Below are 71,039 nucleotides of genomic sequence, written 5' to 3' on the forward strand. Positions count from 1 at the left end.
TCAAAGCTCACAAAATTCCCGATAACTTCCTCGGGAGTCATTAGTGTGTATCTAGGATTACCATGAATTAATTGAACTTGAGTGGGGTTAAGGAAGATGAGTGATCTAAGAATAACCTTAACCACCTCGTGGTCATCCCATTTCTTGCTCCCAAGGTTGCGCACTTGGTTTACCAAGGTCTTGAGCCGGTTGTACATATCTTGTGGCTCCTCCCCTTGGCGAAGACGGAAGCGACCGAGCTCCCCCTCGATCGTTTCCCGCTTGGTGATCTTGGTGAGTTCATCACCCTCGTGCGCGGTCTTGAGTAGATCCCAAATCTCCTTTGCATTCTTCAACTCTTGCACCTTGTTATATTCCTCTCTACTTAGAGAGGCGAGGAGTATGGTTGTGGCTTGGGAGTTGAAGTGCTCGATTTGGGCTACTTCATCCTCATCATAGTTTTCATCCCCTACGGATGGTACCTGTGCACCAAACTCAACAACATCCCATATACTTCTGTGGAGCGAGGTTAGATGAAATCGCATTAAATCACTCCACCTAGCATAATCTTCACCATCAAAACTTGGTGGTTTGCCTAATGGGACGGAAAGTAAAGGTGTATGTTTAGAAATGCGAGGGTAGCGTAGGGGAATCTTACTATACTTCTTACGCTCTTGGCGCTTAGAAGTGACGGATGCCGCGTCGGAGCCAGAGGTGGATGCCGATGAAGAATTGGTCTCGTAGTAGACCACCTTCCTCATCCTCTTTTTCTTGTCCCCACTCCGATGCGGCTTGTGGGAAGAGGATTTCTCCTTCTTCTCTTTGTGGTGTGAAGAAGATCCCTTCTCCTTCCCTTTGGAGGAGTCCTTCTTCTTCTCCTTCCTCTTGGTGCGGGACTCTTCCGATGAAGTGCTCCCGTGGCTTGTAGTGGGCTTTTCACCGGTCTCCATCTCCTTCTTGGCGTGATCTCCCGACATCACTTCGAGCGGTTAGGCTCTAATGATGCACCGGGCTCTGATACCAATTGATAGTCGCCTAGAGGGGGGGGTGGATAGGGCGAAACTGAAATTTACAAATATAAACACAACTACAAGTCGGGTTAGCGTTAGAAATAAAAACGAGTCCGCGAAAGAGGGTGCAAAAACAAATCTCAAGCAAATAAGGAGTGTGACACAAGGATTTATTTTACCGAGGTTCGGTTCTCGCAAACCTACTCCCCGTTGAGGTGGTCACAAAGACCGGGTCTCTTTCAACCGTTTCCCTCTCTCAAACGGTCCCTCCGACCGAGTGAGCTTCTCTTCTCAAATCAAAACCGGGAATAAAACTTCCCCGCAAGGGCCACCACACAATTGATGCCTCTTGCCTTGATTACAATGGAGTTTTGATCACAAGAACAAGTGAGAAAGAAAAGAAGCAATCCAAGCGCAAGAGCTCAAAAAAACACGACAAATCTCTCTCGCTAATCACTAAAGCCTTGTGTGGAATTGGAGAGGATTTGATCTCTTTGGTGTGTCTAGAATTGAATGCCTAGCTCTTGTAAGTGGTTGAGAAGTGGAAAACTTGGATGCAATGAATGGTGGGTGGTTGGGGGTATTTATAGCCCCAACCACCAAACTAGCCGTTTGGTGGGGCTGTCTGTCGCATGGTGCACCGGACAGTCCGGTGCACACCGGACATGTCCGGTGCGCCAGCCACGTCACCAAAGCCGTTGGGTTCTGACCGTTGGAGCTCTGTCTTCTGGGCCCGCCTGGATGTCCGGTGGCGCACCGGACATGTACTGTAGAGTGTCCGGTGCGCCAGCATGGGCGTGCCTGACTTCTGCACGCGCTGGCCCGCATTTAATGCACTTGCAGGTAGCCGTTGGCGCCGAAGTAGCCGTTGCCCCGCAGTTATACCGGACAGTCCGGTGTACACCGGACATGTCCGGTGAATTATAGCGGAGCAGCCGTTGCGAATTCCCGAGGCTGCCAAGTTCCAGAGCCGCGTCCTCTTGGAGCACCGGACACTGTCCGGTGAATTATAGCGCGCCGGCTCTGAAAATTCCCGAGGCTGAGGAGTTCAGTGCGAAGTCCCCTGGTGCACCGGACACTGTCCGGTGGCACACCGGACAGTCCGGTGCGCCAGACCAGGGAGCCTTTCGGGATGCCTTTAGCTCTCTATTTTGAACCCAACATTGGTCTTTTTAATTGGCTTGTTGTCAACCTTTGGCACCTGTATAACTTATACACTAGAGCAAACTAGTTAGTCCAATTATTTGTGTTGGGCAATTCAACCACCAAAATTATTTAGGAACTAGGTGTAAGCCTAATTCCCTTTCACGTACGCCGCCGATTGAATTCCCGAGAGCAGCGAGTTCGCAAGAGCCTGCCTGGCGCACCGGACACTGTCCGGTGCACCACCGGACAGTCCGGTGCACCCAGAACGAGCTGACTTAGACAGAACAGAGCCATCTCAATTCCAATTCAATCTTTCCTGTTTCCAGCACTTAGACACAATACATTAGTCCAAAAAACAAAGTACTAAGTCTAGAAACGTACCTTTTGACATGATTTGCACTTTGTCCACCACATTGCATAGATCAACACAAAAGCACTTGCGTTGGCACTCAATCACCAAAATACTTAGAAATGGCCCAAGGGCACATTTCCCTTTCAATCTCCCCCTTTTTGGTGATTTATGCCAACATAACATAAAGCAACTAGAACAAGTGCATTATCAATGCTAATGAAAACTCAAATTTATTTTGAATCAAATTTGGCATATATGGATCATTCTTTGCCACCACTTGGTTTGTTTTTGCAAATTGACCTCAAATTCCTAACTCTAAGTCAAACATACTTGTTAAGACATAAAGAGAGTCATTCCAAGAGAAATTGATTCAAGATTTCAAAAACTCCCCTTTTTCCCATAATCAACACTTCTCCCCACAAGAAGCCAGCTTTTGACAATAAGAGCAATTAAGAGTATTTTGACAAACAAAAACAAAAACTCTAACTCTATTATTTTCAAAATTCACAAGTGGTAGCTGATCCATTTGTTGCTTTGGCCTTATTTTCTCCCCCTTTGGCATCAAGCACCAACACGGGATCAATTTTGGCCCTTTAACCCCATTGCCTCACCAAAATCTTCAACTAAGAGTAAAAGGCAATAAGATCATAAAGATGAACTTGGAATAAGTTACCCTCTCATCGGAGTGCAGTGGAAGTCTTGCATGTTCCAAGTCCACCTTTTCCCTTTCAATCCTCCTTCGAGACTAAATCAAGCAAACTCAAACACATGGTTAGTCTCAAAGGGTCAAGTTGTAACACATCTCCCCCTAAATATGTGCATCACTTTGCAATGGACTTGTGAGGTCCGGGGAGTGCTTGTACAACTTGAGCACCATAAATAAGTAACAAAATGCATAAGGAACATGATCAAAGGCATAAACACAAGTATGCTATAAATCAATCCAAGTTCCGCGAATCTAAGACATTTAGCTCACTACACAACTTGCAAAAGGTCTGCTCATCTAAAGGCTTGGTAAAGATATCGGCTAGCTGATTCTCGGAGCTAACATGAAACACTTCGATATCTCCCTTTTGCTGGTGGTCTCTCAAAAAGTGATGCCGGATGTCAATGTGCTTTGTGCGGCTGTGTTCAACAGGATTATCCGCCATGCGGATAGCACTCTCATTATCACATAGGAGTGGGACTTTGCTCAAATTGTAGCCAAAGTCCCTGAGGGTTTGCCTCATCCAAAGTAGTTGCGCGCAACACTGTCCTGCGGCAACGTACTCGGCCTCAGCGGTGGATAGGGCAACGGAGGTTTGTTTCTTAGAACTCCATGACACCAGGGACCTTCCTAAGAATTGGCACGTCCCCGATGTACTTTTCCTATCGACCTTACATCCAGCATAGTCGGAATCTGAATATCCAATCAAGTCAAAGGTAGACCCCTTTGGATACCAGATCCCGAAACAAGGCGTAGCGACTAAATATCTAAGAATTCGCTTCACGGCCACTAAGTGACACTCCCTTGGATCAGATTGAAATCTAGCACACATGCATACACTAAGCATGATATCCGGTCTACTAGCACATAAATAAAGTAAAGACCCTATCATATACCGGTATGCTTTTTGATCAATGGACTTACCTCCTTTGTTGAGGTCGGTGTGTCCATCGGTTCCCATCGAAGTCTTTGCGGGCTTGGCGTCCTTCATCCCAAACCGCTTGATCAAGTCTTGCGTGTACTTGGTTTGAGAGATGAAGGTTCCATCCTTGAGTTGCCTCACTTGGAACCCAAGGAAGTAGCTTAACTCGCCCATCATCGACATCTCGAATTTTCGAGTCATCACCCTGCTAAACTCTTCACAAGACTTTTGGTTAGTAGAACCAAATATTATGTCATCGACATAAATTTGGCACACAAAAAGATCACCATCACAAGTCTTAGTAAAAAGAGTTGGATCGGCTTTCCCAACCTTGAAAGCATTAGCAATTAAAAAGTCTCTAAGGCATTCATACCATGCTCTTGGGGCTTGCTTAAGTCCATAGAGCGCCTTAGAGAGCTTACACACGTGGTCGGGGTACCGTTCATCCTCGAAGCCAGGGGGTTGCTCCACGTACACCTCCTCCTTAATTGGCCCGTTGAGGAAAGCGCTCTTCACATCCATTTGGAACAACCTGAAAGAATGGTGAGCGGCATATGCTAACAATATACGAATGGACTCTAGCCTAGCCACAGGAGCAAAAGTCTCCACAAAGTCCAAACCTGCGACTTGGGCATAACCTTTTGCCACAAGTCGAGCCTTGTTCCTTGTCACCACTCCGTGCTCGTCTTGTTTGTTGTGGAACACCCACTTGGTTCCCACAACATTTTGCTTGGGACGAGGCACCAGTGTCCAAACTTCATTTCTTTTGAAGTTGTTGAGCTCCTCCTGCATGGCCAACACCCAGTCTGGATCTAGCAAGGCCTCTTCTACCCTGAAAGGCTCAATAGAGGAAACAAAGGAGTAATGCTCACAAAAATTAACTAATCGAGATCGAGTAGTTACTCCCTTGCTAATGTCACCCAAAATTTGGTCGACGGGATGATCCCTTTGAATCATTGCTCGAACTTGGGTTGGAGGTGCCGGTTGTGCTTCTTCCTCCATTACATGATCATCTTGTGCTCCCCCTTGATCACATGCCTCCTGTTCATCATCTTGAGTTGGGGGTTGCACCATTGTTGAGGAAGAAGGTTGATCTTGCTCATCTTGTTCCTGTGGCCACACATCTCCAATTGCCATGGTGCGTATTGCGGTCGTTGGAACTTCTTCTTCATCTACATCATCAAAATCAACAACTTGCTCTCTTGGAGAGTCATTAGTCTCATCAAATACAACATCGCTAGAGACTTCAACCAAACCCGATGATTTGTTGAAGACCCTATACGCCTTTGTATTTGAGTCATAACCTAATAAAAACCCTTCTACGGCTTTGGGAGCAAATTTGGAAGTCCTACCCTTCTTCACTAGAATGTAGCATTTACTCCCAAAAACTCGAAAATACGAAACATTGGGTTTGTTACCGGTTAGTAGCTCATACGACGTCTTCTTGAGGAGGCGATGAAGGTAGACCCTGTTGATGGCGTGGCAGGCCGTGTTCACGGCTTCCGACCAAAAGCGCTCGGGGGTCTTGAATTCTTCAAGCATCATCCTCGCCATGTTAATGAGCGTCCTGTTCTTCCTCTCTACCACACCATTTTGCTGTGGTGTGTAGGGAGCGGAGAACTCGTGCTTGATCCCTTCCTCCTCAAGGTACTCCTCCACTTGAAGGTTCTTGAACTCGGACCCGTTGTCGCTCCTTATCTTCTTCACCTTGAGCTCAAACTCATTTTGAGCTCTCCTGAGGAAGCGCTTGAGGGTCCCCTGGGTTTCAGATTTATCCTGCAAAAAGAATACCCAAGTGAAGCGGGAAAAGTCATCAACAATAACTAGTCCATACTTACTTCCTCCTATGCTTAGATAGGCGATGGGTCCGAAGAGGTCCATATGTAGTAGCTCCAGAGGTCTTGACGTGGTCATCACATTCTTGCTGTGATGCGCTCCTCCCACTTGTTTACCTGCTTGACAAGTTGCACAAGGTCTATCTTTTTCGAAAGTAACATTGGTTAGACCTATCACGTGTTCTCCCTTTAGAAGCTTGTGAAGGTTCTTCATCCCTACATGTGCTAAGCGGCGATGCCACAGCCAGCCCATGCTAGTCTTAGCAATTAAGCATGCATCTAGACCGGCCTCCTCTTTTGCAAAATCAACTAAATACAGTTTACCGTCTAATACACCCTTAAAAGCTAATGAACCATCACTTCTTTTAAAGACAGACACATCTACATTTGTGAATAAACAGTTATATCCCATTTTGCATAATTGACTAACGGATATCAGATTATATCCAATAGACTCAACTAAAAACACATTAGAAATAGAGTGTTCATTTGATATTGCAATCTTGCCTAAGCCTTTCACCTTGCCTTGGTTCCCATCACCGAATATGATTGAGTCTTGGGAATCCTTGTTCTTGACGTAGGAGGTGAACATCTTCTTCTCCCCCGTCATGTGGTTTGTGCATCCGCTATCGATAATCCAGCTTGAACCCCCGGATGCATAAACCTGCAAGGAAAATTTAGGCTTGGGTCTTAGGTACCCAACTCTTGTTGGGTCCTACAAGGTTAGTCACAATGGTTTTAGGGACCCAAATGCAAGTTTTATCTCCCTTGCATCTTGCCCCTAATTTCCTAGCGATTACCTTCCTATCCTTTCTACAAATGGCAAATGAAGCATTGCAAGCATGATAGATTGTAGAAGGTTCATTAATTTTCCTAGGAACATTAACACCATTTCTCCTAGGCATGTGATTAATAACATTTCTCCTAGCTATATTTCTACCATGCATATAGGAAGAACTAGAAGCAAACATAGCATATGAATCATAAACATGTGAATCAAAAGCATCATAACTTCTATTTGCATTTCTAGCATGTCTCCTATCATGATACATAAAAGCATGGTTCTTTTTAGCACTACCAGCCATAGGGGCCTTCCCTTTCTCCTTGGCGGAGATGGGATCCTTATGGCTTGTTAAGTTCTTGGCTTCCCTCTTGAAACCAAGTCCATCCTTAATTGAGGGGTGTCTACCAATCGTGTAGGCATCCCTTGCAAATTTTAACTTATCAAATTTGCTTTTGCTAGTCTTAAGTTGGGCACTAAGACTAGCCACTTCATCATTCAATTTAGAAATTGACACTAGGTGTTCACTACAAGCATCAATGTCAAAATCTTTACACCTCTTGCAAATCATAACATGTTCTACACAAGAGTTAGATTTACTAGCTATATCTAACTTAGCATTCAAATCATCATTCATGCTCCTTAAGCTAGAAATTGTTTCATGGCAAGAAGATAGTTCACAAGAAAGCATTTCATTTCTTTTAACTTCTAAAGCATAAGATTTTTGTGCCTCTACAAATTTGTCATGCTCTTCATATAAAATGTCCTCTTGTTTTTTCTAAGAGTCTATCCTTTTCATTCAAGGCATCAATCAATTCATTAATCTTATCTACTTTAGTTCTATCCAATCCCTTGAACAAACTAGAGTAATCTATTTCTTCATCACTAGATTCATCATCACTAGAAGAATCATAAGTAGTACTGTCTCGAGTACATACCTTCTTCTCCTTTGCCATGAGGCATGTGTGACGCTCGTTGGGGAAGATGGATGACTTGTTGAAGGCGGTGGCGGTGAGTCCTTCATTTTCGGAGTCGGACGACGAACAATCCGAGTCCCACTCCTTTCCAAGGTGTGCCTCGCCCTTGGCTTTCTTGTATGCCTTCTTCTTCTCCCTCTTGCTCCCTTGTTCCTGGTCACTTTCATTATCGGGACAGTTAGCAATAAAATGACCAATCTTACCGCATTTGAAGCATGAACGCTTCCCCTTTGTCTTGGTCTTGCTTGGTTGTCCCTTGCGACCCTTTAGCGCCGTCTTGAAGCGCTTGATGATGAGGGCCATCTCTTCATCATTGAGCCCGGCCGCCTCAACTTGCGCCACCTTGCTAGGTAGCGCCTCCTTGCTCCTCGTTGCCTTGAGAGCAATGGGTTGAGGCTCATGGGTTGGACCGTTCAACGCGTCGTCCACGTACCTTGCCTCCTTGATCATCATTCGCCCGCTTACGAACTTTCCAAGGACTTCTTCGGGCGACATCTTGGTGTACCTAGGATTTTCACGAATATTGTTCACCAAGTGTGGATCAAGTACAGTAAAAGACCTTAGCATTAGGCGGACGACGTCGTGATCCGTCCATTGCGTGCTTCCGTAGCTCCTTATTTTGTTGATAAGGGTCTTGAGCCGGTTGTAAGTTTGGGTTGGCTCCTCACCCCTTATCATTGCGAATCTTCCAAGCTCGCCCTCCACCAACTCCATTTTGGTGAGTAAGGTGACGGCGTTCCCCTCATGAGAGATCTTGAGGGTGTCCCAGATCTGCTTGGCATTGTCCAAGCCGCTCACCTTATGGTACTCGTCCCTGTACAAAGAGGCTAACAACACAGTAGTAGCTTGTGCATTTCTATGAATCTGTTCATTGATAAACATAGGACTATCCGAGCTATCAAATTTCATTCCACTTTCCACAATCTCCCATATGCTTGAATGGAGAGAGAACAGGTGACTATGCATTTTGTGGCTCCAAAATTCGTAGTCCTCTCCATCAAAGTGAGGAGGTTTGCCAAGTGGAATGGAGAGCAAATGAGCATTTGTACTTTGCGGAATACGAGAGTAATCAAAAGAAAAGTTCGAATTAACCGTCTTTCTTTTGTCGTAGTCGTTGTCGTCGTTGTCCTTTTGGGAAGAAGTGGACTCATCGCTGTCGTCGTAGTAGACGATCTCCTTGATGTGTCTCGTCTTCTTCTTCTTCCCATCTTTGCGTTTGTGGCCCGAGCCCGAGTCGGTAGGCTTGTCATCCTTGGGCTCGTTGACGAAGGACTCCTTCTCCTTATCATTGATCACAATCCCCTTGCCCTTAGGATCTATCTCTTCGGGCGGTTAGTCCCTTTCTTGAAGAGAACGACTCTGATACCAATTGAGAGCACCTAGAGGGGGGGTGAATAGGTGATCCTGTAAAACTTGAATCTTAAGCCACAAAAACTTGGTTAAGTGTTAGCACAATAATCGCTAAGTGGCTAGAGAGGAGTCTCAACAAAACACAATAACCACAAGAGATCAATCACAGAGATGGCACAGTGGTTTATCCCGTGGTTCGGCCAAGACCAACGCTTGCCTACTCCACGTTGTGGCGTCCCAACGGACGAGGGTTGCAATCAACCCCTCTCAAGCGGTCCAAAGACTCACTTGAATACCACGGTGTTTTGCTTTGCTTTTCTTAATCCCGTTCGCGAGGAATCTCCACAACTTGGAGTCTCTCGCCCTTACACTTGAAGTTCACAAAGAAGCACGGAGTAAGGGAGGGATTAGCAACTCACACAAGACACAAAGATCGCAGCAATTACGCACACACAAGACCCAGACTTAAGCTCAAAAGACTAGCACACTAGAACGGAGCTCAAATCACTAGAATGTCGAACAAGTGCGCAAGAATGGAGTGTGAGTGATCAAGAGTGCTCAAGGAATGCTTGATGTACTCCTTCATGCGCCTAGGGGTCCCTTTTATAGCCCCAAGGCAGCTAGGAGCTGTTGAGAGCAATCCGGGAAGGCAATTCTTGCCTTCTGTCGCTTGGCGCACCGGACAGTCCGGTGCACCACCAGACACTGTCCGGTGCGGATCTCCTTCCTTATTTGGCGAAGCCGACCGTTGGCGCCTGGGAGCCGTTGGCGCACCGGACAGTCCGGTGCACACCGGACAGTCCGGTGCCCCCTCCCGACCGTTGGCTCGGCCACGTGTCTCGCGCGGATCGCGCGGCCGACCGTTGGCTCACCGGACAGTCCGGTGCACACCGGACAGTCCGGTGAATTTTAGCTGTACGCCGCCGATTGAATTCCCAAGAGCAGCGAGTTCGCAAGAGCCTGCCTGGCGCACCGGACACTGTCCGGTGCACCACCGGACAGTCCGGTGCACCCAGAACGAGCTGACTTAGACAGAACAGAGCCATCTCAATTCCAATTCAATCTTTCTTGTTTCCAGCACTTAGACACAATACATTAGTCCAAAAAATAAAGTACTAAGTCTAGAAACATACCTTTTGACATGATTTGCACTTTGTCCACCACATTGCATAGATCAACACAAAAGCACTTGCGTTGGCACTCAATCACCAAAATACTTAGAAATGGCCCAAGGGCACATTTTCCTTTCAGTTATCGTCTAGGAACAGGTCTAGACCTCCTCCCCTATAAATATAAAGGGGTATGTCCGATTGAGAATTTTCCCGAACACATTACAATCGAACCAATCTATTTTATTTACCTTTCATGCTCTAGGATTAGATGTAACGTAGCTTTATTTGTTGCTTTTCACATATCCACCTCTACCCTTATTCAACTCTACGTCGTCTAGATCCGTCTTGGGTAGTCTGTCGACCCCAAGACGACCCTACGATCTTATGCCTCGTGAGGGACAAGATCTACTTTGTCTACTTCACTCAAGATTTCTTCCTTGAATTGATGTCTTAATTTTTAGGTGACTTTACGTCGTTTAGGGATGACCCAGGTGACCTACCAACTTGGAGCACCCTAAGATCTCCCTTCAGGGGGCAGGATCTAGGTTCCCGCAAGGAAGAATACGACTCTACGTCATCGTTGACCGTCCGGTCCAGAGCGCGAACCGTTCGGCTCGACACATGGAAGAAGTCGCTTTTGTCACCAGGTCGCGGACCGTCCTCGTCGCCGCAGGGAGCACCGCGAGACGGCCCAGTGACTCGCAAACCGTAGGCGCCGTCCACCTCGTAAAGCTGAAACCAAGGTATTGCTCATCACAAGAAGGATCTAGGGTTTATTGGTGTTTGACCCAAATAGGTGGTGGCTATCATAGATGTGACTCAGTAATCTAGAGATTTTCAATTTTATTAGACCCTACATCATATAAAGGCGTCAAGCACCGTCAGACGGACGGTTCATTCTAGTGTTTGGTAACTAAATCGGCGCCAATGGAGACACACTATTTTCGTTTCCATTTGCCGCAACTTGCAAGAGCTTCTTTTTAGGAATCAGAAACTTGTTCCAGTCACGGCCTGACAAGCTTGCAAGAGCGAACGCACTGTCAGGGGCCTAAAACATCCCCATCTCACAGCGACATTTTTGAGGGCATCTTCTCCCAGTGAGCAGTCTGCGCGTGAGTGACTATCGCTTGAAGTTGGTGGGGGAGCACGATGATCGCGATATGATCGAGCATTCGAGCTTATCGCTACGATAAACGGAGAGAAGGAAAATAAAGATAATGGCGCTCGTTGCTCGATCAGTCGGCAGATGCTATTTCTGCAATAAAAAAAAAACAGGGCACTGTCAATGGATGTTGAAACAGTCTGACAACGAAGCATAGCAAGCAAGAGGCTGTAAGCCGCATGATGCTCTAAGCTAAGGCAGCCTTCTTATATACCACATCCACACCACAAGGGGGTGGTGCAAGAACAAGATACACCTTCCTTCGGTTAACTAGCTACCTAATTACCAGCTGCCAGCCATCTTGTGTCAGCACACTGCAGTGTTCGTTTCTGTCGGGAAGAGAGAGAAGAGGCAGCGACGATGGATGAGCCTCCGCCACAGAGCGACGACGACCGGAAGCTGTCGGCCATGGAGCACGTCAAGAAACGCCACGAGGAGAAGGGATTCCTCTATGCCTGGTCAGTAAGATCACCACAATCCAGACGTACTTGTTCTTCTGCATCTGCAGAATCACCACAATCTCATGTTTGTCAGATGCGTCACGCTGAACAGTTTTTTTTTTTTTCCTTTCCCTTGCTTGCAGCGCCTTCATGTTCTGCTGCTGCTTCTGCTGCTACGAGGCCTGCGAGCACTGCCTGGAGTGCTTCTGCTGCTGCGGCAAGAAGGACGAGTGATTAAGGCCGGTCCAACCAGTTCCGCCCGCCCACCAATGATGAATGATCGGTTTGTAATTCGTCGTGGATTTGATTTGTTTCGGTTGTGATTTGTGAAGAACTGCGATCAATCTGGAACTGTTCGTCGTGATAGAACATGCATGTTGATGCTGTAAATAAATGCGATTGGTTTGGAGCGTTAACTCTACGTTAACCGTACGTACTCGTAGTGAGCTAGCTTAGGTACCCCAGTACGTATCTGTGACTCGTGAGCGAGTTCAGTGAGACGCTGTGCTTGTAACTGTAAATCTGTGAATTGTGATTGCATGCCAACGCACTGGTACTACATGTATTACAGCCCTTAATTGTGTATATATAAGTTTCTTGTGAATTGTGAGATTTGCTCTCCCTCGCACTCTCATCAACTTCCTTATGAGATAGATGGTTTTGCCTATTGAAAAGCCGTCCACTGTTCCTGGCAAGTATTCCCGATATCAATCAGAAGTCAGAGCTATCTGAATCATGCAAGGCAGCAAGCAACTGGAGTAAGGTTGCAATGGGGGAAAAGAGAATAAAGACGTGACGCCCAACCGGTTTCACATGAAGCGTTTCTCACAGGTCACGAGAAGAAGGGCTAGTAACTATTTATTCAGTTTGTTTGGTCTTTCGACACTTTCAGATGATCCGGTTCAGTACTTGCGGGAGCAGAGGATCTTTTTTTTTTTGACCGGAGAAACTTCATTTCTATTACTTGCATAACAGAAATACAAAGTACGGACCGGCTGCCACAGCAACCAATCAACCACACACATGAAGAAAAACATAACCGACCTGATTCAGGTCAAGGAAATCTACCAGACAACGTCTAAATTCACGACATCAAGCAGAAAAGATATTAACCAAAAGGAGCCATAGAACATCATCAGACTGCGACACAGCGCACACAAACCATAAGGCAGTCAAGACAGGACTGACAATAAAAAAAGGGACCCAAGCCACAAGACAGCCATCTCGCATCCAGAGACCGACGGTTACTCCAAATCCATCTTCTGGACATCATCAACAGCTTGCCCTTGAAGTTCTCTCCCAGGATTCCTCGCATTTGCAGCTTTCAGCAGAAACTTGGCCCCGTCCTGAAGTAAATCTTGCAGCTCTTTCTTGCTCAAACCTGCCCAGTTAAAGATCAATGCACAAGCATGACACACAATTTCAACAGGAGAGCTGACCACAATGTCTTGAAGGCACACATTATTCCTGGCTTTCCAAATTGCCCAACAAATGGCAGCAACACAAACAGTGCTAATCTCTTTAGCATCACCCAAATTACTATCAAGCCAAAACCAGCATTGATGCAAGTTTCCAGGAACAACATTAGAATTAAAGCATTTAGCAACCATTCCCCACACACATTTGGCTATATGACAATTAAAAAAAAGGTGAGAGGTCGATTCAAACTCATCACAGAAACCACATGAAGAATTTCCATTCCAATTTCTCCTAACCATATTCTCTTTGGTCAGCAGCACATTATTTTCAAGTAACCACATGAAAACCTTAATTTTTGGAGGAATTTTTCCTTTCCAGATATGTTTCAGATATGGACCATATGTACTACAAGTAATATTATCATATAAAGATTTCACAGAAAATTCTTTACTTTTACCCCATTTCCAGGATACATAATCTTCTGTCTCTTGAAACTCAAAATCCTGGAATTTTTCCATGATTTTGTCCAAATTACCTCTGATATCATTATTCAACCATCTACGAAAATCAAGCTGTGCATTTTTTTCCCTAACATGCTGGACCAGAATAAATTTATCATCGCACATCTCATATAAATCTGGTTCAGAAATAGCTAGAGGAATCTCATTGAGCCAAGTATCCTCCCAGAATCTGGTTTTATCACCAGATCGAGTGATAATTTTCCTTCCAATTGCATAGTGATCTCTTATATTCAACAGATCGTGCCAGACCTGAGAATCAAACAATTTGTGACTAACATTCATGATACTGTCACCATGAATATACTTCTTTTTCACAATTTCTTGCCAGATTCCATTTTCATATTCAAGTTTCCACCACCACTTGCACATAAGGCAAATATTCATGACTCTCAAATCCTTAATACCGAGTCCACCATTTTTCCTATTAGCACAAACTCTATCCCATTTAACCAGGTGGTATTTCTTTCTATCTCCTCCACCTTGCCACAGAAATTTTTTCCGTTTAATATCAAGCTTTTTGATAGTAGTGCTAGGAAGGAGATACATCGACATATGATAGATGGGTGAATTGGATAAACAAGCATTAATCAAAGTAATTCTCCCAGCAATGGAAAGAGAACTTCCTTTCCAGCTATCCAACCTTTTGTCAAATTTTTCTTCCAACTTTATCCAATCTGCAATTCTCAGACGGGAAGGACTAACAGGGACCCCAAGATACATCATGGGGAAAGAGCCCAATTGGCAATCAAAGAGATTCACATATTGCATCTTAGTATCATCATCCCCATTGATCACAAAAATTTCACTTTTCATAAAATTGATTTTTAATCCTGCCATCATTTCATAAATGTACAAGAGCATTTTCAAATTTCTAGCCTTGGACAAATCATTCTCCATACAAATGATAGTATCATCAGCATATTGTAACAAAATCACACCATTTGGGATCAAATGTCTACCCAAACCATTCAAGACCCCATTAGCACAGGCTTTGTCCATCATTCTAGCGAGGCTATCCGCCACAAAATTAAAGAGGATAGGCGAGAGAGGATCTCCTTGACGCACTCCTTTGTAACTCTTAATATATTTACCAATCTGATTATTTATTTTCACACTAACAGTGCCACCCTCGACAACCATATGCATCCACATCATCCATTTATTGCCAAAACCCCGATGTTGAAGGCTAAGGAATAAAAAATCCCAATTGACTTTATCATAGGCCTTCTCAAAATCCAATTTCAAAATAATACCAGTTTCTTTCCTTTTTTTAGTCTCATGCATGATCTCATGAAGAATCATAACACCAGTCATTATATTTCTCCCTTTGATAAAAGCAGTCTGATGCTCACTAATCAATTTCTGAGCATAAGGTTCGATTCTTATGGTCAAGACCTTGGTAATCAACTTATATAAGCAGTTAAGAAGACAAATAGGTCTGTACTGTTGAATTTTGGTAGCTTCTTTGATCTTAGGAAGCAAAGTAATGATGCCATAATTAAGTCTACTAACATCCAACTGCCCAGCATGAAAGTCCTGAAAAAGACTAACAGTATCATTTTTAACAATGTCCCAACAAATCTGATAAAATTTAGCAGGAATGCTGTCAGGACCAGCAACTTTATTTTCCTCCATCTGAAAGAGGGCCTCTTTAATCTCTTTCTCAGAGAAATGATCACAAAGCACATTATTGTCTAACTCATTCAGCTGTTCAAGTCCATCCCAAACCTCCCTATCAATTTGGAACATATTTCCAGGAGCAGGACCAAACAAGCCAGAATAGTATTCTGTAGCGTGAAGCAAAATGTTCTCATCCCCAAAAAATTTCCTATCTCCATCTTCAAGAAAAATTATGTTGTTTTTCCTTCTACGACCATTCGCAATAAGGTGGAAATACTCATTATTTCCATCACCATGAAGAAGCCAATTTTCATGAGCCCTCTGCTTCCAGAATAGCTCTTCCTCATCAAGCATCATTAAAATTTCAGTCATAAGAGAACATCTATAATCAATCTGATTACTGTTCAAAAGATCAGATTCTTCAATTTCTTCCAATTTTTTCAACTCAGAAGCAATCTGATCCCTTCTCTTCTTTTTTATACCTTTGAGATTCCAATCCCAACCTTTGAGGTACTGTTTACACAACTTCAATTTTTGTTGAATCTTATCTAAGGTACTTTTAGCTCTGCAAGGTTTACTCCAAATCCTCTCAATAATCTGTTTAAAATCTGGATGTTTTAACCATCCAATCTCAAAAACAAAAGAGGAATGCATTTTTGCGCTCAAATTTCCAGAATCAACAACAAGAGGATTATGATCAGAAATATTTCTGGGAAGCTTCTTAACCTTAACAAGAGGAAAGATATTTTCCCAACTCCCACTCATCAGAACCCTATCCAATTTAACCAAAGTGGGTGTTGCCTGATTATTAGACCAAGTAAATCCACCAGAAATCATATGAATTTCCACCAAATTGTGCTTATAAATCAAATCGTTAAAAGGAGCAGAATGCTTGTGTAAAATGTGATCTTTATTCTTCTCATAGGAGAAACGAATAATATTGAAATCTCCTCCCACGATGTAAGGCTCTCTACTATTGTCACAGAACTCATCAAGCTCTTTCAAAAAAATATTCTTATATTTCTCCTGAGCAGGACCATAAATCACCATAAGATTCCATTTACATAACAGAGTTTTATCCCAGTAATTCACCTGGAGAATGTGATTACCTTTCTTAAAAGATCCCACATCAAGATCATCAATTCTAGAACCCACAAGAATGCCACCAGATTTCCCTTTAGCAGAGGACCAAAGCCACAAATAATCACCAGAGGGATCCAACTTTCTTGTGATGAATTCATCACAGTCCCCAATCATAGTTTCTTGAAGGCCAATAAACTGAAATTTATATTGACTAATCATGTGTCTCATAAGAGGGGCAACACCTTTCTTCCTAATGCCTCTACAATTCCAAATGAGACCTTTCATTTTGAACCGTTTTTATTTGTATTAATATCATCAACACTTTTTGGGATTTTCCCAGTGTTTCTGATTTTTTTGTTGAGGCCAAGATTTTCTTGTGCCTTGCTTTTGTAACCTTTCTGAATTCCTTTTTTGTATTCTCTTTTTTTTCCTGGATTGGACCAAAATGAAGTCATCTGTTTCAGATTCTTCATTGACTTGACTCCCGAAATACTCATCATTTCGTTTAACCATATTATCCACCTCTTTTTTCTGTAAAATCTCAGTTTTTTTCTGACCCAAACATTGTCTAGCTAATTCCATTTCTTTGAGTAACTCAATAGATTCCATATTTTGCTCATTTATATTAACTCCCATTTTCTTGCTAATATCAATAATTTCTTTAGAAGCTAAACAGGAAAAATTAGGTTCGGGAATACAAGAATTACCTTCTAGATTCCTTTTCACAGCCATTCTTCTGTTCTTCTCTTCAATTCTGATACCCATATCTTTTTTAAGACGTTCACTGACCCTTCTCACCGGAATGGGTGAAGGCATAGATTTCTGATTATCTTCATGAAAAATAACGCCATCAATTTTCTTTCTTTGATCCGAAAGATCTTCACCTTCCTCTTGCGAAACATTCACAATCGAGCTACCTTGAGTGCCGGAAAACAATTCTTCAGAATTATCAACACCTTTCTCATTGGTATCAAGTTCTTCAATAATGACAGAGCATTTAGAGGTTTTAGTCTGGCTTACACTCCTAGAATTCAAGTTGTCAACAGAGTCAGCCGGTATATTCCACAGATTCTGGCTATTTGATCCAGATCCACAATTTTTCATTGCCATAAGCTCCTCTCCAAGAAGATCACTATCATCATCCTCATCGCTATCAGTTATATGCACCTTGTTCTTTTCTTCACCAGAACAGCTGGAATAAGATTTGCCAGTTTTACCTTCATCAGCTCCTACATTCTTTCCTTTGCTTATATTCTTGTCAAGCCCTTGCATTTGATAAATGTAACTCTGAGATTTTCTGTTACACTCATCATGTTGTTTAGTGTTTCCATCCTCCAGATTCCCATAATCCACTTTCTTATCTTTCTGCATTTTACCTTCATACTTGTATCTTTTAGCAGAGGATCTATTTATCACAAATTCACAGTAAGCATGGACGATCTAAAAGCGTTTAGGATAGCCTCTGAAGCATGTCATCACATGAGTTTTTTTTTTGGGATATTCATTTTAACGAGAGAAGTGATTTGATGATCTTTTGCTGATCGATCGGTGCACCGTTCTGGGTTCTGCATAGAAATTTCGACAAGTGATTTTATGATTTTGTTCGTCACTCAGCACTTCAGCAGTGAGAGGGATGCTGCTTCTGTATGGTCAGTTTATTTGCGTCTAATGTTTATGGACGTCCTCAATTATCTGTCTGAACCTGAATACCCTTCTTCGTTACATAGTTACTAGCTTCTTCTTTTTCTTAAGTTATCATGTTTGTTTACCCCTAGATTATATAATCCAGCTTAAATAAGTTGAGAGATAAATAAACAACACAGATTATTAGGTGGATTATATAATCTAGATATCTAGATTATGATAATTCATAAGCAGATCAATAGATGCTTATATAATCCATAAGTTGAATTATATAATCCAAGAAGCCTTAATTCAGGACGCAAGTCAGAGAAAAATCTTACATTCAAGTATTGAACTCAGCTGTGCACCGTCTACATACAATTTACACTGGGGGGCTCCTTTCAGTTCAAAACAGGCCAAACTGGCCAGAAAACAAAAAATGAAGTCAAACTTCCTACAAATAAACAAAGGCTAAATGTATACTCTCTCATCATGTTACATTGCTGAAACGCATATAAACTGAAGCGAGCTGAAGCAGCACCATAGCGCCCTCCCTTATCTTCTCTGGAAGTTGAAGACTTTGATGGAGAAGGCGAAGACGAAAGCGAAGAGAACAGTGAACCCAACAACAGCAGTAGCTACATAACCCAGGTTCTCATGCTCGAATCCGAAGAATCTGTTGACGAAGTCTTTCACCGCTTCCCCATCGTCTTCCAGCCTGACGTGTGTGATGTCTCCAAACTGTGAGGCGACGAGCCCATACAGCGTCCAAGCCACCGGGCAAGCCCACGAGTACCATCTCCACCATATCGGTATCCTCTACAAAGCCAGCCAGCCAGCCATGTACGCTTCAGCATCCAGCAGCACAGAGAAAACTGGGGTGTAGCGTACGTAGTGCAAGAGGAAGCCATCATCCCGGCAAAGATATGTTCCATATCGCGTAGGTAGAACGCGGTCGAGACTATAGCGGCGATGTCGCTGTTCGGCGTCATGGCGACCGCCATCATCCCGAATCCCGTAGAACGTGAAGTACATGAAGGTGAAGAACATGTACCAGAAGAACTTCTCGACTGTCCAGTCAAAGTCAATCAGGCTGTAGACAATGAGGCCGTAGTCGTACACGGCTGTCTGGAGGAAGATGTGTGGGATCTCGATGAGAACCTGTTCCAAGGTAGAACTGTTAGAACTCATCAGCTCTAGGATGAAGGAAGGGAAAGAGCCGTTCTTCTTTCCTGTAATCCAAATGTTCGGCTAGAACAACCAGTTACCTGCGCAAAAGCGTAGGGTAGAGGAGACAGCAGAGTACATTCCGGCCGCCTTTTCTCGGTAGAAAACCGTTCGCTCGACGTCCACAATCGGCTGCACAGTTTGGCCATTCTGGATTCCAATGAAAAGAACTGCGGCGTACATGAATCCCAAGGAATTGAAAAGGTCCTGTCTTGTGCCACACTACACGAGGAAAGACGAAGCACAAGTAAGTTTCTTTGTCAAAGTATGCCCAGCACAGCATATACCACCAGGTCTCAATAGGTGCGCTGTCAGCAAGGGTGCATGCTTACATCTTGTTCCCCAGGTTCAAGAAGATGGTTCCTGTCGTGAAGAAGATTAATTACCAAGCACTATAATTAATTACCAGTGATCCGATTAGCAGGATGGAGACAATCTTTGGCCTACCTTTCTTGCTTCTGAATCCACTTCATGGGGGCAACCAGAGCCACGCGGAGTACAGTACAAGAGGGATTCGTAAACAGTGACGTGCGGAGAATGGATATCGTTCTGCTCACAGTAGCCAGCGATCCGAGCGAACGTCTCCTGTTTCTTCGGGTATCCAGAGATTGAAATGTCTCCTTCGATGTGCCCGCCAGTTTTCCTTCCCGCCAGCACGTCCATCAGTGTGGTATTGCCCGCTCCACTGACTCCCTTCAGCAGCAGCAGACGATCTTCAGTGATATCTTTGTCTTTCATTTCCTGTCAAAGAGCCATACAATTTGTTGTTTAGTATTATCGGTTTGTATCTTGCTGATAAGGCAGGTCTTTTCTAATGTATGCTTACCTGAGGCATATGTCCACCGAGTATTTGATGTCGTCGAAAGTGATGGACAGTGGCGTAAACGGGAGCACCATCCCTCTCTTCCTGGTCTCAGCTCCAGCGACTCCTCCCCTTCCTGCATTTCTACGGACTTGTTACAATGACGCAACGATGGCATGCATGCATTATCTGATGCATGCATGTTGCATGGAGATCTGCTCATGCCATGTGAGTCATGACTGACTGACTGACCATCTGGAGGCGGATTCTGGGAAGCTGCTGTTCCAAGAACCGGCAGCAGCTCGACGTTTTCGCCAGTATGGTTCACATGCTTCTCCCTCAGTTCCACCTCGGAGACAACGGCCTGGCCCTTCTTCGTTACATTGGTTATCTGCACTATCTCGTCTTGAACCACCACGTGCATTGAATTTAGCTAAGCTTTTATTTGGTTGGCTGCACATGAGAGACGTAGACTGGATAAACGGATACAAAATATGTCATTTTAAATCATTTTGATTGTATCCACTCGTACCCTCGAAACAACCGTATCCGGACAGCCAGGATGGGACGAGCCGCGAGCCTGATTACAGACATGCAGTCATCCAATCAAGACCATAGTTACTAGCTTCTTTTTTTTTCTTATGTTATTCTGTCATGGACTTAATCTGCGTCAGGAGGTGCTGATGAGAAGCGGTCAAGATGAGCCTGCGCCGTTGACGTGGACGGTGCCCGTAGAAAACAATTGTGGCAGGCGGCAGATACAAATCAGAGATGGCCTGCTCTGCTCTGCCGTTTCAAGAGACTTTTGGAGTCTCGTCTGGTCTCCTCTCCTAATCTCCTCCCTGATCAGTTAGCAGAGCAGCACTACTTCACATCTAGAGGTGGGGGAAGGGCTGCTCGCGCTCGTGCTTGACATATCAAGTATCACGCTCAAAACATACGGTATCAGGAATAATCAGGCCGGTTAATGAATCCAACTTCGAAAGAGAAATCCGGGCTCAGGGACCACGACAGCAGATTCTCCGACCCTTACACAACATTTTTCCTGTTTCTAGTTACAATGCAGTTCTATTACATGGCAGACGCAAACTACAAATCTAACAAATCAGCAACCACACAAACCCATGGCAGTTGGGTGTTCAAAGCACGCCGTTCTCGTACATCGAGCCATCTCTGGTAGTAGCATCTTCGGCCATGTCGAGCTCGACCAAGGCAGCATCAACGAGAGACTAGAACCAAAACAGAGAGAGAGAGAGACAGGGTCAGCACACAAGCAATCCAAAACGACAGAATAATTGTTCGCGACAAAAAACTAACGGTTGTTACAAGACCACGGAACTCGAGAAACGAAAGAAACTTAAATGATGAGAAATCACCTGCAGCCTCTGTTCAGCTGTTTTGACCCTATCATTGTAGTCCTGAAGTTGGAGGAAATGTTTGTACAGCTGCACATATACAACGTTTTTCATCAGAAAAGGGCATTGCAGGACTCCGACTGCATCTTGCATAAATAAGCAGTCAACAAGTGAAGAGCACATACGTCTGTAACCGCCAACTGTCGTTCTGAAGATACTTTCCGTGCGGCAACCAGTTCATCCTCTAGTTTCTGCAGTTTGACACGAAAAATGTTTCATTTGACTTATCATCAGAACTCATCGTCCCAACTGAGACTAAGAGATGGCCAAACGGTGGCTATCTCATATACTAACGGTGCAAATGAAGACAGCAGAATCCTTTGAAAATCATGACATAGATCACCTGAGCTTTCTTCTGCAAATCTGCAATGTGCTGTTCTTTCCCAGATATTTTATCCTTAATCTGGTTAACCTGCAAAGCTCATAATATAAAAACACAAAGAACAGTTAATTCATGAACAAAAGTCACCCATGGCTATATAAAAAGTAGCTGAGTACACTATCAGTCTATCATGGTTCTTGGATCGTGGATCCCATGTACAGTATAACTTTAGCTGCAAAGATCAATACTATATATTGTAATGCAATAGGCAACTAATTGTGAAGCTTCTCTGAGAAAAAAAAGGACAGTTCATTCAGTAATCAATGCATGGCTGTCATCTGAGATATCCAAGCATGTCAGTGTATAGAATAAAACTGAGCTAAATAAGAAAATTTCTATAGAAATCAAGCAAAAGATAAATCCTAAACGGGACTATAAATTCAACTTTTTATACCATGCAAAGGCAATTGAGTTCATGCTGCAGGTCATCAATATCTATAAATCTAAATCCATTAAGCCTGGAGAACTTTGATTAATTTCATACCATGCTTTATAAAAAATAGGAAATTAGTAGTCTCTTGTGAGATAAGCCTTATCCAAAGGGAGGGGAATATCGATACACGCGAAAAGATAGAAACGCAGGCGATTTATAGCGGGATTAGTTTTGCCTCTGGTGAAATAAGCCTTATCCAAGGGAGGGGGAATAACCATACGAGGAGATAGGAACGATAGGAATGCGAGCAATTTATAGCTGGATTAGTTTTGACTCTGGTGAGATAAAGCCTTATCCAGGGAAAGAGGAATAACCATACGTGCTTCACGCGTGAAGCACGACAGTCGAAAATCATGCTTTAAAGGAGTAGAGATATTTGCATTTAAAATGATTTCATCTTTATGTTCCAAAGGCAATGTAGGCAAGTTAACTTAAATGGATTCTGGCAAAGAAATAAATCCATCATGATTTTATGGTTCCCAGATCAAACTAACACAGAACAAGGTCGTTAAGGAAATGTCATGCCTCATTTTCAAGGTCCTCGCGCATCTGAATAGTTTTATCCAACTGATGTTTTCCCTGATATACAAAAAAAGGAGAAATGAAAATTTTACCAAAATAAGAAAGGAGCTGATATAAAGAGTCAGGAACAGTCATTCACAATAGCACAGAAAGAAGATGCACTTACATCATTTTGAAGACCATCACTGGAACTTGATAAATCTCTGCTATCACGACCTTTTGGGCGGCTGCATACAGAACATAAGGAAAGTAAATGCATCAGTTTTTTTCTAAGGATTATAGTTCACCCATGAAATATTTCACATAGTGGTACAATCTTTCTTTATAAATAGACAGTAGTCAGTCCATTGAAATCTGGATCTTTCTTTATAAATAGACAGTAGTCAGTCCACTATAAAAAAACAAAATCAACATGGCACCTGAACCTTTTTCTTGATACATGTTCCTTATCTTTGTCATTATCTGAATCCACATTATGCATTTCTGCTGTACGATCATGTTCTCTAGGACGTCTCTCATCTCCTTCACGATCTCGGTCCATGGGATAGTCAATTTCTCTATTAAATCCACCATGTTCATAATCTCTTTCTCTATCATGCTCACGGGATCTATCACTATCCCTGTCATGGTAGGGATCTCTTTCACGATCATAGCTCCGTTCCCTGTCCCTTCTGTCCCAGTATGGATCTCTACCATACCTTCTTGGATCTCGTCTGAAACCATCTCGGCCAAAATCGCGGGGGCCTCTTGTACGCACTTCATTTACTCGAACAATACGGTTGCCTAATTTCTGTTCCAAACAAAAAGACATGTTTAACACAAGATAAGGGGGGAGGTGCCAAGTGAGTTTTAAATAAAAAGGAAGCATACAGAATACCTTGCCGTCCATGCCCGCAATTGCTTGCTCAGCAGCTCTGGGGTGAGTGAAAGTAACAAAACCATAACACTTGCCTTTGACAGCATGATCATTAATCACCTGGAATGCGCAAATTAATCAGAAAACAAAAGCTATATAATCTCACACAGCCTCAAAACAGTTGGTTATATCATTAGGAAGCATCAACTGCTAAATCATACTAGCAAACAAGTACAACAACCAACAGATTGTTTGTCTTTCTGTATGAAACTATGTAAGTTGTTTGACAATTCCATACACCACATTTGCAAATGATGATGCCATCATCTTCACACCCCCTCTCAGTCGAAGAAAAGCAAGATGTCTACGACATATAAAACTATAATGCCCTTGAATTCATGCCCCGCCACTGATATCCACTTTGGAACAGCTCTTCAAATAACCAATTCTTCAAGGTATCGAACCCAATGAGCTAATGCCATGAGGGGGAAAACCATCCAAAAGGAAAACCAAACATCTACCTTGCAAGTACAATAACCAGATCTCAGAATAATACTTCCCAATTCATCTTGGCATTAAATTAGTTTAGCCACCAAAAACTGGGAATAGGCGGACACCACCTCCTCTCTTTCGTTCGTGTTCTCGTGTTGTTTGTTACTTTTTTTTTTTGTATGTATGTAAGACAGCCACTCCCGAGACCCTCTCTAAGATCCTATAAAAAGGAGAAGAACCTTTTCCACCATATTTCGGAAAAAGAAAACATCAGCGGCCGCAGCACAGCCTCATTTCATTGAATCAAACCAGCAGCGCCCGGCAAACTCTCTCGAGAGCAAACGCGGGAGGTGACTAAACGGAGAAGAGTAGAGGGAGAGGAGCGGGTCGGACCTTGACGGAGACGATGGTGCCGTAGTACCCGAAGGCGTCGCGAAGCATCTCCTCGTTGGCCTCGTAGGGAAGGCCGCCGACGTAGACCGAGTTCACCTCGTCCACCGCCATCTCTCTACTCCGGCGGCCGTCGGCGACGGGGCGGGGGTGCTAGGGTTTTGGGTTTTCCCCTCTCGCTCGCTCACGCCGCGACAACGACGACCGGGTGTGGTGGGAGGAGAGAGAGGGAAAGACGGGAGGGCGAGTTGTCGGATCTGATCTGGAAAAATCACGGATCCGCGTGTCCACTTCCCCTCCTCGGCCCTCGCCATCTGCGGCCAGCCGATCTCCGCCGTCCATTTCGCTCATGGGGCGATGGGCGTAGTGTGGATGGGCCAAATCCCCGCCGTGGAGAACGTCACAGCAACCTGTTCTCAGTCCTGGCCATGGCCCAGTTAGAATATTTCCCTGTGGGCTTTCTGCAACTGGTGAATATTTTATAACAGGGAAAAAGAAGTCCATCTGACCTCCCTCCATTATCGCGTCGAGTCTGATTTGCCTCTTTCAAAAACCGAATTTGTGGACTCTTTTTAACTCTTGAAACCATCCGATTTACCTCTCCGAGAGCATTTATAGCTATGTATCGTCAGGTCTCCTAAATGGCGCCACATCTCGGTGTAGACTGCAGAGCATGAATTTGACCAAAATATGGGGGGGGGGGGGGGGGGGGGGGCTAACTTCGGGTCTACCCGGGGTCTCCTATATTTCGCTCTAGCAGCCAGCAGCTCAACAGTTGATTCCGGAGCTGGGCTGTGCACTGCACTGCAGTGCAGTGCAGGTACCCTTGCTCCCTAATTGTATCCAGCATCGGTGTCTACTGTGGGTTCAATGCTTTGTATAACACTTGTGCAAATTTACAGGGATACAAGGATACGTTTGGTTGCAATAACAGGACGGGACGGAATAGAACGATCCCTCAAATAAGGTTGTTTGGTTTAGGGTAAGGATTGAGACAAGACTATCTCAGTGTTGTACCCAGTTATCCCTCAAAATTGGAGGGATGAGAGATAACACCAGTAGACGTTCTGTCCTGTTTGTCCCGCAACCAAACGCACCATAAGTGACCAGCTCGGACCTTGTTGCAATCATGTCAGCACAGTGAGACAACTGAGATACCGGTGGTGGTAGCAGGGAGGCCGGCCAGTATCATGTACCATCCAGTAGTATGCTCCTTTCAGGAACGGAAGGGGATAGAACTTACTACGGCATAAGCAGACGATAGCAACGCACAAACCGTGTCGGAGTTCCTGAAGGCACGCCTCTCTTTCAAGAGGATTCACGGCATATCAAAACTGCCTTCGCTTTACATGAAATCGAATTGAACCACACATCTCTGCGGTCACGCAAAAAAACATTCCCAGTTCCACTCTCTAGTCATCACACAAAAACAGTTCCGGATCACTGATTGAACCATGACCATGCCCGCCTTTTATGTTGTGGACCTGCGGTGAAGGGTATTTGTCCTAGCTACATCACTGATTAGTAGTAGGAATATGAATAAATTGGATATATGGTACCCATGACTATCAAAACCATGCAAAATATTTTTTTTTCACAACAAGGACCAGCTGCTAATGAAGATTACGATGAAGCAGACCTCCCAAAATTTTAATAACGAACATAAACAGTTCATACCTATGGAATGAAACAAACAGCTACAGATACGGCGAAGTTTAAAAACAAAAACACTACAACAACAGAAGAAGAACAGGCCTTCTTATTTCTGGCATGATTCCTGCCTTCTTCAGTAGCTCCAGATAAGAAACTTCCGGTTCCTCCAAAGGCTCGTGCTAGCTAAATTTCTTGGGGGGGAGAACTTATTGAGACTGCTGGCCTGATTTCTCTGAGGCTGTGCTCTCAGGTTCTTGCGACTGTTTGGTGGCCGCGCCATTTGCAGACGGCTCGCTAGCTAGAGTTTCTTGGAGAGAACCGTTTCCAGTGCCGACTACTTCGGCGACCGTTTCGACGGCCTGCGTTTTCAGCAGCTTCTCTCTGCCGAGCTCTTGCTTCGCCAGGGAAGAGAACTGCAGGTCGAGGGACCTTACAGCACCCAGCCATGCAAGGACAATCACCAGGAGTATTCCGCCAAGGTAGGGTGTCGAGTTCGCGAGAGAACCAAATGACAGGATCATGAACTGCTGGATCAGAGCACCTCCAGATTTCCCCAAGGGGTTGCACACAACATCAATAGCCGCTTTACCTTTCACCTGTTATCATGACCAGAAAGAGTTGAGAACAAATGAATGTGAAGGTTTCATCAAACTGAACATTAGGTTTTTTTTTTTTGCCATGATCACTAAAAGCATATAATTTTATTCTGTAGGTTTACGTGACTTTTGGTAGATGATTATGAGCCTTTCACTTGACCTAAGTGGCTAAGTCGCTTATCAGAGTTTCAGAGATACATGTACAACGGGAGTAAAAGGCAAATTAGCACAATATCTTTCACATAGACCTAAATTTAATATAGGTCCCTGTTTCCAACATCAAGGAAATTAATGTGGCTCCATTAAAAATAGGAATCTCGTGTTCTATAAGTTATGATATATGCTGATCAGTGATCACACCTACTTTTCTGATGAGGTTAAGTAATCAGGTAATTATTTTTCTGCTCATTGGAGCAATCATACCAATACAAGTGTCATTTATGGCAATATATGCATTTGATATGAATCTACACGAGAATCGGTAATTTTTGGAGACTCACCTTCATATCCTCATCCAAAGGAATGTATGCCATCTCTTTGCAAGGATCAAACAGACTGTATTTTGCACTCTTACTGAAAATGTTCTGCATTGCTCCAACATAGACTGCCGCAAGCAAAGGTGTCATCCCAAACTTGGTCATAAGAGGAGTCAATGGCTCACCAAACAAAATCAGTGAGAAGAACCCAACTCCTGTGAGGAGTAACACTGCAGGCGTGATCGTAGCTGCAACTCCCCACCCAAACTTTCTGAGGATCACTCTTCCTAACAACATCATTGTAAATGTAGCTATGCCGGTGGCAGTTGAGAAATCGCCCATGAATGAAGAATATTCATTCGGGCTTGGGAACTGCAAAACACCAGCAGAGAATTAATTGACAACTGTACTGTGTGTGTATGCGCGCGCTACTAACAGTCAGAATACATGTTTTGAGATTAACATACCTGTGCTTTCAATTTTGATTTCCATGTCACCTCGACAAGGTTAATGCTTATTCCATAAGCAACAACCAATGTAGCAAGATCCCTCACATACCGAGATGACAACAGAACCTTCATGCTCTCACCCATGCTGAGCTTTGGCTTGTCCTGAAAGGTTATGTTCGCAGAACCGTTAAGGAGAGATCCATAAACACAAGAAGAAGAAAATCTGCCAGGCCCAACCTTCTTTTTCCGCTCAACCACGGGCACAGATGAGTTATCAATAACAAACTTGTTCACTCCCCAATAGATACCGGTGATGACAAGACCCAGTACAACCACTATGCTCATCATGGCCTTCAACGAAATTGCCCAACCATCCACTCCAGGACCCAAATTCTTCCTCATGTTTGAGAAATATTTCACCGTGCGCCCAGAGAAGATGAGGGCCACATTGGCCCCAAGCCCAAACAGCGGGTAGAACTCTTTGGCCTCTTCAACTGTAGTAATCTGCAGTGATTAAAAGCACCTGAAGATTAATAAACAAACAGCACCACATCGGACAACTATCAACTGCCCTTTCTTTGAAGTTGGAGAGAACTCCTTTAATTTCTGCGCATAAAGACAACCATACCCCACGTCCCCACCAGCCATTCCAAAGTTTTTTTGGGGGAAGGGGACATTCAGAGTCCACAACAGAGCAAGCATCAATTACTACTTGCAATTTTAAAATGTCTAGCCATGAATCACTAGCATTTCAGTAGAGAACTGGCAACAGGTGAACCAAATATTAAATTGTTAGCTGTGACAGAGGAGACACGGTAATAGAATTGGGTGAGCCGTACCTGATTTGCAAACCCCCAGAAAAGGACGGATATGACGACACTGCCCCAGAGCTCGGCCATGACGTAGAAGAGGCAGAAGCTCCAGACGCGGAGGATGGCAACGGGTCCGAGGAAGCTGGGCCCGAGCGAGGCGAGGAGGCGATCGGCGAGCGCAGTGGGGTGGATGGCGTCGCGCATGGGGTAGAGCACGTAGGCGAAGGCGCCGAAGAAGGCGATGAACGGGAAGATGACGGCGTAGAAGAGCGCCTCCTTGGAGAGGACATCGGCGAGCTTGGTGTAGAGGAGCATGAAGCCGACTGCCATGGGCAGGTTGACCCAGGTCTTGAGGAACGGGATGATCTCGGCGCTGCTGCCCTTGGCGGTGACGACGAGCACGTCCTTGGTATCCCGCAGGATGGTGTAGTTGAAGAGGATGCAGAAGAACATGAGCCCCAGGGGCACGATCTTCTTGATTGTCTTCGTCTCCACGCCCAGGAACTTGGGCGACGCGTCGTCCCCGGGCGCTGGGACTGCGGCGGCGGCGGCGGAGGCGGCGCGGAGGGGCGGGAGGCAGTGGCGGAGCGGGAGCGCGGCGGGCAGGCGGAGCGGGGTGGACCGGGGGAGGTGGCGCGGGAGACTGAGGCGGAGGGGCGCAGCGGCCACCGGGGCGTGGGCGTGGCGGTGGCGGATGAGGTGGTGGTGCCCGGCGGAGGCGGAGGGGGGCGGGACGCGGAGGCGGTGGCTTGCAACGAGGCCGGACTCCATGGTGGCGGAGGAGACGTGGAAATATCTCGGGGTGGAGGAGGAGATAAGGTCAGGCGCCCGGCAAGCAGCGGGCTTGGGAAGGGGAGGCCGCTGTCTTATACTCCAGGATGGTGGTGGATGGAGCGGTGGCGCAGAGATTAGAGGAGGGCGGTCGTTTGATTAGGGATTAACGGAGTGAACCTTCGCTAATCGTGGACAGGGGAGAGTGATTGTGAGTGGTGACGGTGAACGAACGAGCTGACGGGTGGGGTTGGCACAGTGTGGGTCTGCCTATTTTATTTACTCTCTTTGTTCTAAAATAAATTTTGTTTTGACTTTTTAATAGTTTCATATAATAGTCGGTGAATGTGTTATATATATATATATATATATATATATATATATATATATATATATATATATATATATATATATATATATATATGCATACTAGTCAATTGTACGTGCGTTGCGACGGCTCACAATAATATTCACGTAAACTATTTATCAAAATTATCTTAAGATTTTTTATTTATTGTTTTCGCTCTCCATAATTTTTTTATTTGACTAACTGAAGTTGTTGTTTACTCCATCCAATATGTCGACAACACGGTCAATGAAGGGAGCGATTAGAATAGAGTTCACAACGACGGACTGAACGAACAGAGATTATAAAATTACATAATTCCACCATACAGTGATCAAATAAGAGGAAGTTTGTGAGCTCAAGTTTCTAAAATAAGTCACATGAACTCAAACTTATAAAACAGATAGATCAAAATATGGAGTGATTACTAAAGTCAGACATCAATAAAAACTGGATGCGCTCCATACAAATTATAGTACTTCGTAGCAATTACGAACGTTTAAAACCAACAAATAATCTTTTCTTTTACTGTTAGCGTGACAAATCATTGCTACTCCATCCAATTCAGCAACCTCAAACACCATGGAGTCCTGCGCCAATGTGGTCTTAGAAACGACATAATGCATGCAAGATCCAAGAACACAAGGGACGAGCACCTTGTGGTAGTGCCCACACGGATCTCCAAATCTTAACACATATTTTTGCAGGATCCATGAGCCATCATCATACGAACACAAACCATGTGCAGGCAATAAATAAAGTATTACCACAGTCAAATTATGTCCAGTCCTTAGTGTCGGCGTTTCGAGACCGGGGGGGTCCCTGAGCCGACGAGTGAATGTCGCCGCGTGCCCCAGCCCAGATGGGTCGAGCGCGAGGGCGAGCGCGAAGGGGGAGAGTGAGGCGACCGGAGACCGGCGTGAGAGAGGTGGGAATCCCGCGGCCTTCGTGTTCGTCCCGCGCCCAGGTCGGGTGCGCTTGCAGTAGGGGGTTACAAGCGTCCACGCGGGAGAGGGAGCGAGCGGCTTCGAGCGAGCGCCTGTCTCGTCCTCGTCCCCGCGCGGCCAACCTCCGCTAAGAGGGCCCTGGTCCTTCCTTTTATAGACGTAAGGAGAGGATCCAGGTGTACAATGGGGGGTATAGCAGAGTGCTACGTGTCTAGCGGAGGAGAGCTAGCGCCCTAAGTACATGCCGTCGTGGCAGCCGGAGAGATTTTGGCACCCAGCTGGTGTGATGTCGTGGCCGTCGGAGGAGCGATGGAGCCTGGCGGAGGGACAGCTGTCGGAGCGGTTGAGTCCTTGCTGACGTCCTCTTGCTTCCGTAAGGGGGCTGAGAGCCGCCGTCGTCACAGAGTATGCGGGGCGCTATCATTGCCTATATGGCGGAGCGAGCCAGATGGGACGCCGGTCTTGTTCCCTGCGGCCCGAATCAGCTCGGGGTAGGGTGATGATGGCGCCTCCTGTTGATGTGGCTGGTCTGCGCCCTAGGTTGGGCGATGTGGAAGCACCCCCGAAGCCGAGGTCGAGTCTGTCTTCCGTGGCTGAGGTCGAGTCCGAGCCCCTGGGTCGGGCGAGGCGGAGATCGTCGGTTGAGGCCAGGGCGGAGTCCGAGCCCTGGGGTCGGGCGAAGCGGAGTTCGTCGTCTTCTGGGGCTGAGCCCGAGTCCGAGCCTTGGGTCGGGCGGAGCGGAGTTCGTCGTCTTCCGGGACTTAGCCCGAGTCCGAGCCCTGGGTCGGGCGGAGCGGAGTTCGTCGTCTTCTGGGGCTGAGCCCAAGTCCGAGCCCTGGGTCGGGCGAAGCGGAGTTCGTCGTCTTCTGGGGCTGAGCCCAAGTCCGAGCCCTGGGGTCGGGCGGAGCGGAGTTCGTCGTCTTCTGGGGCTGAGCCCAAGTCCGAGCCCTGGGTCGGGCGGAGCGGAGTTCGTCGTCTTCCGGGACTTAGCCCGAGTCCGAGCCCTGAGTCGGGCGAAGCGGAGCTTCCTATGGTGCCTTTGGTCGGGCCTGACTGCCTGTCAGTCTCACTCTGTCAAGTGGCACCGCAGTCGGAGTGGCGCAGGCGGCGCTGTCCTTCTGTCAGGCCGGTCAGTGGAGCGGCGAAGTGACGGCGGTCACTTCGGCTCTGCCGGCTGGGGGGCGCGCGTCAGGATAAAGGTGTCAGGCCACCTTTGCATTAAATGCTCCTGCGATTTGGTCGGTCGGTGCGGCGATTTGGTCAGGGTTGCTTCTTGGCGAAGACAGGGCCTCGGGCGAGCCGGAAATATATTCGCCGTTGGAGGGGGGCCTCGGGCGAGACGGAAATCCTCCAGGGTCGGCTGCCCTTGTCCGAGGCTAGGCTCGGGCGAGGCGTGATCGAGTCCCTCGAATGGGCTGATCCCTGACTTAATCGCGCCCATCAGGCCTTTGCAGCTTTATGCTAATGGGGTTACCAGCTGCGAATTAGGAGCCTTGAGGGTACCCCTAATTATGGTCCCCGACAGTAGCCCCCGAGCCTCGAAGGGAGTGTTAGCACTCACTTGGAGGCTTTCGTCGCACTTTTTTGCAAGGGGACCAGCCTTTCTCGGTTGCGTTTTGTTTCGGTGGGTGCACGCGAGCGCACCCGCCGGGTGTAGCCCCCGAGGCCTCAGAGGAGTGGTTTCACTCCTTCGAGGTCTTAATGCCTCGCGTAATGCTTCGGCTGGTCTGGTCGTTCCCTCATGCGAGCTGGCCGTAGCCCGGGTGTACGGTCGGGTCTCAAGTTCTCGGGCTGGTATGTTGACGCTGTCAACGGTTCGGCCGGAGCCGGGTTTGTGAGAGCAGCCCCCGAGCCTCTGCACAGGGCGAGAGGGCGATCAGGGACAGACTCGACCTTTTTATATACACCCCTGCGTCGCCTTTCCGCAAGGAGGAGGGGGGAAAGCGCCATGTCGCCCTCGATGGGCGCCGAACATGGTGTCTCCGGTGAGCTGCAGGCGGGTAATCCGAGTGGACGTCCGTGCCCCATTCGTTAGGGGTCGGCTAGGGGCCCAGAGGCACGCCCAAAAGTACCTGCGGGTGATCTGCCGGACCCGGTCCCCTGGCGACGGGGTCCGAGGGCTCGATGCCTCCCTCTGATGGGATTCCGTTACAAGATCGTTCCCGCTGGTCTCGGAAATGTCCTAGGGTACCTCGGGAGCGCAGCCCGAGCCTTGGTTATGTATTGAACGTACCCATGGTCATCCCTCGCTCTGTGTCTGAGGCGGCTGTGAACCCTTCGGGGGCCAGCCTTCGAACCCCTGATCAGTAGTGGGCGCGGAGCCCGAGTAGCCTGAGGCAGTCGTTGAACCCTTCCGAGGGGCCAGCCTTCGAACCTCTGACCAGTAGTGGGTGTAGGCCCCACATGATCTGAGGCGGCTGTCGAACCCTTCCGAGGGGCCAGCCTTCGAACCTCTGATCAGTAGGGAGGCTCGGAGCCTGGTTCCTTCACGGGGAAGGATCCTTTTCGGGGTTTCCCCTTTTCCCGATCCCTGTTGCAAGAGAGAGAAAGAGGAAAAAAGGAAAAGGATACGAAATCGAACGACGCGGCGTACCTTTACTGACGCGGTCATTATGGCGAAGGCGAAGCGTCGCCCGCTTCTCCTGCCAGAGGCGTCGTCTGTCCCGCCGCGGAGTTAATGCGACAGGGCGAGTGGTTGGCGGGGCGGCCGTTGCGCGAGCCGTTCGAGGAACGGAACACGGGCGCGTTGTCTTCACACCATGAGAGAGGGTTCTCTCGCTGCCCCCGGATGGGACATGAGCTTGGCTGACGACGTGACCGCTGCTCCTGCCCGCCTGCCACCGTCATTACTGCCGGCCCATTTTTGGCCGCACTGACCGCTGCGCTAGGCTGGCGCTGCTGGGTTGTGCGCTGGGTCGCCTCGAGTCGCGGTATTGGTTCCACAGTCGAGGAGGCGCGGTGGTGGCGCAAGTGGCGGTGCAGTTGCATGCACGAAGCATTCGGCGCGCCGGTTGCATGACGCGTGGGCCTGGGCCTCCATGCTGGGCGTGTTGGGAGTCGAAGAAGCGTGCCCACTTGGCGTGGTTGCATGCCGCCTGCATGGCTGCCCGCCCCTTTCGCCCGTTGGTCTGGGCAAAAGTGGAGAGTCACTTGTAACCGCTGGGCGGTTGTGCGCACCGCGCACGGCGGTTTGGCTTCTTCTGCTCTGAGCCGGCTTGCATGACGTGTGGGACCCAGCCCCCGCGCTGCAGGGGAGGACCTTGGAGCGTGTTGGAGAAGACTCAGCCCGCGACGGCTGGGGACGCAAGTAGGGAGAGTCGCCTTTAAAAGGAGGGTGACCCCCTTGGAAGGCGACCATGTCTTCGTGCTCCCTTATGCATCGTGTCTTTCCACCTTCCAAGCCCCCGGATGGGGGATACCCGCCGTCTTTCCGCCTCATCGTTGGAGGAACGCAACTCCGTGGGAGTTGGTACCTTTCAGCCATCGTTCGGCTTCAAGGATTTTCATCAGCCAGCCCGGCTGTACCCCCCACCGGCGGTCACCCAAGACGGTGACCACCAGCCCCTGGGTGGGGAGAAGCAAGCCGGGCTGCGATTTTGGTCCCACCCTCAGCTTCAAGGATGTTCATCATCCTCGCTAGGGTGGAGGCCGGGCTGAGCCGGAGCTCTACCTCCCGCGTGGGTTCGTGGGTCACCCTCTCCTGCGACGTTCGAGGGAGAGGGCGCTCGCTGGCCCTGCGGGCGGGTCGGACTTCGACAATGCGGGGCTGGTCGACGGCGGGCGTCGTCAGCCCCAGCGTGTCGAGCTCGTCGGCTTGGCTCCCGGTGCCCCCTCCTGCCAGAAGGCGGCTGCCGCGCCGTGTGCACGGGAGGACCGCCCAAGATGTCGCGCGCTGCTAGGGCGGCGTTCGTGTTCTGGGGCGGTCCTGCCTTTGCACCGGTATGGCGCCTCCGCGCGGAGGTCGGTGCCCCACTCGTCCGGGAGGATCTGAGTGGGGATCTGCCGGAGGGTTGACGGCCCCTGTCATCGGTGCCGAGGTGGAGGCGGCTCGAGAAGTCCCCGTCGCCGACGGGATCACCGCCACCACCCACGCTTCGGGCCTCCGGCTCTTTGTACTTGTCCTCGCCCCTCGAGCGTCGGCGTGGGCGAGGGCAAGATTGCAGCAACACCCGCCCTGAGGCCTGCGCTGCTGCAGTTCGGCCACCCGGAGCGGGGGTCGTTGTTGTTGCTGTTAGAGCGGGCGGCGGCGGGCCGCTCGTCAGTCTTCTGTTGCTCCGTAGGCCCCCCATCGAGTGGGGTTGTTTGTACCTGCGGAGGTGGAACCAAAGTTCCGTTTGTGATGGCACTTTGAATGCCAGTGTTTTTGTTCATTGTGGCTGTCGAGGCCTGAACATGTATGTAATTTTGGCACGGAGCCGTGTTTTTTCCTCATTTTCGAGCACTAAGACTCGCCTGTTGGTTGTCTGAACCGCTTCACCAAGCGTGAGTCGCCCCGTGCAAAGGTAACAAGTGAGGTATCCGCATCCCGGAGGCGTAGGAGTCCCTCGGCTCGGTCGACCTTGTTGTCCGAAGCTTCTCTAGCTTAGTTAAAGGAAACCCCTCGACCGCTCTTCGATGAGCCGAGACCAGGGGTAGCGGTGTCAGCATGAATAGAGGCAGAGTTGGCTCGAAAAGAAAACCTGGTTGGCCGGAGCCTGGCCGGGTCGTCCGTTAGCGGGATCGACGCCGGAATTGACCAGCCGAGGCCTCGGGTCGGGCTGACGTCCTTGGAGGACAGCTGGCCGAGGCCCCGGGGTGACCGGCCGAGCCGCCTGCTCGGGCCGGATTCCCGGAGAAGACCCTGGAAGCGATGGCCCGGGCGTGGCGATGACGTCGTCCTTCAGAGTGGAGATCTTCGGACCGCGTCGCCGTCCGAGGCTAGGTCGGACCTCGCCGAAAGTGTTGTCGATGCCGAGGGTGCTGCTGCTCCCTTCCAGCGTCAAGACCCGAGCCTGCAGGGTCAGATTATCTTGTAGCGCGTGTTTCCTGCGGCCGCCGAGGCCAAAACACACCCTCGCCATGTTGTAAAGCTGCGTCTCTTTTCCTCTTGTTTTGAGTATCTGGACTTTTTTGTCGGTAACAGAAATGTTTGTGCGAGCGAGAGTTGCTTCTCGCGGAAGGTGATGAGTGAGGTATCCGTATCCCGGAGGCGTAGGAGTCCCTCGGCTCGGTCGGCCTTGCCACTTACGCGCACTCTTACTCGTCCATAGGGTTCTGTCACCGACGCAGTCGAGAAGGCTCGAAGGATCGCTTCGGCAGAAGAGCTTCCGAACGTGAGGACTTGTTCGGTCCGCGGAATCACTTACCCGAACGTGAGTTACTTATCGCAGAAGGTGATGAGTGAGGTATCCGTATCCCGGAGGCGTAGGAGTCCCTCGGCTCGGTCAGCCTTGGCTGCTTACGTGTACTCCGTCGTTTTCAGGATCCACTTTCGAAGTAGTCAAAAAGCACGAAAGACATTCTGGCAGAAAAGGTCTTTTTTTTCGAGGAAAATTTCGACGCAGAGGGGGTTCCCCCCCTTTTAGCCCCCGAGGGAGGGTCGGGCTTTGCCGAGGCGAGGCCGACCCTTCCTTGATGACTAAACTTTGCGTGGGTGCGAGGTATATGAACAACTTGAAAACATCTTAAGGGTAGAAGCAGCGTAGCTGTTGGATGTTCCAAGCGTTGCCGTAGACCTCGCCTTGGCTGTTGGCCAGCTTGTACGTTCCGGGCTTCAAAACTTTGGCGATGACAAACGGCCCCTCCCAGGGGGGCGTGAGCTTGTGCCGCCCTCGGGCGTCTTGTCGCAGCCGAAGCACCAGGTCGCCCACCTGGAGGTCTCGGGACCGAACCCCTCGGGCGTGGTAGCGTCGCAGGGACTGCTGGTACCGCGCCGAGTGTAGTAAGGCCCTATCCCGAGCCTCCTCCAGCTGGTCCAGCGAGTCTTCTCGGCTAGCTTGGTTGCTTTAGTCGGTGTAGGCCCTCATCCTCGGGGAGTCGTATTCCAGGTCTGTGGGCAAGACGGCCTCGGCCCCGTAGACTAGGAAGAACGGCGTGAAGCCCGTGGCTCGGCTCGGTGTTGTCCTCAGGCTCCAGACCACCGAGGGGAGTTCCTTCATCCATCGCTTGCTGAACTTGTTGAGGTCGTTGTAGATCTGAGGCTTGAGCCCTTGTAGAATCATGTCGTTGGCACGCTCTACTTGCCCATTTGTCATGGGGTGAGCTATGGCGGCCCAGTCCACCCGGATGTGGTGATCCTCGCAGAAGTCCAGGAACTTTCTGCCGGTGAATTGGGTGCCGTTGTCGGTGATGATGGAGTTCGGGACCTCGAAACGATGGATGATGTTGGTGAAGAACGCCACCGCCTGCTCGGACCTGATGCTGTTCAGGGGTCGGACCTCGATCCACTTGGAGAATTTGTCGATGGCGACTAGCAGGTGCGTGTAGCCCCCGGGTGCCTTCTGCAAGGGGCCGACGAGGTCCAGACCCCACATAGCAAAAGGCCAGGTGATGGGTATCGTCTGCAGAGCCTGAGCGGGCAGGTGGGTCTGCCTTGCATAGAATTGGCACCCTTCGCAGGTGCGGACAATTCTGGTAGCGTCGGCCACCGCCGTGGGCCAGTAGAAGCCTTGTCGGAAAGCATTCCCAACAAGGGCTCGAGGCGCTGCGTGATGGCCGCAAGCCCCCGAGTGTATCTCTCGCAGGAGTTCCTGACCTTCGGCGATGGAGATGCATCGCTGGAGGATGCTAGAGGGGCTGCGGTGGTAGAGCTCCTTCTCATCACCCAGCAAGACGAACGACTTGGCGCGCCGCGCCATCCGCTGAGCCTCGGCTCGGTAGAGGGGTAGCTCTCCTCGGTGGAGATATTGCAGGTACGGGGTCTGCCAGTTTTGGTTAGGCGTGACCCCGCTTTGCTCCCCCTCGACGTGCAGCGTCTCACCCTCGGGGGCCGAGGGTACCTCGGGCTGAACCAAGGGCGCCTCGGGCTGTGCCGAGGGTGCCTTGGGATGTGCCGAGGGTACCTCGGGTTGGGCCGAGGGTGCCTCAGGCTCGGGCGTGTCGTCGATCTTGACGGAGGGTTGATGCAGATCCCGGGAGAAGACGTCTGGGGGAACCGTTGTTCGCCCCGAGGCTATTTTAGCTAGCTCGTCTGCAGTCTCGTTGTAGCGCCGAGCGATGTGGTTGAGCTCGAGCCCGTAGAACTTGTCTTCCAGGCGCCGAACCTCATCGCAGTAGGCCTCCATCTTCGGATCGCGGCAGTGGGAGTTCTTCATGACTTGGTCGATGACGAGCTGCGAGTCACCGCGAGCGTCGAGGCGTCGGACCCCTAGCTCAATGGCGATCCGCAATCCATTGACCAGAGCTTCGCACTCAGCCACATTGTTGGATGCCGGGAAATGGAGGCGTAGCACATAGCGTATGTGCTTCCCGAGGGGCGAGATGAAGAGTAGGCCTGCGCCGGCTCCTGTCTTCATCAACGACCCGTCGAAAAACATGGTCCAGAGCTCCGGTTGGATCGGAGCCGTTGGTAGCTGGGTGTTGACCCATTCGGCCACGAAGTCTGCCAAGACCTGGGACTTGATGGCCTTCCGAGGGGCGAACGAGATTGTCTCGCCCATGATTTCCACCGCCCACTTTGCAATCCTACCCGAGGCCTCTCGGCACTGGATGATCTCCCCCAGGGGGAAGGATGACACCACAGTTACCGGATGAGACTCGAAGTAGTGTCGCAACTTCCGCCGTGTCAGGATCACCGCATACAACAGCTTCTGAACTTGTGGGTAGCGGATCTTGGTTTCGGACAGTACCTCGCTGATGAAGTAAACTGGCCTCTGAACGGGCAATGCATGCCCCTCTTCTTGCCTCTCGACCACAATCGTGGCGCTAACCACCTGAGTGGTCGCGGCGACGTAGACCAAGAGGGCTTCTCCGGCAGCTGGGGCACCAAGATAGGCGCCTTCGTGAGGAGCGCCTTCAGGTTCTCGAGGGCTTCCTCGGCCTCAGGGGTCCAAGTGAAGCACTCGGCCTTCCTCAAGAGGCGGTACAGAGGTAGACCTCTTTCGCCGAGGCGTGAGATGAAGCGGCTCAGAGACACGAGACATCCCATGACCCTCTGTACGCCTTTCAAGTCCTTGATGGGCCCCATGCTGGTGATGACTGCGATCTTCTCCGGGTTGGCTTCGATGCCCCGCTCGGAGACGATGAACCCCAAGAGCATGCCTCGGGGCACCCCGAAGACACACTTCTCGGGATTGAGTTTGACGCCTTTCGCCTTGAGACGTCGGAATGTCACTTCAAGGTCAGAAAGGAGGTCGGAGGCTTTCCTTGTCTTGACTACGATGTCATCGACATAGGCCTCGACCGTGCGGCCGATGTGTTCGCCGAACACATGGTTCATGCACCGCTGGTACGTCGCACCCACATTCCTCAAACCAAACGGCATGGTGACATAGCAGTACATGCCGAAGGGTGTGATGAAAGAAGTCGCGAGCTGGTCAGACTCTTTCATCCTGATTTGGTGATACCCTGAGTAGGCATCAAGGAAAGACAGGGTTTCGCACCCAGCAATGGAATCCACGATTTGATCGATGCGAGGCAGAGGGTAGGGAACCTTCGGACATGCTTTGTTTAGACCAGTGTAGTCTACACACATCCGCCATTTCCCCCTTTCTTTCTCACAAGCACAGGGTTGGCAAGCCATTCGGGATGGAATACCTCTTTGATGAACCCTGCCGCCATTAGCTTGTGGATCTCCTCGCCTATGGCTCTACGCTTCTCCTCGTCGAATCGGCGCAGAGGCTGCTTGACGGGTCGGGCTCCGGCTCGGATGTCCAGCGAGTGCTCGGCGACATCCCTCGGTATGCCGGGCATGTCCGAGGGACTCCATGCGAAGTCGTTGGCGTTCGCGCGGAGAAAGTCGACGAGCACTGCTTCCTATTTGGGTTCGAGCCCGGAGCCGATCTGGATCTGCTTGGAGGCGTCGCCGCTGAGGTCGAGGGGGACGGACTTAACCGTCTCCGCTGGCTCAAAGTTGCCGGCATGTCGCTTCACATTTGGCACCTCCTTAGAGAGGCTCTCCAGGTCGGCGATGAGGGCCTCGGACTCGGCGAGGGCCTCGGCGTACTCCACGCACTCCACGTCGCATTCGAACGCGTGTTTGTACGTGGGGCCGACGGTGATGACCCCGTTGGGGCATGACATCTTGAGCTTCAGGTAGGTGTAGTTGGGGACGGCCATGAACTTCGCGTAGCATGGTCTTCCCAGTACCACGTGGTAGGTTCCTCGGAACCCGACCACCTCGAACGTCAGGGTCTCCCTTTGGAAGTTGGAGGGTGTTCCGAAGCAGACGGGAAGGTCGAGTTGTCCGAGGGGCTGGACGCGCTTCCCGGGAATGATCCCATGGAAGGGCGCAGCGCCCGCCCGGACGGAGGACAGATCGACACGCAGGAGCCCGAGGGTCTCGGCGTAGATGATGTTGAGGCTGTTGCCTCCGTCCATGAGGACTTTGGTGAGCCTGACGTCGCTGATGACGGGGTCGACGACGAGCGGGTATTTTCCCGGGCTCGGCACATGGTCGGGGTGGTCGGCTCGGTCGAAAGTGATGGGCTTGTCGGACCAGTCTAGATAGACTGGCGCCGCCACCTTCACCGAGCAGACCTCCCGGCGCTCTTGCTTGCGGTGCCGAGCCGAGGCATTCGCCGCTTGCCCACCGTAGATCATGAAGCAGTCGCGGACCTCGGGGAACTCTCCTACTTGGTGATCTTCCTTCTTATCGGCGTCGTGGGCCCTGCCACCCTCCGCGGGTGGCCCGGCCCTGTGGAAGTGGCGCCGAAGCATGACGCACTCCTCAAGGGTGTGCTTGACGGGCCCCTGGTGATAGGGGCACGGCTCCTTGAGCATTTTGTCGAAGAGGTTGGCACCTCCGGGGGGTTTCCGAGGGTTTTTGTACTCGGCGGCGGCGATAAGGTCTGCGTCGGCGGCGTCGCGTTTTGCTTGCGACTTCTTCTTGCCCTTCTTCTTGGCGTCGCGCTGAGTTGACGCCTCAGGGGCATCTTTCGATGGGCGGCCCTGGGGATGCTTGTCCTTTCGGAAGATAGCCTCGACCGCTTCCTGGCCGGAGGCGAACTTGGTGGCGATGTCCATCAGCTCGCTCGCCCTGGTGGGGGTCTTGCGACCCAGCTTGCTCACCAGGTCGCGGCAGGTGGTGCTAGCGAGGAACGCGCCGATGACATCCGAGTCGGTGATGTTGGGCAGCTCGGTGCGCTGCTTCGAGAATCGCCGGATGTAGTCCCGGAGAGACTCTCCCAGCTGCTGTCGGCAGCTTCGGAGGTCCCAGGAATTCCCAGGGCGCACGTACGTGCCTATAGGTGTACATTTGGGCCGGGCCTAGTGGGCCGGCCCGAAGCACGGAAAAAAGCACGGCCCAGGCACGGCACGGCCCGAAATAATTTAGTGCCGGGCCGGCACGGCCCATTATATCGGGCCGGGTTTGGGCCGAGGTCACGGCCCATGGGCGGGCACGAGCACGGCCCGTTTAAGGCAGGCACGAAATGGCCTATATAGAGGCACGAAAAGGCCCATATATTTATTAAAACCACACTTCATTCCACACTTTCATATACTTGATAAATAACACAAAGCTAGAGATAATGCTAGTTAGATGTTTTTTGTAGCTTTGAATTAGAGTGTGTGATGTAATTTTGCTTTTGTTATGAACATTAGACAATAAACTGAACTTACGAACTTTGTATAGAGCTGATTATACTCTTTTTCCTTCTAACAAAATGATTTATAAACGAGGTAGTCATTGCATAGCTGTGGTAACTTTAATACAAATACTAAGTTTGATTTTGTTCAAATTTATTTGTCTTATCTTTTATTTGTTTTTTTTGAATTTAGGGCTCTAATGTGAATTTTGGGCCAAAAACTGAATTTCGGGCCTAAAATTGAATTTCGGGCCGTAATGTGAATTTCGGGCTTTTATAATTTCGGGCCGCCCGAAATGAGCCCGGCACGTTTAAGCAATTACGGGCCGGGCCGTGGGCCGAGGGCTAGGCCCATGGGCCGGCCCGGCACGGCCCGAAATTCAAACGGGCCGGGCCGGCCCGAAATTCAAACATTACGGGCCTTTTCGGGCTTGGGCCGGGCCGGGCCGGGCGGCCCGAATGTACACCTATATACGTGCCCTGGAAATTGCCGGCGAAAGCTTGGACCAGGTCGTCCCAGTTGGAGACCTGCCCCGGAGGCAGGTGCTCCAACCAGGTGCGAGCAGTGTCGGAGAGGAACAGGGGGAGGTTGCGGATGATGAGGTTGTCATCATCCGTTCCACCCAGTTGGCAGGCCAGACGGTAGTCCGCGAGCCATAGTTCCGGTCTCGTCTCCCCCGAGTTCTTTGTGATAGTAGTCGGGGGTCGGAACCGGGTCGGGAACGGCGCCCGTCGGATGGCCCGGCTGAAGGCCTACGGACCGGGTGGTTCGGGCGAGGGACTCTGATCCTCCCCGCTGTCGTAGCGTCCCTCACGCCTGGGGTGGTAGCCTCGGCGCACCCTCTCGTCGAGGTGGGCCCGACGGTCGCGGTGACGGTGCTCGTTGCCGAGGCGACCCGGGGCCGCAGGCGCGGTGTTGCGCGTGCGCCCGGTGTAGACCGAGGCTTCCCGCATGAATCGGGAAGTCGCGACATGAGGTTCCAAGGGGTACCCCTGCCTTCGGGAGGCAGAGCTCTCGGCCCATCGGACCACGGCGCCTTCTAGGAGATTCTTGAGCTCTCCCTGGATTCGCCGCCCCTCGGTGGTTGATGGCTCCAGCATCGCGCGGAGGAGCATTGCTGCTGCAGCCAGGTTCTGGCCGACCCCACTAGATGCGGGTGGTGGCCTGAACCTGACATCGTCGGCGATGCGGTGCTGGAAGCTCTGGGGTAGATGACGTATTTCTCCGGCCGGAGGCTGGCCCGCCCATGCCTGCCCGATATCCTGGCGGATCAGCTCAAGCGCTCCTGCTCCCTCGTCGAGCCTGACCTGCACCCCGCGGATTTGCTCGAGCTGTGGGTCATGGCCCCCCGCCTGAACGGGGACCACAGCTAGCTCCCGTGGGATGTCAACGCGAGGCACCAGCCTAGGGAGATCACCGTCCTCCGGCATGCCGAGATGGTTGCCTTCGGAGGGACCCCCCAGATCGACGTGGAAGCATTCGCGACTTGGGCCGCAGTCCTCGTCACCGAGGCTACGGCTACCGTCGGAACAGTCGAAGAGGCAGTAGTCACATGCGGTCATGAAATCCCGCACGGCAATGGGGTTGCCAAGTCCAGAGAAATCCCAACAGAAGCCGGGCTCGTCGTCTTCCTCAGACCCGGAGGGCCCGTAGGTCAAGACGTCCGTCAGCCGGTCCCAAGGTGACCGCATACGAAACCCCAGAGGGTTTGGACTCGCTTCTACGAGAACGCCCGCCAAAGCGAAGTCGCTAGGCGGGTTGAGTCTGAATCCAAATGACGTGGGATGAGAATCGGTCGGTACCTCTTGGTCGGCGGGCGGTGATGAAGTCACGTCGAGGACTGAATGCACCGCCGTCTCAGGTACGAGGGTGACGTGCAGCAAGCTTTTCGCGAGCGTGCTGGCGTCGTCCGCTTGCTCGGGATTGGCGTGTCGCGGGGAGACGACACTCGTCTTCGTCTCAAGCGCGAAGTCGATACCCGGTGCGCCCCCCGTTGGGGTGCCGGCGCTGTCGACTCGCTCGACAGCCGACGAGGCGCTGCCTCCTGCTTGGCCTTGGTTGCCCCGCCTTCCCCTCCGTCGGCGGGGAAGAGGGCGGGATGAGCTCGAAGGTTGTTCTTCCACCATGCGGGGAAGACGTCGTCGATTCCGCCGCCGGCGGGCGGACTGTCGGCCGCCATTGCCGCTGTCGCCCGACGGTGGAATGAGTATCATGTCGTAGCTGCCGTCGAGGGACATGAACTCAAGACTCCCGAAACGGAGCACCGTCCCGGGTTGGAGAGGTTGCTGGAGGCTGCCCATCTGGAGCTTGACGGGAAGCTGTTCGTCAACACGCAGCAGGCCCCTACCTGGCGCGCCAACTGTCGACGTTTCGAGACCGGGGGGTCCTTGAGCCGACGAGTGAATGTCGCCGCGTGCCCCAGCCCAGATGGGTCGAGCGCGAGGGCAAGCGCGAAGGGGGGAGAGTGAGGCGGCCAGAGACCGACGTGAGAGAGGTGGGAATCCCGCGGCCTTCGTGTTCGTCCCGCGCCTAGGTCGGGTGCGCTTGCAGTAGGGGGTTACAAGCGTCCACGCGGGAGAGGGAGCGAGCGGCTTCGAGCGAGCGCCTGTCTCATCCTCGTCCCCGCGCGGCCAACCTCCTCTAAGAGGGCCCTGGTCCTTCCTTTTATAGGCGTAAGGAGAGGATCCAGGTGTACAATGGGGGGTATAGCAGAGTGCTACGTGTCTAGCGGAGGAGAGCTAGCGCCCTAAGTACATGCCGTCGTGGCAGCCGGAGAGATTTTGGCACCCAGCTGGTGTGATGTCGTGGCCGTCGGAGGAGCGATGGAGCCTGGCGGAGGGACAGCTGTCGGAGCGGTTGAGTCCTTGCTGACGTCCTCTTGCTTCCGTAAGGGGGCTGAGAGCCGCCGTCGTCACAGAGTATGTGGGGCGCCATCATTGCCTATCTGGCGGAGCGAGCCAGATGGGACGCCGGTCTTGTTCCCTGCGGCCCGAGTCAGCTCGGGGTAGGGTGATGATGGCGTCCTGTTGACGTGGCTGGTCTGCGCCCTAGGTTGGGCGATGTGGAAGCTCCCCCGAAGCCGAGGTCGAGTCTGTCTTCCGTGGCCGAGGTCGAGTCCGAGCCCCTGGGTCGGGCGAGGCGGAGATCGTCGGTTGAGGCCAGGGCGGAGTCCGAGCCCTGGGGTCGGGCGAAGCGGAGTTCGTCGTCTTTTGGGGCTAAGCCCGAGTCCGAGCCCTGGGTCGGGCGGAGCGGAGTTCGTCGTCTTCCGGGACTTAGCCCGAGTCCGAGCCCTAGGTCGGGCGGAGCGGAGTTCGTCGTCTTCTGGGACTGAGCCCAAGTCCGAGCCCTGGGTCGGGCGAAGCGGAGTTCGTCGTCTTCTGGGGCTGAGCCCAAGTCCGAGCCCTGGGGTCGGGCGGAGCGGAGTTCGTCGTCTTCTGGGGCTGAGCCCAAGTCCGAGCCCTGGGTCGGGCGGAGCGGAGTTCGTCGTCTTCCGGGACTTAGCCCGAGTCCGAGCCCTGGGTCGGGCAAAGCGGAGCTTCCTATGGTGCCTTTGGCTGGGCCTGACTGCCTGTCAGTCTCACTCTGTCAAGTGGCACCGCAGTCGGAGTGGCGCAGGCGGCGCTGTCCTTCTGTCAGGCCAATCAGTGGAGCGGCGAAGTGACGGCGGTCACTTCGGCTCTGCCGGCTGGGGGGCGCGCGTCAGGATAAAGGTGTCAGGCCACCTTTGCATTAAATGCTCCTGCGATTTGGTCGGTCGGTGCGGCGATTTGGTCAGGGTTGCTTCTTGGCGAAGACAGGGCCTCGGGCGAGCCGGAAATATATTCGCCGTTGGAGGGGGGCCTCGGGCGAGACGGAAATCCTCCGGGGTCGGCTGCCCTTGTCCGAGGCTAGGCTCGGGCGAGGCGTGATCGAGTCCCTCGAATGGGCTGATCCCTGACTTAATCGCGCCCATCAGGCCTTTGCAGCTTTATGCTGATGGGGGTTACCAGCTGAGAATTAGAAGCCTTGAGGGTACCCCTAATTATGGTCCCCGACACTTAGCACAACAAAAAACTAACACCCAAAACAACACAATAATTTTTGCAATGACAGAAGGATGGGTGATAGGTACATAGAAGTGGTAGAAGCATATTGAGTCGACACCATGGTAAGGGAAAGGTCATGTAGACAGGTGATGCCAAGCCATCGAACGGGTACCATAGACAGGTGATGCCAAGCCATCGAACGGGAAAGGTCATAAAAGCCATGCCAAAAAGGACATACCGACCAACATGCGTGATGGAGAATGACTTCCACACTCGCCTCCAAGGATCTCCGTGAGCAACTCGCGGCCCTCCTCCCGGATAATGCACCGCATGAAAATGTCATTGGCGCCACGACGGTAAAGGTCCCCTCTACCACTATGTATCACTTAGCCAATGACACTATGCGCTCAGCGGATACATGTTCTTCAGGAAGGATGTTGTCTTTCAGGTGGTCCCGGATCCTCGATAGCACACATAATCCTTAGCGGGTTCCACGGATGGAACGCCTCTGGGACCGCTAGCTTCGAGGTGCTAGTCTCGCTCCCTTCGTCCTGTTCGGCAGGCTGGGCGGATGGTCTCAGCAGTTGTCTTTCGAAGACATCCTCAGGCACGGATACCCAAGTTGATGCCCTCGCAGGGAGTTCATCTACCGCCGAGTTGCCACGAAGAACATGTTGCAATTCCAAGGCGTCGAAGTCCTTCTCGAGCTCCCTCGCATGAATGACGTATGCCGCGAGGAACATCATCAGTTCCAAGGTGTCGAAGTCCTTCTCTAGCTCCCTCACATGAATGAGGTATGCTGCGAGCTGGTGGGGTGGACATAACATGAGCCACTGTCGCCACCCTGTTGGCGTGGGCGCTTGCCACACACGTTCTGGCCCCCACTTGCAGTGACTGGAGCGGTTTGGGCCATGTCGAGAAGGCGGTCGACGTCTTCACGCCATTGCCTCATGGACTCGATGGCGCTGTGGACATTATGGGGTTGCGAAGCAACTCCCTGGCTGCTGACATCGCCCCACCAAGAGCATCCCCGCAAGGGGGTCCTAGACACCTATGAAAGTCGCCTAGAGGGGGGTGAATAGGCGGAAACTGAAATCCATAAACTTTAAGCACAACTACAAGCCTGGGTTAGCGTTAGAAATAAATTCGAGTCCGAAAGAGAGGGCGAGAACAAATCACAAGCGAATGAAGAGAGTGACACGGTGATTTGTTTTACCGAGGTTCGGTTCTTGCAAACCCAGTCCCCGTTGAGGTGGTCACAAAGACCGTGTCTCTTTCAACCCTTTCCCTCTCTCAAACGGTCACTTAAACCGAGTGAGCTTTCTCCTTAATTCTCACGGGTCACTTAGACCCCGCAAGGACCACCACACAATTGGTGTCACTTGCCTTGCTTACAAAACACTTGGGAACAAGAATGAGGAAGGAATAAAGTGATCCAAGAACAAGAGCTCAATGAACACGAGCAAAACTCTCTCTAGTCACTATTTGTTTGGAGTGGATTTGGGACTTGGAGAGGCTTTGATTCTATTGAATTGTGTCTTGTATTGATTGCACTAGCTCTTGTATTGAATGAGATGTCTAAAAAACTTGGATGCCTTGAATAGTGGTGGTTGGGGGTATTTATATCCCCAACCACCAAAACAGTCGTTGGGGAGGGCTGTTGTCGATGGGCGCACCAGACAGTCCGGTGTGCCACCGGACACTGTCCAGTGCGCCAGCCATGTCACCCAACTGTTAGGGTTCTGACGGTTTTGACCATTGGAGCTCTGACATTTTGGGGCACCGGACAGTCCGGTGCCGCACCGGACAGGCACTGTTCACTGTCAGGTGCGCCTTCTAGCGCTGCTCTAACTCTACGCAAATTGTCTGCTCACTGTTCACGTTTACAGGCGACCGTTGGAGTCGACCATTGCACTTCTTAGTCGTTGCTCCTGCTGGCACACCGGACAGTCCGGTGACCCACCAGACAGTCCGGTAAATTATAGCGGAGTGGCTCTCCAGAAACCCGAAGGTGAAGAGTTCAGCCTGTACAGTCCCTGGTGCACCGGACACTGTCCGGTGGCACACCGGACAGTCCGGTGCGCAAGACCAGGGTTCTCTTCGGTTTCTTTTGCTCCTTTGTTTTGAACCCTAACTTTGATCTTTTTATTGGTTTGTGTTGAACCTTTAGCACCTGTAGAACATATAATCTAGAGCAAACTAGTTAGTCCAATTATTTATGTTGGGCATTTCAACCACCAAAATCATTTAGGAAAAGGTTTGACCCTATTTCCCTTTCAATCTCCCCTTTTTTGGTGATTGATGCCAACACAAACCAAAGCAAATATATAAGTGCAGAACTGAACTAGTTTGCATAAGGCAAGTGCAAAGGTTGCTTGGAATTAAACCAATTTATACTTTCATTAGATATGCATGGATTGCTTTCTTTCTTTTAACATTTTGGACCACTTGTTTTGTTTTTGCAATTTCTTTTGAAAAATCTTTTCAAAGTCTTTTTGCAAATAGTCAAAGGTAAATGAATAAGATTTCGAGAAGCATTTTCAAGATTTGAGATTTTTCTCTCCCTATTTCAAATGCTTTTCCTTTGACTTAAACAATACTCCCGCTGGATGGAATTCTCCTCTTAGTGTTCAAGAGGGTTTTACCAATATGAACAAGATTTAGATATCAATTGAAAAATCCTCCTTTAAATATGGATAGTGATTGAGATATAATTTCCAGAGGAATACTAATTTGAAATATACCAATTGAAAACTTTATTTCGAAAATTTTTGAAGTTGGTGGTGGTGCGGTCCTTTTGCTTTGGGCTATATTCTCTCCCCCTTTGGCATTAATCGCAAAAAATGGAGACTTTGTGAGCCCTTTTTTACTTTCTCCTCATTGGTATGAGTAATAAGAGTGAAGATTATACCAATTGAGAGTGGAGTGATGGTGAGGGTAGATGATACTGATAGACTAGAGTGGAAGCCTTGTCTTCGCCGAAGACTCCATTTCCCTTTCAATCTACGACTTAGCAAGAAATACACTTGAAAACACATGAATCGTAGACAAAAAGAGAAGTGATAAAAAGTATATAAATGAGCTATGTGTGCAAAGTTTCATTCAAAGTTCCTAGAATCAAGAATGTTTAGTTCATTCCTAAGATTGGTAAAGGTTTTCTCATCTAGTGGTTTGGTAAAGATATCGGCTAATTGTTCTTTGGTGCTAACATAAGCTATCTCGATATCCTCCCTTTGTTGGTGATCCCTCAAAAAGTGATACCGAATGGCTATGTGCTTAGTGCGACTGTGTTCAACGGGATTATCCGCCATGTGGATTGCACTCTCATTATCACATAGGAGAGGGACTTTGCTCAATTTGTAGCCATAGTCCCTAAGGGTTTGCCTCATCCAAAGTAATTGCGCACAGCAATGGCCTGCGGCAATATACTCGGCTTCGGCGGTAGAAAGAGCTACGGAGTTTTGTTTCTTTGAAGCCCAAGACACCAGGAATCTCCCCAGAAACTGACAAGTCCCTGATGTGCTCTTTCTATCAATTTTGCATCCTGCCCAATCAACATCTAAATATCCTATTAAATCAAAAGTGGATCCCTTGGGGTACCAAAGACCAAACTTAGGTGTATAAACTAAATATCTCATGATTCTTTTCACGGCCTTAAGGTGAACTTCCTTAGGATCGGTTTGGAACCTTGCACACATGCATACAGAAAGCATAATATCCGATCGAGATGCACATAAATAGAGTAAAGATCCTATCATCGACCGGTATACCTTTTGATCTACGAATTTACCTCTCGTGTCGAGGTCGAGATGCCCATTGGTTCCCATGGGTGTCTTGATGGGCTTGGCATCCTTCATTCCAAACTTGATAAGTATGTCTTGTATGTACTTTGTTTGGTTGATGAAGGTGCCTTCTTGGAGTTGCTTAACTTGAAATCCTAGAAAATACTTTAACTCCCCCATCATAGACATCTCGAATTTTTGAATCATTATCCTACTAAACTCTTCACAAGTAGATTTGTTAGTAGACCCAAATATGATATCATCAATATAAATTTGGCATACAAACAAATCATTTGAAATAGTTTTAGTAAAGAGGGTAACATCGACTTTACCGACTTTGAAGCCATTAGTGATAAGGAAATCTCTTAGGCATTCATACCATGCTCTTGGGGCTTGCTTGAGCCCATAAAGTGCCTTAGAGAGTTTATACACATGGTTAGGGTACTCACTATCTTCAAAGCCGGGAGGTTGCTCAACATATACCTCTTCCTTGATTGGTCCATTGAGGAAGGCACTTTTCACGTCCATTTGGTAGAGCTTAAAGCCATGGTAAGTAGCATAGGCAAGTAATATACGAATTGACTCAAGCCTAGCTACAAGTGCATAGGTTTCACCGAAATCTAAACCTTCTACTTGTGAATATCCCTTGGCCACAAGTCGGGCTTTGTTCCTTGTCACCACACCATGCTCATCTTGCTTGTTGCGGAACACCCACTTGGTTTCTACAACATTTTGGTTAGGACGTGGAACTAAATGCCATACATCATTCCTCGTGAAGTTGTTGAGTTTCTCTTGTATTGCCAACACCCAATCTGAATCTCTTAGTGCATCCTCTACCCTGTATGGCTCAATAGAGGAAACAAAAGAGTAATGTTCACAAAAATGAGCGACTCGAGATCGAGTGGTTACCCCCTTATGAATATCGCCGAGGATGGAGTTCACGGGGTGATCTCTTTGAATCGCTTGGTGGACTCTTGGGTGTGGCGGTCTTGGACCCTGTATTTCTTGATCATCTTCCTTGTCTTGATCATAGCCATCTCCGCCTTGATTAATGTCCTCCTCTTAAGGTGGCTCATCCCCTTGATCTTTATTTCCATCACTTTGAGCTTGATCCTCATCTTTGGTTGGTGGAGATGCTTGCATGGAAGATGATGGTTGATCTTGTGCTTGTGAAGGCTCTTCGGATTCCTTAGGACACACATCCCCAATGGACATGTTCCTTAGCATGACGCACAGAGCCTCTTCATCATCTAGCTCATCAAGATCAACTTGCTCTACTTGAGAGCCATTAGTCTCATCAAACACAATGTCACAAGAAACCTCAACTAATCCAGTGGATTTGTTGAAGACTCTATATGCCCTTGTGTTTGAATCATAACCAAGTAAAAAGCCTTCTATAGCCTTAGGAGCAAATTTAGATTTTGTAACTCTTTTAATAAGAATAAAACATTTGCTACCAAAGACTCTAAAATAAGAAACATTGGGTTTTTTTATCAGTGAGGAGTTCATATGATGTCTTCTTGAGGATTCGGTGAAGATATAACCGGTTGATGGAGTAGCAGGCGGTGTTAATCGTCTCAGCCAAAAACCGGTCCAGAGTCTTGTACTCATCAAGCATGGTCCTCACCATGTCAAGTAGAGTTCTATTCTTCCTCTCCACTACACCATTTTGTTGTGGCGTGTAGGGAGAAGAGAACTCATGCTTGATGCCCTCATCCTCAAGAAAGCCTTCTATTTGAGAGTTCTTGAACTCCGTCCCGTTGTCGCTTCTTATCTTTTTTATTCTCAATCCGAACTCATTTTGAGCCCATCTCAAGAATCCCTTTAAAGTCTCTTGGGTTTGAGATTTTTCCTGCAAAAAGAATACCCAAGTGAAGCGAGAATAATCATCCACAATTACAAGACAATACTTACTCCCGCCGATGCTTATGTAAGCGATCAGGCCGAATAAATCCATGTGGAGTAGCTCAAGCGGCATGTCGGTCGTCATGATGTTCTTGTGTGGATGATGTGTACCAACTTGCTTCCCTGCTTGACATGCGCTACAAACCCTGTCTTTCTCAAAATGAACATTGGTTAGTCCCAAAATGTGTTCTCCCTTTAGAAGCTTGTGAAGATTTTTCATCCCAACATGGGCTAGTCGGCGATGCCAGAGCCAACCATATTAGTCTTAGCAATTAAGCAAGTATAGAGTTCAGCTCTATTAAAATCAACTAAGTATAGCTGACCCTCTAATACTCCCTTAAATGCTACTGTATCATCACTTCTTCTAAAGAAAGTAACACCTAAATCCATAAAAAGACATTTGTAACCCATTTTGCATAATTGAGATACAGAAAGCAAATTGTAATCTAAAGAGTCTATAAGAAAAACATTGAAAATAGAATGGTCAGGTGATATAGCAATTTTACCAAGTCCTTTGACCAAACCTTGATTTCCATCCCCAAATGTGATAGCTCTTTGAGGATCATCGTTTTTCTCGTAGGAGGAGAACATCTTTTTCTCCCCTGTCATGTGGTTTGTGCACCCGCTATCAATTATCCAACTTGAGCCCCCGGATGCATAAACCTACAAAACAAGTTTAGGCCTTGTTCTTAGGTACCCAAACGGTCTTGGGTCCTTTCATATTAGAAATAAGCACCTTGGGTACCCAAACACAAGTTTTGGAGCCCTTGTGTTTGCCCCCAACATATTTGGCAACTACTTTGCCTGATTTGTTAGTTAAAACATAAGAAGCATCAAAAGTCTTAAATGAAACATTAGGCTCATTTGATGCAACAGGAGATTTCTTTTTAGGCATTTTAACATGGGTAGAATGCCTAGAACTAGATGTCTCATTCTTATACATAAAAGCATGATGAGAACCAGAATGAGACTTCCTAGAATGAATTCTCCTAATTTTATGCTCGGGATAACCAGCAGGATATAAAATATAGCCCTCGTTATCCTGAGCCATGGGAGCCTTACCCTTAACAAAATTAGACAATTTCTTGGGGGCATTAAGCTTGACATTGTCTCCCTGTTGGAAGCCAATGTCATCCTTAATGCCAGGGCGTCTCCCATTATAAAGCATGCTACGAGCAAATTTAAACTTTTCATTCTCTATCTCATGCTCATTAATTTTAGCAGTTAGTTGAGCTATGTGATCATTTTGTTCTTTAATTAAAGCTAGGTGATCATGAATAGCATCAACATTAATATATCTACATCTAGCATAAATAGAAACATGATCAACACTAGATGTAGAAGGTTTGCAAGATTTTAATTCATCAATCTTAGCATGCAAAATGGTGTTCTCATTTCTAAGATTGGAAATAGAGATATTGCAAACATTTAAATCTTTAGCCTTAGAAATTAATTTGTCATTTTCAATTTTAAGGCTAGAAAGTGATTCATTCAATTTATCAATCATAGCAATTAAACTAGCATTATCATTTTTAAGATTGACAAGAGAATCATCACAACCATTTAACTTCTCAACCTTAGCAAGTAATTTGGCATTCTCAGTTCTAAGGTTAGAGACAGTGTCATGGCAAATGCTAAGCTCATTAGATAAGTTTTCATTTTTCTCTACTTCCTGAGCATAAGCATTTTTAACTTTAACATGCCTTTTGTTTTCCTTAATAAGGAATTCCTCTTGGCTATCCAAGAGTTCATCCTTCTCATGAATGCACCTATCAATTTATTCAATTTTCTTTTTGTTGCATGTTTAAGTTAGCAAAAAGGGCAAGCAGATCATCTTCATCATCACTAGAGCTACCCTCAACACTAGATGTCGTATATTTAGTGGAGGCTCTAGATTTTACCTTCTTCTTTTTGTCGTCCTTTGCCATGAGACACTTGTGGCCGACGTTGGGGAAGAGGAGACCTTTGGTGATGGTGATGTTGGCGGCGTCCTCGTCGGAGGAGGAGTCGGTGGAGCTCTCATCAGAGTCCCATTCCCGGCACACATGGGCATCGCCGCCCTTCTTCTTGTAGTATCTTTTCTTTTCCTTCCTCTTTCTCTTCTTGTCGTCGCCCCTGTCACTATCACTAGATAATGGACATTTAACAATAAAATGACCAGGCTTACCACATTTGTAGCACACTTTCTTGGAGCGGGGTTTGTAATCCTTCCCCCTCCTTTGCTTGAGGATTTGGCGGAAGCTCTTGATAATGAGCGCCATTTCCTTGTTTTCGAGCTTGGAGGCGTCGATGGGGAGCCTACTTGATGTAGACTCTTCTTTCTTCTCCTCCGTCGCTTTAAATGCGACGGATTGCACCTCAGGTGTGGAGGTGCCGCCTTGCTCGACAATTTGTTTGGAGCCTTTGATCATCAACTCAAAGCTCATAAACTTTCCTATCACTTCCTCGGGAGACATTAGCTTATATCTAGGATCACCACATATTAATTGAACTTGAGTAGGATTACGAAATACGAGTGATCTAAGAATAACCTTGACCATTTCATGGTCATCCCATTTGGTGCTCCCGAGGTTGCGCACTTGGTTGACCAAGGTTTTGAGCCGGTTGTACATTGCCTATGGCTCCTCTCCTTGGTTGAGGATGAATCGACCGAGCTCCTCCTCGATCGTCTCCTGCTTGGTGATCTTGGTCACCTCATCCCCTTCATGCGTGGTCTTTAGTACGTCCCAAATCTCTTTGGCACTTTTTAGCCCTTGCACCTTATTATACTCCTCTCGACATAGGGAGACGAGGAGTATAGTAGTGGCTTGGGAATCAAAGTGTCGGATTTGGGCGACCTCGTTCGAATCATATCCTTCATCCCCCACGGATGGTACCTGTGCTCCAAACTCAACAATGTCCCAAATGCTAGCATGAAGTGAGGTTAGATGATGCCTCATTTTATCACTCCACATACAGTAATCTTCACCGTCAAAAAATGGTGGTTTGCATAATGGGACGGAAAGTAAAGGAGTGCGTTTAGAAATGCGGGGATAGAGTAGGGGGATCTTACTAAACTTCTTGCGCTCATGGCGCTTAGAAGTGACAGACGAAGCGTCGAAGCCAGAGGTGGAGGGTGACAAAGAATCGGTTTCGTAGTAGACCACTTTCTTCATCTTCTTCTTCTTGTTGCCACTCCGGTACGACTTGAAGCGGGGAGGTGAGTCCTCCCTTCCTTTTGCGTCGGACTCCTTCGATGGAGCCTTCCCGTGGCTTGTGGCCGTTTCCATCTCCCTCTTGGCGGATCCTCCCGACATCACTTCGAGCGGTTAGACTCTTAATGAAGTACCGGGCTCCGATACCAATTGAAAGTTGCCTAGAGGGGGGTGAATAGGCGGAAACTGAAATTCACAAACTTTAAGCACAACTACAAGCCGGGGTTAGCGTTAGAAATAAATTCGAGTCCGAAAGAGAGGGCGAGAACAAATCACAAGCGAATGAAGAGAGTGACATGGTGATTTGTTTTACCGAGGTTCGGTTCTTGCAAACCTAGTCCCCGTTGAGGTGGTCACAAAGACCGGATCTCTTTCAACCCTTTCCCTCTCTCAAACGGTCACTTAGACCGAGTGAGCTTTCTCCTTAATTCTCACGGGTCATTTAGACCCCGCAAGGACCACCACATAATTGGTGTCTCTTGCCTTGCTTACAAAACACTTTGGAACAAGAATGAGGAAGGAAGAAAGCGATCCAAGAACAAGAGCTCAAAGAACACGAGCAAAACTCTCTCTCTAGTCACTATTTGTTTGGAGTGGATTTGAGACTTGGAGAGGCTTTGATTCTATTGAATTGTGTCTTGTATTGATTGCACTAGCTCTTGTATTGAATGAGATGTCTGAAAAACTTGGATGCCTTGAATAATGGTGATTGGGGGGTATTTAAAGCCCCAACCACCAAAACAGCCGTTGGGGAGGGTTGCTGTCGATGGGCGCACCGGACAGTCTGGTACGCCACCGGACACTGTCAGGTGCGCCAGCCACGTTACCCAACCGTTAGGGTTCTGACGATTTTGATCGTTGGAGCTCTGACATCTTGGGGAACCGGACAGTCCGGTGCCACACCGAACAGGCACTGTTCACTGTCCGGTGCGCCTTCTGTCGCTGCTCTGACTCTGCGCGAACTGTTCACGCACTGTTCACGTTTATAGGCGACTGTTGGAGTTGACCGTTGCGCTTCTTAGCCGTTGCTCCTGCTGGCACACCGGACAGTCCGGTGACCCACCGGACAGTCCGATGACCCACCGGACAGTCCGGTGAATTATAGCGGAGTGGCTCTCCAGAAACCCGAAGGTGAAGAGTTCAGCCTGTACAGTCCCTGGTGCACCAGACACTGTCAGGTGGCACACCGGACAGTCCGGTGCGCCAGACCAGGGTTCTCTTCGGTTTCTTTTGCTCCTTTGTTTTGAACCCTAACTTTGATCTTTTTATTGGTTTGTGTTGAACCTTTAGCACCTGTAGAACATATAATCTAGAGCAAACTAGTTAGTCCAATTATTTGTGTTGGGCATTTCAACCACCAAAATCATTTAGGAAAAGGTTTGACCCTATTTCCCTTTTAGCCTGCATCAGCATGTAGTGCTGCGCAGCATGCGTAGCAGCAGTACGAGGAGCAGGGCGGTAAGAGCCTCGTGACGTGGAAGATGCCGCCTCTTCCCCCATCGGGAAGTCCCGGGAGGACGAGTCGTGGTGCTCAACGATCTGTACCATCATGTCGAGCAAGGAAAACAGACAAGAAATCTAAGCCTAGGATCCTACTTGGCGCGCCGAATGTCGGACTAAGAACAGGGCCGATGTTATATGATTTGGCGCTAGATGGAGGAACACGCGAGAACACAAGGGTTAGAGTGGTTTAGGCCACCGGAGCGTAATACCCTACATTCACTGTGAGTTGTATTACTTGGGAGTCTCTGTGTGTGTCCATGAGAAGCCTGAGTTGGAACTCGTTCCAGACTTGTCCCCTACTGTGAATGTGCCCTCCCTTTTATAGCCCAAGGGAGGCACATACATGGTGACAGAGCCTCGACAAGGGGGCCTATTAATCTATTGCTAGATATGGAGTAGGTGGAGCGGCGGTCTATGGAGAACATATATCTTCTCTTGGTCGCCATGTAGATCTCCTGGCTTATCGTGCCCTTGTCCTGTCTAATCGGAGCAGGGTGCAAGAGTAGGTTGTGGCGTAGGCTGATGTGGTACCACATGTAGGGGTGCTCAGACGACGTCGTCCTTTCTTCTCTGCCTGTTTCCCTTTGCCTCGGTAACACACATGCTACAGTGGGAGTCGTAATGGTAGCAGCCCAAGCGGCGCAGAGAATCAATGGTCTTGCCTCAGTAACATGTGAGTTACTGTGCGACCCGTGTACCGCGGACACACTGTCTGTACTGGGGCGGGCAGGTATACGTCTCATTTGCAGTTAATGCAGATGCGCTTCACACTTAGAGGTTGACATTATGCTTTCCCCTATGGCTTATGTCACGCGTTGTAGAATACGTGGCAGCACCAGGCTTCGCCTTGTGTGGGGAGTAGTGACTGGGACCGCCCTTCCTTGTGACAGCTCCGGACCGCCCTTGGCTGGGGGTCTGGATGGTGTTCGGGGGAGGTCTCGTCTCCTCTGGTGTTGGCCAGCACATGGCAGCATCAGACCCCTTTAAGCCAGAGGTCCGGGTGGCCTGCCATGAGAGTCTAGGCCATTCCCAGGGGTTCGGCCCCCGGGCGCAGGTGCTAAGAGCCATCGTCTTCAAGACACGTGGCAAACACGGACCCCCTTAAGCCAGAGGTCCGGGTGGCCTGCCATGAGAGTCTAGACCATTCCCAGGGGTCCCCCCCCGGCGCAGGTGCCAAGAGCCATCGTCTTCAAGACACGTAGCAAACACAGACCCCCTCCGCTGGGGTTCCAGAGCGTTGATTATAGGTGCTGGCCTTCACTTGAGGCCAGTGGCCTTACTGGGTAGTCCCAGCCACTGTGCTAGGATGAACCATCATTATGATGGTGTCCGGCTTGACCCAGCAATAGTGGGTACCCCAATCTTGAAGTACCGACAATATTAATTTTTAATATCCGTTACAACATACTACTACACACCTAGTATTTAAATAAGATCTCCAGTGGCTAGGATTTGCATTGCCGGTTTTAACGAGGCTAGGATTTGCATTGCCGGTTTTCTCGTTAAGAGTCCTACGTCATATACCAAACAAACACATGTAACACGATGTATTCATGGTGTTTATAATCTGGTTGCGTTGTTATCAGTTTGATGTTGTTTGGTTCATAAAATGTAACGTAAATGATACGTTTAAGTACCAACGATAATATATTTAAATAGTCCGGTATCACTTTTTAGTGTCGTATTCAATTACGATTAGACTTAAATAAATATGATTTAACGTTAGTACGAGTTATCCCACTACGTTACAAATACACGAAACCAGGCTACAGCTTCCCGTGTGGCCGTGTCTGGACACGCGGCCCTGCATGTCGGCTACGGATGCAAGTTAACTATTTTGGATCCTTGGGTTGGGTCCATCCAAAAAAATCCATCAAATGAACTAGAATAACGTTTTTGGGAAGTGGAAAGAAAATAAACTAAACCATGGGATACCCGCTTGCATCTGGACGTGCGTGCGTGGGCGGAGGCGGAGCCGGGACCGGGACGGACGGATTGACGGCCAGGAGCTCGCGACCCCTCTGTCCCGGTGTTCCCCACTCCACCGCAGCGTGTCACGTCCCGGCCGGCGGCGCTCTTTTTCCCAGGCAAACCCGGCGCGTGGCACCGAGGCTCAAGACTGTGGGGTCGGGCAACGTTCCCTTCCCTGGCCTAACCTGGCCTGAACACACGAGTGCAGTAACTACTCAGGGCAGGCGAAAGGGGTCAGTCACTGCTTTACTGGAACGTACGTACGTGACCGGAACATATTAGGAGGCAGTGGTCAGGAGAGGAGCCCCAGGCTGGTGGTAACTAATTTCCGTTGTCAATGTCAACACACGAGAATATATATAGGCACGAGTGCTCGGAAGGAGATGCGTTAGCAGTTGGAGTGGAGTGTGGGCTAGCTGTTTGTTAGGCCCAGCTTTTGGCTTTACGCGCGTGACCGTCACGGGCCTGCAAGCAAGACTGCCGTCGCCTTCAAATTACTCCCCTTTGCCTTTCCGGCGACGCATGTTCTTCTCGCACGTTCGTTTTTTTTTCTTTCTTTCTATTTTATTAATCTCCTTCTAAAACCATATCTATTTTTTCTTCTTCTCAAAACTAACTACCGCACCAATCTTTATAGCGCATATAAGTCCACTTCTGCACTATCTCTCCTCCCCTCCCTCGCTTTGGTCCATCTGAAATTCTAGCATTTGTCTTTTAGTGGTTCACGGTGAACATTTGCTTCAAACACTTAGTTGTATGAGTTAGTGAGTTAAGACTTGATGCACTTTGCTCAAATGCTTTTGTACATGGATTGTTTAGCCCGTTTGTTCTATGGAGGAATTGTCAGAGAAGAAGAAGAAGAAGAAGATGATGTGTTTGATCGTGGGAAGAGTAGGGCACGCTGTATGTTAATGCCATTGCGCAACAAGGGACATTGTTAGCATGAAGAGGTGGCTACTGAGTGCAATCATGAGAGAGGTTGAGCGAAGTACAACACTACATTTCCCTAGAGCCTTATACAATGGACATGACAAAATTAAGGTCGGCCAATGTTGATTCCTGGCATTCCAAACTATAGGGACATTAGCATGACTGACAAGGCCATTTGTGACACTAGACTACTGTTGTATAGGAAATCATCACAAGACCCTCATGATGGTATCATTAGCATGCAGATGGTATTCAATACATTGTCTTTGTTGAAGCTATTATTAGCATGTTGCATCACCGTAGGGTATACACCATAACATATTCCGATCAAAAAACAAGAGGTAATATGTGTTATGCAAGCTTCTAGAGAGGAAACACATGTGTTGGACTGGTCCGATGCTAGACCACCAAACCATACTTGTAACACCTCAAATCTCGGTTTTAGGATGTAGTAAAATTTATCATAATGTTTAAATAATTATGGTTTAAAATAAGAGATTTAAATAAAGGATCCTCATATAAGTTAATAGTTTCATTAAATCATATATTCAAAAATATTCTCCCTAATATTCAAAGTAAGTTATCCCTCCACAAAAATCATACAAAAGAAATAAGCATAAAACATTAAATAAGATTTTAATTGGGCAAACCATGTATCTCTTGAAAATTAAAAGTTCTTTGTGTGTGTATAACACATTTGCAACACTATAATTAATCTAAAAATATAATAATAATAATAAGTACACATTGCATCATGCTAGGATTTTGTCTTCTGCATTTGAAATGTGATATTCAAATCAAACTTTAACTTTGAATTTGAAAAGTTGAAAAATAGGAGAACTAATTATTCTCTATAAAATCATTCAAAAAAATAATAGTAAATAAATAAAGTTATATAATTGCTTCCATGTTGGAGTTGCTGATGTATATTTGAAGTTAACAAAGGTTTGAATTTGAAACTTAAATTTTAAAGCAAATATGAAAAAAAGGAAAGAAAGGAGAAACCCGCACTTGGGCCTATTCCCTCAGCCGACCCATCTTCTATTTTTCCCCTTCCCCGTCGGCCCACTTCCTGCACCAGCCACCAGCCGAGTGTCGTGCTGACAGACGCCCCCAGCCGTCGGCCTCCCCTACTTGCGTAAGCCGCGCTCGCTCGCTTACTCTCTGGTCTGTGGGGCCGGGCTGCCAGGGCATTCGCACGTTCATCCGGTCGCTAACTGGTGGGACCACTCCGTCAGACCGTTCTTCTACGCCGTAACAACCGAGAGAAGTCCGCGCGTGATCCTCGCCGCTAAGTTCGCCAGTCAAATTCCCCTCCTTCACGCGGACTTCGTCTGTCCGCGACCCCTTGACCCATCCATCGAAACCCAGTTGGCTTCTCAAGGGCGGATAGGGAAGAAACATCACCGCGGTAAAGAGGATGTTGGGGGCGCCGTGCTTGCCGCCGTCGAGCTGACCCCAAGCTAATCGGGGTGCTTCGCTTGGTCGCCAGGGTGTTGTTCATGGCCGTCCTGGACAGGATTGTGCTCCATGGTTCCACCGATTCCTCACCGGAGTACAAACGCCGCCACGGAACACCGCCCTGCTGTGGTCGGATCAACGCACTACACGAACCATGGTAATGGGCTTACCCTCGTATTCCTCGTTTCCCCCTCACTGTGTCGCTGTGTCGAATTAGGGAGTGAACGACAGTGCTTGTGGATTGGATCGCCGGGGAGGAATCACCGCGACCAGGGCTGGCGGCGTCGCCGTCGGGCTGGTTGGGGGAGGGAGAAAGGATTGCGACCATTGATATTGGGATTAACGGTCGAGATCTAATCCATGTTCTAATTCGGGACGATGCAACCGTGGCCGTTCGATCTAGATCGGGCGCATGGGAAAACGGTCTGGTTACTTTAAATCTGTGTTGTTGATCTTTGATCCAACGACGCACGTCGCATACCGGTTCGAGGTGACCAAGATCTAATCTGGACCACCCAGATTAGATCGTGTGGCTCACACGAGTTGATACCCCTTCGAAGAACCACTTTTACATAGGAGCCCTCGGGTTTCAGTAAAATCAACCTGCCGTCCAATGCGGTGGTTATTGAGTCTCGGGAAAAATTGTGGATTAGCCCCCGAACTTCTCTGGTTTTGTGCGCCCAGTCCAGAGAATTAGAAAATCCAGTAAAAGTAATTAGAAAATGATTTTTAATGTGAAAATAAATGCTAGAAACTTGTATAATTCATAGAAAATTCATATTAAGTCTAAATTGGTCCATTCCAGTTTCTATAATTTTGTAATATTATTGTTTATCAACTAGTGTCTATGTTTTGACATGAAAACCATATTAAAATTAATCTCCTAATTAATCCTGTACCTAGCACCTAGAACTTTTAGAAATTCATAACTTAAAATCCATAACTTCAAAATTAATAATTCTTGTTCCTATGATCTTATTTTAATATGTAGATTATTAATATGTATTTTGTTCTTATGTCTGGTGTGATTTTAATTTTGTTTATACCATGTTTGTTTGTATTGCTACGACTATCGTGAGGTCACGAGTCATCTGAAGACCATCCTGGTACCTGGAATCTCAAGTCCTAGGCAAGTTGTGCCCTTGATCACTTCTTTTTACCCAGTTATGTTCTGATTAATCATAATGATCTGCATAGGTTAATTTTGATGGGACCCAATAGGTTACCCTAGTTTGACTATCTTTATACCTTGTTCACCACTGAATCTTTGGGTAGTACCTGCTATTGCTTTATGTGGTTTTGGGTATAGAGATACATTTTATTCATGATTATACTTTTATTATTAGTTGTTATTTACTGTTCATGTTAAGATCATTATGTTAATTGGAACATGGAGAACCACCCGGGAAAACAGTGCTACCACAAGGGTGGTATGGGATGCCCTTGGCTGACTAATTAGGAAAGCTAGTGGAGGACTACCTTACCCGAAAGAGGCAAGGGCAGTAGGGGAGTGGTCAGTGTAGGGAGGTCCTTGGGTTGATTTTGCTGCGATGGCGGTCAGGCGAGGGATCCCTGCATTGGAACTTCCTAGAAACTGTAGCGGGTTTTCTAAAGCTAGTGGAACTTTGTAAAGGCCTCGTAGTGTTACCCTGCCTCACCTCCTCGGTAGAGGTGTATGGGATTGACAGTCTCTTGGCAGGTGGGTAACATGACTTGTGGGTAAAGGTGCGCAACCTCTGCACAGTGTAAAACTGGCATACTAGCCATGCTCACGGTCATGAGCAGCTCGAACACTCACATGATTAATTTATGGAACTAAATTCAATTGGTCATATGCATTGCATCACAGGTGTTGTTATAACTTTTGTTCTACTACTTAATTGGGTTGGTATTTACTTATACTTAGTAATTGCTAATAAAACTTTGACCAACTTTAAAAGCAATGCTCAGCTTCAACCATCCTCTTTGGTAAGCCTTACACTTCACATGAACTCCCACTTTTGGCGAGTTCACGCACATTATTCCCCACAACTTGTTGATCTATGAATGTATGTGAGCTCACTCTTGCTGTCTCACACCCCCCACAGGTCAAGAACAGGTATCGCAGGATGAGGCACATGGAGGATGTTGTGATGAGTTCGCGAGAGGTCTAGGCCATCGTCTCCCAGTCAACTTTGGGTTGCTGGATCGTTGTCTTCATATGATGTAAATATTTATTTATTTTGTATAGAACTCCTGTTATGTAGTAAAGATGTGACATTCGATCATGTGCCATGATTCATCATATGTGTGAGACTTGGTCCCAGCACACCTGGTGATTATGTTCGCGCCTGGGTTTTAGACCCCTGAAACCCGGGTGTGATAGAAGTGGTACCAAAGGGATACTGTAGGACGAAACTGTTGGAGACTTGTTCTCAAATGCTATGAATTAAGAACAAGGCAACATAAAATGTTAAATGATACTGTCCTTCGTCCGTGAAGCATTATTCCTTTGAGGATAATGGGTCTAGGACGAAGGTTGATAAAAGTCTTATTACGAAGTTGAACCTTCGTAATAAACTTTCAAGAAACATTGTAAGATAATACAAAATAAAAGGTATAAAACGGATAAATGTTTCATAGATACATTATATCATATTCACTTAATACATTGAATCATTAAATACAATAATACCTATGCCTTGACAAAGGTTGTATCCCGAGAGATGCGATTGCAAAAATTAGAATGCGTGAACAGTAACGGAATACTGTTCACTATTTATAGGCACAGGACACAGCCTGTGAGGAATTACAAGTATGCCCCTTATAAAAACTTACAACATTGACTCAGACATTTATGGACTAAAAGGTCATTCTATCTTTAAGTCGGTTTGCAATGCCGAAGCTTTACGAAGAGGGACCTTCGGCTATCTTATACAAACAGCTTCATCCGAGGATCGCTTCTCCGTATAAGACCTTCGGCGACGAAGCATGGACCCAATAGTAGCCCCTTTCGCGGTGCTAGATCGTTTTTCGTAACGAGCTTGATCCGTGAAAAAAGTTTCTTAAGCTTCGGAGCGCCGAAGGTCTCAAAAACACCTTCCCTGAGCTCGTTGTCGAGAAACGATTCAATTTCCCTGCGCGTGGCGGCCCCACCGTGCAGAATTACTGTTCAGTCTTTGCGGCCCACCGTACAGCGAGTGCGAGCGGGTATCCGCCTGGTGTAAAACTTCTGGCGCTTCGCCTTCTTACCTGCGGCTCTATATAAACAGACGAGTAGGTGTGAAGTTACCACAACATTTACTGCTATTTGCACTGTTTTGCTGCCAAAATTTTTAACCGTCGCCGAAGCTTGTTTGTCATAATCGAACGAAGCTCCATCTTGAAGCCTGCTTCGGAGGAAAAAAGTATTAAAGTTTCACAAGTTCATAGCTAAATGGCCAGAGTCCGTTCTACCGCCAGGGTTGAACGTGAGGGGGACAAAACGGAAGCTTCGGAGACTGTCCCTATCTCCGAAGCCATGCAACGATCCGGGTTAGTGACTTCGGAAAGGGCTCCTATTGATGATGCAGAACAAACAATTGCTGAAGCAGAAGGAGAAGATGCTGAGGAAACTGACCCCGAAGATGATTATCACCTTGCTACGCCAAGCAAACCCAGCCATTTGGACTTCGGGAAATCTACTGTTTCGAAGGCTGATTTGTCCAAGATGGTAAAGTCAGGCTATTTCACTGAAAATCAAAAGAAGCTACTACGCTTCGGGGGAGAAGAGACTACCCCAAAGCCGGAGAAAGATGAAATTGTTATTTTTAAAAGCTTCTTAAAGGCTGGGTTGAGATTCCCCCTTCATGGGATTATTGCAGAGATATTGAAGAATTTTGGAATCTATTTTCACCAGCTAACCCCTAACGCTATCGTTAGGCTTAGTGTTTATATTTGGGCACTCCGAAGCCAGGCGGTGGAACCGTTTGCTGACAGCTTTTGCCGAGTTCACGAACTGCACTATCAGACAAAGGCTAGAAAGGATGGATTACATGAGAATTTTGGTTGCTATAATTTTGCTTACCGGAAAACTACGAAGTATCCTGTGATCAGCTATCGAAGCAAATGGGCAGCAGGGTGGAAATCAGAATGGTTCTATGTTAAGGTTGATGATGATAAAGAAAAGCTTGTGCAAAGTCCACTGGAACTGACCTTCGGGGAAACTCGCCCCCAGTGCCACATGTTACCAGAGGGTCCGACTCAAAAAGCAATGTATGAATTCAAAATAATTGCAGAGAATATCAGTACAAGGGACTTGGTCCAGGAATTCTTGGCTTTCAAAGTTTTTCCTAGTGTAAAAGAGTGGGAAATGCCGAAGCTGGAGGGGGAGAAGAAAAAAGGTGAACTTGTACGTTTGCCTTACTACTTCAAATTTAAGAAATACTTTAAAACTCCTTGCCAAGAGTGGCTGGATACGATTGAAGTGATGTGCAATGAGATACTTGGCAATTATTCGAAGAAAGAAGATCAATTGATGACTGCAGCCTTCGGCACCCGTCCAAAACGAAGGCTGAATCGAGTGTTGGACGCCTTGGGCTTCGAATACCCAGACTACGAAGATCTGAACAAAGGTGCCGGGGGCCAAAAAAGGAAAAGGGCAACTGAAGCCTTAGATGAAGGTGAAAAAGGGCCAATAAAGAAGAAAATTCAAAAGAAAAGGAAAGCTTCTTCTCCGAAGCAACAAATATCCGAAGTAGAAGAAACCCCCGCATCGCCTTCTGTTGCTGTTGTTGAGGAAATTCTGAAGGTAATGACTGAATCCTTACCTGCGAAGCTAAGTCCACTGGGTCATCAACTGACAAAGTTTTTTCAGAAGGACAAGGAGCCCGAGAAATCAAGGAAAACAATCAAGGCAAAGAAACAAAGAATCATTACCGTGACAGAGGTAATTGACAAGACGCCGCCGAGAGCTTCGGCCCAAAAAACACAAGCAGCTGCAGAGGGAGCAGATACTGAAATTGTACCTTCGGAGGCCGCAGCTGCCGAAGCTGCCTCAGCTGAGGATGTGAATTTGGAGAGCACGATTGAACATATTGACCAAATACTGCTAGACATGGCTGCAGAAGAAGCCAACACTGCTGCCGAAGAGGCCATGACCACAACGTCAAAGAAAGGAAAAGAAGTTGCTGAAGAAGCTTCGGAAGACGAAGCCTTCGTGTTCCAAAACTTAGTTGGAGGACACCTATCAAAAGCTGAAATAGAAGAGCTTAAAGAATACGCCCAATCCTGTGGGTACAAACCTGGGGCACTCCTCTTCGGAGGCGTTGATGATGAGAAATTAGAGTGTATTCGAGACCAAACAGGGGCCAAAGTTATCAGCACCCTGTCCAAGAGTATTGGATTCCCGAAGCTAGAAACAGATATCAGCCGCTACCGACGACAACATGTCGTTGGTAGTTTATTTTACTCCAACTTCAAGGTAAATAACTTGTCCCTTAACTTTTATTGCTTCTAATAAAAACACGTCTGACGAAGGTTGTGTTTATGTAGAGCATGCTATTGAGCAAAGCCTTGCAAATGCAGCAAGACCTTGAAGATAAAAAGCATGAAGTTATAATTGGAAATTTGGAAAACAAAATAAAGGAGCAATCAGATGCTTTTGAGAAAAAGAGCTTTGAGCTCCAGGCAGCCGAAGGTTTACTGGCGGAAGCTGAAGCAAAAATATCAGAACTGAACACAAAGCTTCTCCGCCAGTCTGAGCAGTTCGAACGGGAAAAACAAGATCTCAATGCAAAACTTGAAGCCGAAGCTCGGCAAAATTCGGATTTGAGAAAACTACTGACAAATCTTCAAGAAAAATGCCTGGAATTTAGCAACAAGTGCATTCAACGACTAAGAAAGATTTTTTACTCGGTTGGAGCTAGCAGCGAAAAATTTACCCCATCAGCTGAAGATCTACCAAAAACCTTCGAACACATTGAGGGGGAGATTGACGAGCTCGACGAAGTCATAGCTGGGCATGGTGACTTCTGTGCCTGGGTGGCTTCTCGAGGGACTGCTGCAGCCTTCATGAAGGCTGGCTGTGATCATGGGAAAATTGTTAATAGGCCAAATTTTACTTTGTCACCATCAATCTTGGATGACATCCCTGATCTCGCCCGAAGCATCTCGAATCGATTTGTAAAAATGATATGGACAAAAGGTGGTCGAGAGAAAGCTGGAGACGAAGCTCGTAGCCACCTTGATCCAGTAAGAAATCATACCTTGTTCTTACCTTTTCTTGTAAACTTGATTCTGACTTTCAATGACCTTATTCATGTAGAATGACGAAGCCGAAGCTGATGCTCAAAAATAACGCCGAAGCCGAAGCTCCTTGGAGATTTAGATAGTAGACTGCAGACAATACTTGAAAAACTTTTGAGATAACTTTTATAAATGTAAACAAAAACTTGTTTTTAATGTATGCTGTTCATACCTTGTAATATATCCTTAACCTTTCACTGATGTATGATAAATGCTTCGATGTGGACGAAATTTCCTTTTTTGAGCCGAAGGCAAAAAAACACCTTCCCTTCTTTTCGTACGCAACGAAGCATAGAAAACAATATTTTCCTTTTCTTCGAAGCTCTCCTTCGTAGAAAACAACATTTTCCTTTTCTCCGAAGCTCTCCTTCATAGAAATTTTTCCCTTTCTTTTTTCTCTTCTTGCCGAAGCAACCATTTTATGCGATGAAGATGATTATCCTACATATGCCTAGATGAATGTTTATGAATGCAAATGCTATGATGTAATGTGATGTGCAAATGAATGGCCAAACACGTATCCGAAGCCATATTCATAGCCATTATTTTCTTAAAAACATTCACACCTCAGCTCTGCATTCCCTTAGGAACGACTTTGGAGCTTCTTCGCCTTTACTTTTGGCGGAATCAGCGTTGACTTTTCGCTGTAAGCTCTGCATTCCCTTAGGAACGTCTTTGGAGCTTCTTCGCCTTTTACTTAGACGGTATAAGCTCTGCATTCCCTTAGGAACGTCTTTGGAGCTTCTTCGCCTTTTACTTAGGCGGTATAAGCTCTGCATTCCCTTAGGAACGTCTTTGGAGCTTCTTCGTTTTTACTTTTTGGCACTCGATGGTGCGCTCTCAGCTTTTACATTTACATTCTTTGGGGGATTTTACTCTTATAAGACTAGAAAAGGAAATTACATATGCTGGCCCCATTAAAAACCTTTCTCCCCCTTTGGAAAGGAAAAGGGTGCCATGAAAGAAAAAATAAAAAATGTGAAAAATTACATCGAATTATACATAATATCGCCGAAGCTCATCCGCATTCCAAGATCTAGGAATGTCATTGCCGTCCATATCTTTCAATCTGTATGAACCGGGCCTTGACGAAGATGCTACTAAGAAATGCCCGTCCCATTTCAACTGCAATTTGCCCACTGTTTCCGGGTTGGCCACCCTCCGAAGCACCAAGTGCCCCGGCTCAATATTTTTTAGCCGAACCTTTCTATCCCGCCATTTAACTGTTTCAGCTTGATATTTATTAATATTCTCCACGGCTTGCAGTCTGATCCCTTCTAAAGCATCTTTTTCTATAGAATAAGCAGCTTCGGAATCTGATTCTGCCGAAGCTACTATCCTTATTGATCCGGCTTTAGCTTCCTCTGGAGTTATTGCTTCGTCACCGAATAACAACTTAAATGGAGTGAAGCCTGTAGACCTTGATGTTGTCGTATTGTGGCTCCACACCACTTTGGTTAGCTGATCTGGCCATTTTCCTCTAGGTTGATTGAAGATTAGCTTCATTATTCCTGTCATTATAATGCCGTTGGCTCTTTCAACGAGTCCATTTGACTCCGGGTGCCTGACGGATGCAAAATGGATCTTCGTACCAATTTGGTCACAGAAATCCCTGAAAGCTTCGGAGTCAAACTGTGTTCCGTTGTCCACAGTGATAGCCTTTGGCACCCCGAAACGACAAACAATATTCTGCCAGAAAAACTTTTGGACGGTAGCCGAAGTTATTGTGGCTAAAGGCTTCGCCTCAATCCATTTAGAAAAATATTCCACAGCTACCACAACATATCTCAGGTTCCCTTGGGCCGGTGGTAACGGACCTAACAAGTCAAGGCCCCACCTTTGCAATGGCCAAGTGGGTTGTATGAGCTGTGTCAAGGACGAAGGTTGTTTTTGATCTCTTGCACATTTCTGACAACCTTCGCACTTTTGAACCAATTCTGCTGCATCCGAAGCTGCCTTCGGCCAATAAAATCCTTGACGGAAAATTTTTCCAAGTAACGGCCTAGATCCGATGTGAGATCCACACAGGCCTGCATGTATTTCTTTCATTAACTCTATACCTTCGGTTCTGGATAAGCATTTGAGCAACGGAGCACAAACTCCATGTTTGTACAACTCCCCTTCTATCATGACATATGGACGAGCTCTTGCCTCTATTCTCTTGTTATAAGCTTCGTCATCTGAAAGAAATTTACCCTGAAGGTAAGAGATGATCTCAGTTCTCCAATCTTCGCTAAAAACAGGAGATATATTAAGAACTGCTCTTTCAAGGAGTTCCACCGAAGGTGCTTTTATTGTTTCAAAGAACACATCCGAAGGTAAAGGCAGCCCCTGTGCTGCTGACTTAGCTAGCAGATCAGCATGCTCATTTTGTCCTCGAGGGATATTCTTGACAGAAAACCCTTCGAAGGAAGCTTCGACTCTTCGAACCATATCCAGATATTTTTCAAGCTTCGGATCCTTAGCCTTACAACTTTTGTCAATATGACCCGAAACAACCTGGGAATCAGTTTTAAGTATGGCCCTTCTGATTCCCATTGCTTTTAACTTCCGAAGACCTAAAATCAATGCTTCGTACTCAGCAATGTTATTTGTGCAATTAAAATCAAGTTTTGCCGCATAACAGGTTTTGACTTTGGAAGGTGAGACCAACACAGCAGCCGCTCCTGCTCCGAAGGTTCCCCAAGATCCATCACAAAACACTATCCAGGCTTCGTTGTCTTTATTTGTTTCCTCCTCCTGAGCCCCTGGTGTCCAATCAGCAATAAAGTCTGCCAGTGCCTGCGACTGAATCGAAGATCTATGAACATATTCAATACAAAATTCATTGAGCTCTGCAGCCCATTTTCCAATCCTTCCAGTAGCTTCTCTGTTCCTCATAATATCCTTCAGAGGTTGTGATGAAGGAACAATTATGTTGTAAGCTTGGAAATAGTGCCGAAGCTTCCTGGAGGCCATCAAGACAGCATACAGTATCTTCTCCAACTCTGTATAATTTTTCTTTGATAAACTAAGGACCTCGGAAACAAAATATATTGGGGCCTGCCTTTTGACTTGACCATCAAGCTTCTCCTGAACAAGCGCTGCACTTACCGCTGAGTGCGAAGCTGCCACATATAACAATAAAGGAGCCCCTGGCATTGGTGGAGTCAATGTTGTTAGATCTATCAAATACTGTTTCAGTTCTTCGAAAGCCTTCTGCTGGATTGGTCCCCATTGAAAGACTTCGGCCGACTTCAGCACTTCGAAGAATGGTAAATTTCTCTCTGCCGATCTGGATATGAATCTATTGAGAGATGCCAACCTTCCTGTCAATCTTTGAGCCCCCTTTTTTGTAGTTGGTGGCTCCATCCGAAGTATAGCTTCAATTTTACTTGGATTGGCTTCAATTCCCTTTGTTGAAACCAAGCATCCAAGAAATTTCCCCTTCTTCACTCCGAAGACACATTTTTCTGGATTTAACTTTAAGCCAGCTTGCCTGAAACTGGCGAAGGTCTCCTGCAGATCAGCAATATGATTCTCCTGCTTCGTGCTTTTGACAATGATGTCATCAACATAAGTTAACACATTTCTGCCTATTTGAGATTGAAGAACCTTCGCAGTCATTCTGCTGAAACTTCCTCCAGCATTTTTGAGCCCCTCAGGCATCCGAAGATAGCAATATGTGCCACTTGGAGTGATGAAGCTAGTCTTCGGCTCATCTTCCTTCTTCATCCAAATTTGGTGATAGCCGGAATAGCAGTCTAACAGACTCATGAGCTCTGACGAAGCTGCTGCATCAACTAAAGAGTCTATCCTTGGTAGTGGGAATTCATCCTTCGGACAAGCCTTGTTAAGATCTGTAAAATCGATGCACATTCGCCACTTGCCATTGGCCTTTTTTACCATAACAGTGTTAGCCAGCCATTCTGGGTACTTCACTTCTCTAATAACTCCTGCACTGAGGAGTCTTTTGACTTCGTTGCGAGCACCTTCGGCCTTATCATCTGACATTTTCCGAAGCCTTTGCTTTCTGGGTCTGAAGGATGGATCGACATTGAGCGAGTGCTCAATAACATCCCTATTAACTCCGCATAGATCATTGGCTGACCATGCAAAAACATCTTTGTTATTGAACAAAAACCTTATCAAGGTTTTTTCCTGCTCTTCAGATAACTGAGAGCCTAACAGCACCTTCTGCTCTGCTATGTCCTCACATAAGAGCATAGGCTTCGGCTGATGTGCTGAAGCTGCTTTCTCCCTTCTGAATTTGTACTGTTCACAAGCTTCAGCTCCATCTATGTTATGGATTGCTTTTGAGTCAGTCCAATTGCCTTCGGCCCTTCTTGCAGCTTCCTGACTTCCATGGATAGCAATGGGTCCCTGATCCGAAGGTATCTTCATGCAAAGATAGGCAGGATGAAGGATTGCTTCAAAGGCATTGAGAGTACCACGACCAATAATTGCATTGTAAGGATATTCCATGTCAACAATGTCAAACACAACTTGTTCAGTTCTAGTGTTGTTGATGAATCCGAAGGTCACTGACATGGTGATCTTGCCCAATGCTATTATCTGTCTTCCTCCGAAGCCACAGAGAGGATGTGTAGCATCATGAATCTTATCTTCTGGCTCTTGCATTTGTCTGAAGGCTTTAGCAAATATGATGTCAGCTGCACTGCCTGTGTCAACC

The 71,039-nt window shown here is 47.9% G+C and overlaps 2 protein-coding genes, 1 long non-coding RNA gene and 1 pseudogene across 4 annotated transcripts; 1 reads left to right on the forward strand and 3 right to left on the reverse strand.

The window, feature by feature from the left end:
* Positions 1-11,403: 11,403 nt before the first annotated feature.
* Positions 11,404-12,392, forward strand: LOC109939557 (uncharacterized). Its single transcript, XR_002262038.2, has 2 exons — positions 11,404-11,790; positions 11,916-12,392. It is a non-coding gene; the product is annotated as an uncharacterized lncRNA (long non-coding RNA).
* A 6,046-nt stretch (positions 12,393-18,438) lies between these two features.
* Positions 18,439-20,491, reverse strand: LOC103628604 (ABC transporter G family member 39-like; annotated as a pseudogene).
* A 483-nt stretch (positions 20,492-20,974) lies between these two features.
* Positions 20,975-24,811, reverse strand: LOC100303796 (uncharacterized). 2 transcript variants are annotated; one of them, NM_001165430.1, is made up of 9 exons: positions 24,561-24,811; positions 23,697-23,795; positions 23,245-23,609; positions 22,986-23,046; positions 22,823-22,876; positions 21,826-21,894; positions 21,608-21,673; positions 21,444-21,512; positions 20,975-21,296 (listed from the first exon to the last, which is right to left on the reverse strand). In NM_001165430.1, the coding sequence occupies exons 1-9, from the start codon at positions 24,669-24,671 to the stop codon at positions 21,207-21,209; spliced, it is 984 nt and encodes a 327-aa protein (NP_001158902.1). In that variant the 5' UTR covers positions 24,672-24,811; the 3' UTR covers positions 20,975-21,206. The 2 variants fall into 2 exon arrangements, with proteins under 2 accessions (NP_001158902.1, NP_001148482.2); NM_001155010.2 differs by having other exon boundaries at positions 21,036-21,296; positions 23,239-23,609; positions 24,561-24,768.
* A 1,271-nt stretch (positions 24,812-26,082) lies between these two features.
* LOC100272602 (uncharacterized) lies at positions 26,083-29,479 on the reverse strand. The gene is made up of 5 exons (NM_001399132.1): positions 28,571-29,479; positions 27,969-28,235; positions 27,750-27,893; positions 27,307-27,654; positions 26,083-26,806 (listed from the first exon to the last, which is right to left on the reverse strand). The coding sequence occupies exons 1-5, from the start codon at positions 29,312-29,314 to the stop codon at positions 26,417-26,419; spliced, it is 1,893 nt and encodes a 630-aa protein (NP_001386061.1). The 5' UTR covers positions 29,315-29,479; the 3' UTR covers positions 26,083-26,416.
* Positions 29,480-71,039: the final 41,560 nt, after the last annotated feature.

The sequence above is a fragment of the Zea mays genome, chromosome 5 (genome assembly GCF_902167145.1).
Source record: "Zea mays cultivar B73 chromosome 5, Zm-B73-REFERENCE-NAM-5.0, whole genome shotgun sequence".
Taxonomy (NCBI): Eukaryota; Viridiplantae; Streptophyta; class Magnoliopsida; order Poales; family Poaceae; genus Zea; species Zea mays.

Bases quoted from the DNA above. Each gene is read 5' to 3' on its own strand.
- LOC100303796 (NM_001155010.2), bottom strand. From the start codon at position 24,671: ATGGCGGTGGACGAGGTGAACTCGGTCTACGTCGGCGGCCTTCCCTAC. The intron at 23,047-23,238 runs GTGCCATGTTGA...TTCTGTATGCAG, and splicing joins GTATCAAGAAAAAGGTTCAG to CCGCCCAAAAGGTCGTGATA. The intron at 21,513-21,607 runs GTATGTGCTCTT...GTATATGTGCAG, and splicing joins GACAGTTGGCGGTTACAGAC to CTGTACAAACATTTCCTCCA.
- LOC100272602 (NM_001399132.1), bottom strand. From the start codon at position 29,314: ATGGAGTCCGGCCTCGTTGCAAGCCACCGCCTCCGCGTCCCGCCCCCC. The intron at 27,894-27,968 runs GTTGGGCCTGGC...ATAACCTTTCAG, and splicing joins TGGTTGAGCGGAAAAAGAAG to GACAAGCCAAAGCTCAGCAT. The intron at 27,655-27,749 runs GTATGTTAATCT...GGTGTTTTGCAG, and splicing joins AATCAAAATTGAAAGCACAG to TTCCCAAGCCCGAATGAATA.